Raw genomic sequence first — 70,806 nt, 5'->3', positions numbered from 1 at the left:
TCATTTTGTACTTGAAAACACTTTGAAATACAAGGGGTATTTTCCCTGTTCCAAGAGGCGAGGCAGTTTTTTGCAAGACTTACCTGTCCCTAAAGAAGGGTGCTCATTATCAAGGCCTGGAAGAGGAGATTCTGTGCTGAAGTGCTCCCATATCAAAACTGGTGTAGTTCTGCAGTATTTTGCCAGGATTTGTGTAAGTGCAGGAACACCCCACAGTTGTCCAAGATGCCTGAATTCCACAGCAGCTGTTACTACCAGGCTGCTGCACTGTCTTAAGTGCTGGAAACTGCTTTTGTTGACCTGAATGGAAAAACTGACACAAAGGCTTGTAACTGGCCTGGCTGCCTTAGCACTGGGCGATGTTTTCTGGTTATGCTTTTGGCCTTTCACTTGGAATAAACAGGGGAAGAGACTTGGCAATTCTTTAATCTTGAAGCACTCTAGAAGGGTGACTGGTGTGATGAAATCTAATATCTGTGCAAGGTCAGACAATCCTTGTCAGCCACTGCTTCCAGCTCAAGCTGAGGCTCTCAGGACTTGAAGGCAATGACTCAGGGATTCAGTGTTGTGGAGCAGAGTCCAGCTTACAGCCAGAAGCTTGAGCTTCCAGTCTCGAATGTAACTGTCCAGAGTACAGAGCAGCCTACTAGGAATGCTGTTACTGCTGAAGTCTGTCTGTGAAGTCTGTTTTTAATACACAGCCAGTGCTATTCTTGACACAGCTCCAGGGAGAGAAATGTTTGGGTGAGTCCTGCTCCTGATCTGGGTGGGAGAAGAAGTCAAGTGCCTTATGTCCTTTTTTAACTTTCCCAGCAGGAGAAGGGAATCAAGTTTGGTTGGAGTTGTTGCCTTTAAATACCTTTGCTGAAGCCTGTGTGCCAAGAAAGTTGAAGGGAGTGGTCATGTTAGAGACCTGCAGCTCTCTGACCTTATTCCTAGCAGGTTTTCAAGTCCTGGCTTGTGTTTGCTCTTCTAACCATTGAACCATGGCTTCTTCATGGGTCAAAGCTGCTTAATGTTTTCCCCAGAGAGATCTCTTGACTACACTTGGCTGAAACCAAACAAATGAGCACTTTAGAAAAGTACGTACAGAGCGTAATTCTCAGTTAAAATGTGTGATCTCCTCGAATCCTGTTTGGTGTGTACAGCTTCAGGGCCCCTGCTGTGGCTGTGGTTGCAGTGGGATGGCTGCTCTGCTGAGCTGTTTCTGGAAGCTGCTGTGAGCACTGCTGAGCCACGCTGCAGGAGCTGACCCTGTCACTTGCCTTGCAGTGGGACACGGCGGGACAGGAGCGGTTCCGGACTATCACTTCCAGTTACTATAGAGGAGCTCATGGCATCATAGTTGTGTATGATGTTACAGATCAGGTATGTGTTAAACCTGGGCCTGCAGGGTTTCTCCAGGCTGATGAGTAAATGGGGAATTTAACAGCTGGGCACCTCATAAGGGAGACAGTGACAGAGTTCTACAGGCTGTGTTAAGGCTTTTCAAGCTAAATATATGTGTTTGCCTCTGGTTTGGCAGAAATAAAACACAGAAATAAAGAGAGCAGTGGGATTTGTGGCTCCTAAGCAATTGTATCTTAGGCTTAACCTAAAACGTGGTGAACAGGTAACTAATTGTCCTGTGTGAATACCTCTCACCTTGCCTTTGGTGGCAGGAAATCTGAGTTACTGATGGAAATTGTTGAAAGATTTCTGAATGTACTTGAACTGTGGTCTGCAGTAAAGACTGGCATTTGGAACAAAAAATTGCCAGCCTGGGTGCAAGATACAACTGAGCCAGTGTTTTCTCTGAAAGGATCTCTGAAGAACTGGTGCAGTTGTTTGAAAGGCACTTGGGAAGTATAGGGTTTCCTGAATTAATAGAAAAAGAACACTTGTGTTCAGCCACTAACTGGAGTATCAGTCCAGCATTTCTGGAGTCAGAGGTTGTTCCAGCATATCTGCAACAAGGTGGCTTGCATCTAACACCTGATGCTTAGTAAATATGTGGGATGCATCCAGTTTCAGCTGTGTGCCACATCTCTTATCTCTGCTACAAGAGGAGGAAGAAGAGCCCCAGATGGTAGAAGATGTAGAATATTCAATATATGGAGCAGGGAAAAATTACAGGGGGAAGAGTGCAGGAAGGGCTGACTGTGTAGGGCTGAGAACAGGAGCTGGGTGGCCCCTGTGGCGACCAGCCTGTCCCAGGGCCGTCAGGGGAGTTGGACAGCATTGGAGAGTCCTTTCCCATGGTTGTGACTCTATCATATGGATTCATCACATGGATAAGTGCAGTGCCTCATACTCTTCCCTGGTCATGACCAAAGGGATAGTGCTGAACTTTCCCCTCCATCAAGGGCCTTGCTTACAGTTCTCTTATCTTGTAGGAGTCTTTCAATAATGTCAAGCAGTGGCTGCAGGAGATAGATCGCTATGCCAGTGAAAACGTCAACAAGTTGTTGGTGGGGAACAAGTGTGATCTGACCACAAAGAAAGTAGTAGACTATACAACAGCAAAGGTATGTTGGGACTCGTGGGTTTGCTTGGCTGAGCCCCTGCTCTGGTTTGTCATGCACAGAGGTGTCCTGGTGCCACAAATGGGGGCAGTTTAATGACCTCCTGCCCTGCAACTCATCCTTAGACTGGACATGGGGTGTGGGGTGGGATTCAGGAACTTGTGAGTTATCCAGTGATGCTCCAGGAAATGAGGTATGAACCTGCATATGAGCTTACTGTTCACTGTTTCTCAATTTGCAGGAATTTGCAGATTCTCTGGGAATTCCATTTTTGGAAACCAGTGCAAAGAATGCCACAAATGTAGAACAGTCTTTCATGACCATGGCTGCCGAGATTAAAAAACGAATGGGCCCGGGAGCGACAGCTGGTGGTGCAGAGAAGTCCAATGTTAAAATTCAGAGCACTCCAGTCAAGCAGTCTAGTGGAGGTTGCTGCTAAAACTTGCCTCCCCCCTTTTGTCTCACAACAATGAATTTGCAATCTGAACCCAAGTGAAAAAAAAAAATTTGCCTGAATTGTACTGTATGTAGCTGCACTACAACAGATTCTTACCGTCTCCACAAAGGTCAGAGATTGTAAATGGTCAATACTGACTTTTTTTATTCCCTTGACTCAAGACAGCTAACTTCATTTTCAGAACTGTTTTAAACCTTTGTGTGCTGGTTTATAAACGTGTAATCCTTGTTGCTTTTCCTGATACCAGACTGTTTCCTGTGGTTGGTTAGGATGTATTTTTGTTTTGATGTTTCTATTGGCATGTTTAGATGTCAGGTTTAGTCTTCTGAAGATGAAGTTTAGCCATTTTGTATCAAACAGCACAACAGTGTCTGTCACTTTCCATGCATAAAATTTAGTAAGATATATGTAAGATCTGATTTGCTAGTTCCTTCTTGTAGAATTATAAATGGAGAGATCACACTATCTGATTAATAGTTTCTTCATACTCTGCATATAATTTGTGGCTGCAGAATATTGTAATTTGTTGCACAATATGTAACAAAACTGAAGAAATGTTTAATAAATATTGTACTTATTGGAAGTAATATCAAACTGTATGGTGATAAATATTGTCTTAATTTGTATGGCTAAGGGGGAAATCAGGCTTGCATTGTGCACAAAACAACATATCTGTGTGTGCAGCCATGGCTCTCAGACCTTCCCTGCAACTCGCCCAGTGACTGTGGCCCCAAAGCCTGAGCTGTCATGGTGCTCAAGGCACGAGTGCTGTACCAGAAACACCCAGCCAAGGTTCATGAGGCATAATGCACTCTGAATGTACAACAGTTCCCTAACTTAGTCTTGGAACTTAATTTATTTCTCAAGGACTCTTGTAGGGAATTCCCGTCAGCTTTGCATAGCAGGGGAGAGAACAGTGTTTTCCTAACATGAATGATTTCAGCGAAACCTTGAGGAGGTATGACTTTCTACCAGTATATTATGTCTTTTCTATATACTGTTAATTCCATCCTCTTTTAATCAGTACCTTCTGACTTAGTGCAACAGCTTAGCTTCTATCCCTTCTGCAGCGAGGCAGCAGGAGGGTGACATGGGGAGAGCAAGGCCCCCACCATACTGTTGCTCAAAGTAGGCGCTTTCTCAAACAATTTGGAACTAACCAGCAGCCAAGAGGTTTTGGATGGTGTGTGATTCTTTGTACAGAGCTAATCAAATCATTAGTGCCTGATGTCTAGCTAAAAGCCACAGGAAAGCTAGCCTATAACACTTCCTATACATGTAAAATTGTTCAGCTTTATCTAAACTCAAATGTTCAGCCTATTCTGTAAATAGTCTCATGTTTGAAAGACCATGTAACATTCCCCTAGTAGTAAATACACCCTGTGATAGTAAAAATATAGCCTAGGTATGTTGTGAGGTATAAACTAAAACTGGTGCAAATATCCTCTGATTTTTTTTTTTTTGGGGGGGGGGGTGACTTTGGCTAACAGCTTTCTTCAACATAGTTGCATAAATCAACAGGCAATTGTAATACATAAAGTATTGTCATGGTTAAGTTGAACTCTTCCACTTGAGACCTTCACAATAAAGTGATGTGCTTTCTAGTAGAGATGTGCTTGTTGGTATAATTCATTATAAATATGACCTGCTGCTCCTCAGGAGCAGGAGGAGCAGTGAGTGCTGCTGAGATCAGGAAGTGAAGCAGAAGGAGGTGTGTTGAGGGTAAAACATCTTCCCTGCAGAGAGTGCACAAATGAACTTCAATGTCGAGATGCCTGCTACATACTATCCAAACCAATGTTAATATATACAGTAATAAAAGCATTGCAAAACCAGTTGGGCTACACCAGGTGTTTGGTGGTTCTTTGTTTCCCCCTCAGTGTCACCAGTGGGTCACTGGGCCGGTGCTGTTCTGTGCTGAAGCCTGGGCTTGTCAGGCTGAGCTGTGTGATGAGGGCAGAGCAGGCCTACACCTCCTGGGAAAAGGCACTGTTGTTTCTTACCTGTGAGCTGAAATATTGAATATTTTTGCCACAATGGGCCATAAAAATTTGCCCTTCAAGCCAAGGATGTAGGAGATGGGAGAATACCAACCCTCCCCCACAAACCCCAATGAATTATTTGCTGTAACTGCTTCAGTTTAACTTTGCTTTCACCTTCTACTTGTACAGAACAGAAACTTCTCTCTGTTCTGTTCATAGGAATGGGAGGAAATCATTGTGTTCTTGTGCAGAATACATCACTGCCGTTCAGGTTAAAGGTTAATTAAAGCCAAGTACCAACATTCTGTAATTTTTTTGGCCACTTACCTTATGCTGTTTCAGAGCTGCCCTTTTTCTGTTGGGGAAAGGGTGTGGAAACCCTTGATGAATGTTCTCAGCAGTGACTTAACTGCAGTAGCTGGAAGGGGGGAAGGCACAACTTCACCCCAGGAAACCAGCACAGCACTAACCCCCAGCTCCTGCCAGCAGCAGGTTACACAGAACCTGGCTCCTCCCTGCCTGAACTCCCTTGTTTATTATTTTATTTGGATTCATTATTACAGCTTTTTGTGTTTATGAATAACAAAATTGAAAGTTAAGTAGGCTCTGCTTCAGCAGGGAGTGGTAATTATAAACAGGCCTTGAGTTTGCTCCCAAGAACCAGAAGGAGTTGCTATTTCTTGGCTTCTCACACCTATTTTTGACGAGCATAAACAAACCATGAGAACAGGGCTATTAAAATCACACGGCTTTACTTAGCGAGCGCACGGCACACTATGGATTGCTCAGTTAAAAAACTTCCTGACATTTTGCTAACACAGAACAGCCCACTTCAATAAAAAAGGGAAGCTATTAAAAAAAAACAAACCAGAAAAGGCCAGCTGTACATTCCTTACACAACTCTGGACATCCCAGCACACCTGCTGTATGGAGCACCTTTCTCAAGCCATGGCACAAACCCAGGCTGCAATCAGCCCCATGGGCAACTGGACACAGATTTTGGCATCTCTGGAGAGGTGATGGAGGTGGTTTGGTGCTTGCTGCAATTCTTCTCAGCCCTCCTGAGATGGGCTAACGCAGCCTAGGTCTGACAGAGGCAGCACCTGAAATAAAGTGAGGTGTTTGGTGCTGTGCTTTGCCTGAAGTCTGACAAAGAAAGAAAGCCCCATGCTCTATTCCCCCATCTCACCAGTGCAGAGGGTACAGCTGGGTAGAGGCAGCAATTCAAAAACTACAACAAACCAAACACTACTTAAGACACTGTTTTTCTCAGAGGCTGGCACCCTTGAAACACTTGCCTCCAGTTTTCTTTGAAATTAGAAGAAATAAGCAAACCAGGTTTCCAGCCCCTATACCTGAAATCACTTGCTTCCCTTCCCCACCATTATGCTGCAACCAGAATGTTTCTGAGAAAATAAAAAACCAGAATGTATCCCCTCCTCATCTCCCCTGTGCTGTGCAAGGGATCTGGGCAGAGCAGGTGTCTGTGCTGGCCTGCTGCCATCCCCCAGTCCTGAGTGACAGGGACCTGCCTGCCCAGTCCCTGCGGAGCTGCCATCGCTCCCCTCGTGCTCTTGGGTTTCATCAGCTGGTTCACCCTGCCACGGTTAAACACGACCAGGCATCTATTTTGAGTCTCCCTGCTGCCTTCTCAGGCTTCCCAAACAGAATCAAAGGAGTAACAATGGAGGCTGATGTTTGGTGTTTGCTAATTGGAGAGTTTCTCTTGCTGTGCTTCCTCCCATCTGTGCCTCTGCCGCCAGGCTGCTTTGCCCCAGCTTACCCAGGGAGCAGCCGTGTGCTGCAGCCCCCGTGTCCTGCCCCGCGTCCCTGCCCCGCACGGGGCCCACAGCAGCCAGCAGGGACTGGTACAGGTGCTCTGCGTGGCTTTCCAGCTCCTCCGACTGTTTGGCAATCAGAGCCAGCGTGTCCTTCAGAGCTGGAAAGCAAAAATGCCTGAGTGGAGGTGACAGGACTGCGATAATTCAGTGTCTGTCAGAGCTGACAGTTCTGCTGGTCCAGGCAGACTTTGGAAGGAAATCAAGTGTTAAAAATCAATAACGTGCTGTTCATCCCATCCCCACTGTGATGCAGCATTGGCAGGGGGTGGGGACTGACCCAGGAGGCTCCAGGTTCATCATGAAGATGCAGAAGTAGGGGGTCCTAGAGAAAATCTTTGGAACTGTGCAAGAAAGTCCATTCATAACGTAGCACTTGACCTCTAAAACCCCTTTGGTGACTGCAGCTACAGCCCACCCCTTAGAAATCCCTTCTTGCAAATCACCAGAGCAACCACCCTGTGTGTGCTGTGGTGCTGGCCAGGCCGGGTCAGGGATTATGGGGGGGCAGATGCTCTGGCCAGCATCACCTGTGTCCACGAGCAGCCCCACACTAGGGCTGCTCCTCACCTGGGGAATTCGATGCCATGCAGTCCAGGAGAGCCTCTCCCCTCTCCAGCACGCTCTCAGTCAGGCTCCGGTGGTCGGCCACATCCTTCCTGAACTCCTGGCATGGCAAGGAGAAGAGCAGCGTTTCTTAGGAGGGTTTTTGAAACACACACCTGTGGCAGGTTGCCCAGGGAGCAGTTTCTGCCAAGCAGGTTCCCGGTGCTCCCAAACTTGGCTTGGCAAACGCAGAGCACCCTGGACCATTCCAGTGCTGCCTGGCATCCCTCTGCTTGCTGCCTGCAGCACAGGAGAGGGGAGGACGCAGAGCAAGGGTGACACCCACCAGGTAGCGGTGCAGCGATGCCAACACGCTGTCGGCATCCGGCGAGGGTGGCACCCAGCTGCCGGTGACATCCACCACCGTGTACAGCCAGTGGATCAGCTCCTCCAGCTGGCAGCAAAACATCTGCTCAACAAAGCATAAAAAGGGGGTCACTGATCTATTTCTGCAGCAGAGACAGCGCAGGGACATGAAGAGGTGAGCCAGTGGTGTTTTGGAAAGCATCTGTTCCCTGCCTCTCTCTGACCCTGGAACACAAACATCCCTAAGCTTGGGAAACCAAGAGTCCAATGGGAAAAAGGCAAAAAAACCTTAAACTCCTGAACAGTTCCAGCAAGAATTGAGGGCCACCATGAAATGTCTGCATGGAGAGGGGCTGGAGGCTGCTAGCACCCAGGCTGAAGGAGAGGTTGGCCTCCAGCACCTCCCAGCCCAGGAGGTATCCTCATCCTCTTCACCAGAGCCATACAGTTAATTTGCAGCTGGTTCCCCCAAGGGATTGTCTCGTTCAATTAAGTGGTTTCATTTATTTTTAAAGAGTCTCGGTAAGGGATTATTTTTGTAAGATGCTGCATGAAACCCAGGGGCCTCTGCTGGCACCAAAACCAGGCTCAAGACCTGTTCCTGTTCCTCAGGAGTTTGCCATAAAGCAGTGCTTTTGTCTGGCATCACAATTTGGCATGACAAATACAGAGAATATGCTTTTAAATCAACAGAGTTATTTCCATACCAGAGGAGGAGATGAGTTTGCAGCTATGTGCATGATAACACTCCTGTGCACACAGCCTAGCATCATTTCCAAATTCGTCCCAGCACTGGGGTGGGAAGGAGATGGAGAGGAGGGTGGGAGCACAGTGCTGGGATGAATTTAATAATCCACAAAACAACCAGGAAACCCTTAGGAGTTGCTGCAGCTCCTGCCCAGTGCAGCAGCACTGCAGGACGTGTGGGCTGGGGGACCCAGCTGACATCTCCACCCAGCCCGGCCTGTGACACTGAGCCCCAGGGAAGGCAAGATGGGCTCCTGCTCCATCAGAAGGAATTATCTGCTCTGCTGAGCCCCCCTGCATAAATTACCTCCAGCTGCCAGGCAGGACACATCATGCAGAACGGGAAGCTTAAATTAATCCTGCCATAAAGACAGGCACACTTTATGCCAGATCTTCCCGGAATAAACTTTATTTCTGGTCTCAGCCTACCTTAACACACTGGATAAGGGAGTCGCTCTGCTGGCTCTTCTTTGGATGCCCCTTGACCCGTGGTTCATCCAGGCACATCCCATCCTGTGTGTCCCTGAGAGCAGCTGGCAGATGAAGCCCGCAGGGAGGATCCCTGTGGCTCCAGCCACACGATTCTGTGCTTTCCCAGCTGGGCTTTCGGGAGCTGCGGTGCCGCCACAGCCCAGCGTAACCCTCAGCATTCCCTCTGCCATCCCCACCTCTCCCTTCTTCAAAAGGAGCCAGCCTGGATGAAAGGGGCTCCTTGCTGGTGCTCTGGTGTGGAAGGTTGTGGTGGTCATGCCCAGGCATCCTTATAGTTAAGGAAAGATTGGACAAAAACTGAGCCAGTCTTTCCAGCTCCTTCAGTCTCGGAGGCAGGGAGAGAAATTCTTCATCAGTCTCCCACTCCTTCCTCAGGGGGAGCACTCGTGTGGTGGGTAAAAACCTCCTGGTGCTTTCCACCTGCCCTGTGTAGTTTGGGCTTCCTCTGGTATCCCAGCTTCTCCCATCGGCAGCAGGGGGCCCAGGGGAGCTTGGCCCAGATGATTCCACCCTTACATCCTTAGCAAAACCTCTGGAAAGGCAAGAGGAAGAACTTCCAAATGATGCTTTGGCAATAGGTGAAGGCTCAAAGCATGAGACAGCTCCTGAGCAGGCTCTTTTTCCAGGCCTCGGGGTGGAGAATCTCTCTGCAGAGGCCACAAACTCCCAAAGTCCGTTTTCTCTGCTTCCCTGAGCCTGCCCAGCTCGGCCGTAGATGCTGGTGGACCTGGACACGCCCTCAGGGGAAGTAGAAAAGCTGTCCAGACCTATTCCCGAGTCATGGAGGAAAGGCTCCGGTATCCTTCCCAGCTTGTACCTGGGCTTCAGTGGGTAAGCATAGTCCAGCAGGTCCTCGTACTCCTTGTGGGGGTTCCAGTGAGGTGAGCTGCGATCCGGAGATGGGGGCAGTGAATCCGGAATGGCACAGGCCCAGTAATCGGCTTGGCAGGAGGAGATCTCCCGGACGCGCCCCACGGAGCCGCGGTAACCGAGCAGAGCGCCGGGGGGCTCCCGCCTCTGCAGGGCCCTGCCTTCCACCCGCCATGGGCAGCACAGGTCCTGGGCAGCCGTGCTGGCCGCAGAGGGGACAGCCGTGCTGGCCGGCACGCTGCCGCACGGCTCCTCGGAGGGGCCGCTCCCTTCTGAGGACAGGGCAGAGAGGCTCAGCGCGGAGCGGCTCCGCAGGGCGCTCTCGGGGCTGGGCGGGGATTGGGGCCGCAGGAGCTCCGCCGTGGAGGGACGCGGGGACGGAGCTCCCAGACTTTGCCTCCGACGGCCAACGTGGGCATCGCGGAGGCTGCCAGCAGGGACGCTCTCCTCGGCAGAGCTGGCAGGGCTGGACACCGGGCCCCAGCCGCCTGAATCCTTCACCTGCTCAAGGGCGGGATGGAAAAGGAAAGGGAGAGAGACATGCAGGAAATGAAACATCCGGACAAAAGGGTCCTTTGTGCTGGGATATGGAGATAAAAGCCCAACCTGGACCTGCCATGAGCTGAGGCTGGAAGTGGAACCCTGTTCCCTCTGTGGGATGGCCTGCAGCTGCTCAGAGCAGGGCTTGCTTATAAGGAAAGGCATCTCAAGGGCTTGGGAAGCTGCACGGGCCATCCAGCAGCAAGAGGCTTATCTAAAGTGCACTGTCCTGAGCAAGTTCCCAGCTCTGCACTGGCAACGTGGAATGGAAGCTACAGCTTGGGTGTTGGAGCCCAAGCCCCTCCCCACCACATATCCTAGCCTAGACAGGGCACACTCTGTCTGGGAGAGATGGAAAGCCCTTGCTGGGAGAGCCCTGACAAACTCCTGGGACCCCATCTCTCCTGGGACTTCCTAGTGGTGCAGCAACACCTGCAGCTACAAACCCTCCCACCTGCAGCTACAAACCCTCTCACCTGCTGCTCTTCTGAGGAGAGGAACCAGTGGCCAACTCGACAAGGCACAGGGCCACCATCAGCAGCTCTATCCACCAACCCTTTCCCTGAGGAGTTTGTTCTCGCTCTGGGAAATCCGGGTGCAGATGCTGAAGACACGTCTGGGTGGCAGCTGGAGCCTCCGTGGGTGACATCAGTGGCCTTGTGACCGTGTCTGCTCACTGCCACCCCCTGTGTCCCTCGCTGGCTGGGCTTGGCCTCCTCTGTCCCCAGAAGGTGGTGCAGGCCCCCTGCCGGCTCCGGGAACTCCATCTCCGTGTCTGCGCCGTCCCACCGCCCATCGCCCTCGGCCCTCCCGCGCAGGGACTCCTCAGAAGGCGATCTGCCCACACCCACGGCCATCAGCACAGAGCTCCTTCCTCGGGCTCTCTGGAACACACAGCACACAGCCACGGCATCTCAGCGTCCCCCTTGTCTCCGTGCCAGGAAACCGGGCTCGCCCAATAACAAAGGGCTGAAGCAAGATCGGGGTGAGACCCTGAAATTCATAAAGGAGCATCTTGGGGCACCAGGTGGGGCAGTGGTGAGAGCAAACCCTCCCATCTCAGCAGCATTTTCTGCTTCTGAGGGTGTGACACACAGGGAAAATCTCATTCCAGCTCTGGCCATGCCAAGAACAAACCTGGGCTTTACACCAGGCAGTGATGGCCAATGTCCCCAACACTCTGTGCCCCATGAGGTCCCTGGGCTCGAGTGAGCCATCCTTAACCAGGACATGAAGCACCTCCTGGCATGGCTGAGCCCTGAAGCTGTTGGGGTGGAAAGCTGAGTGTTTTCTAAAGATACAAACCCAAAACCTTGAAGCAGAAGCCACCCAGAAGCAAGAAGCAGCTATAAAAAGTTAGAGAGGGAGGTAGGAGGCTGTAAAACTCAAACCTGGAGCTCAGCTCTGCAGCTTCTACCTCAATTCATGGAATTAACACTTTGGGAAATTAATCAATGGAAATACTGGCACTGACTGGGCTAGAGTGAGGAGCTGCTGCAGGATAACCCGTGAGCCAAATGAAGGAGACCCAACACAGCCTCCTCCAGCAGCTCCAGCCCAAACCAAGGTGCTGGCAGCAGGGAAATGCCAGCAGAGTGGTTCTGCTGGTACTCCCTCCCCAAGCTGTGCCAGCAAAGAGGCCAGCCAAGGGAGCACCCACAGCAAACTCAACTGAAATGAAATTTAAATTATTAAAAAAAAAAAAAAAAGACGCGAGAAGGAATTCCCAAACAATATTTGGAAGTGGGAAACGAGATGATACTTGCTCTCGGAAAGGCTGGATCTCCACACAAAGAGGTGGGGTTGTTGGAAAAATGTCATCAATAAATCTGCCCTTGTTTAAAAGTGAATGTGCTGTAACCAAAAGTCGGCCTCAGGACAGCTTTATTTTTAAGATGCCATGTTAAATTCAAATTTGAACATCTTTACCTCCACCAGATTTGGTGGTTTGGGTCAGGTGTCAGCCCAGTAAAAACAACTGTAAAAACCATCAAAGTTTGACCTTAAATCTGAAAAACATGCGTTAAGCAACATAAAATAAAACTCACAGGTCATGACCCATCTGTTATTTTCCTGACTGTGTGGAGGAGAGCAAATATTCTGAAGTTAAGATCATTTGTTATCTTACAGAGGCAGCAAGCAGTGATTTACATTTCTACCGTGCCATTGGTCTTTAAAAAAAGAGCAAGTGCTGGTTCACAGGTTCATTAAATCTCCAGAAGCTAATTGGATGCTAAAGAGAAACCAGGAAACCTGCCAATACACAGGAGTGAGAGTAAATCTGCTTACTGCAGGATTTGTACGGGTATTTAAAGGGACACCAGAGCATTTTCATCACTGCATTTTCCAAAGTCTCTAATTCGGGCAGCTGATTTCAATTAACTTCAGAGGCAGCTGGATATCCAACCACACCCGGACACAGACGAGACGGGGATGCCGCACACACCCCGCACACAGAACAATCCGGCAAAAAGTCATATTTAACAACAAAAATCATATTTAACAACAAAGCGAGAACACTACTGCCGCTAAGTGCAACTCCCAGCTACGCGAGCGTCTAGCGAACGAGCTTTCTCACCATTTTCCAACAAGCCCAAAAACACTCAGAGGTCAGGTTGCCAGTGGCAGCGACGCATCCAGATTAACCCTGGCGACAGGAAGGAGCAATCCCAAATCCTCGGGCAGGACTGAGGAGGGATGCAGGACCACAGCTATAGGCACGGTGGAAACTTTCCACTGGCCTCAAAAGCACAGGAAAACAGCCCGAACAGCCAAGCCCTGCATTGTCTCACAGAAATGATACCCGTGGATTTAGATAAGAGAAGACAGTGGGGCTATTTCATTCATTTCAAAGGGAAGGTCCGCGGGGATTTCTCCTGAAAAGCGATCCCGAGCTGTTTCAGGCCCTCAGAAGGGACCCGCCGGCACCAGGGCGGCCGGACAAGGAGGGCTCTGCCCAAGGAGCGCCCCCGCCGCCCCGGGATCGCCTGCCTGACGGAATGCACTGAGCGCAGCGGATGCTGATGGAATTTCCGTCTCCCGCCAGCGCCGCTTTGCCTGGGGAGCATTTCTGGGCTTGTTTTGGGGAAAAACTCACACGGCTCTCGCCCCTCAGGCCTGCGGGATTCGGAGGGTTGCTATTTTCTGCTCCCCTCCTTGCCCGCTTTCTGCCCGCCGCTGGAAAAAAACGGCAATTAACCAAAAAGACAAGAAGTACAGGCAAAGAGGCCGAGGAGGCGCCGCGCCCGGGGGTACCGGGGTTCCAAAGGGAACGAGGCCGGGACCCCCGGGATCCCCCCCGGGCCCCCCTCACGCCGCGCCCCGGCCCTCACTCACCGAGCGCCGGCCCCGCCCCGCCCCCTCCGCGCCGGCAGCCAATGGCAGCGCCGGGTGCGTCAGCGCGCGCGCCCCCGCCGCCCGGTAGCCAATGGGAGCGGAGCTCGGAGGCAGCCCCGCCCCGCGGCCGGCGCTGACCCCGGCGCGGGAAGGCCGGGGGCGACACGCGCGACCCCGCCCCCTGAGCCGCCCTGGCCCCGCCCCTTGGCCCCGCCCCGGCCCCTCAGGGCCTGGCCCGGGTCCCGGCGGGCACCGGGAACATGAGCAGCGTCCCGGGCCGCGCTTGAGGAGCTCGTGTCAACAGCAGGGCGTTTCCTTGTGCCGCTATTGACCTTCCCGAGGCGGAGCTGTGCCCCGGCACAGCGAACCGACTGAAACGGGCCCTGCGTGGGCGGCGGCTGCCCGCGCCAGGGCCGAGGGGTCCCGGTGTCCCCCAGGCACAGCTGCGGGAGGCGGTGCCGGTGCCAGGCCTCCCCTGGGGGTGATCCCTGTGGGATGCCGGCCCTGCCCTGCCCTCCTCTCGGGGACGGCTTTCTGGGAACATCCCCAGGCCACGCTTTAAAGCTGGCTGCTCTGGGGTTTGTACCTGGCCAGACCTTCCTTGGAGGCTGGAGTGGACATACCCTGACAAGTTCCCATGTCATGCAGAAATACAAACCTTTCTCCTCATTGCTGTCCGTTGGCTGGTTCTGGTTTTTGTCCATGTCAGCTGCACCTGGAGATTATTTCTTAGCTAATGCTGTGATTTTCTAGAAGTCAAGTGTCTGATAAAGTGCTTTATGGACAATATCGTTCCCAGCTTTAGGCCAGGAAGGACCAAAGAGACATCCTGGATTTGCTCCTCAGCTTGGCAGCAGGGTGAGGGGAGCAGCACAGCTATCCCTGGCCTGTGCTTTGGTCCTGGGCACACTCCATGGCCCTGCTGCCTGCTCCAGGCCTGCCATCCCAGTGTTATGGTCCAGATTCCCAGTGGCTTGGAACTGGGTTTATTCTGCTGCACCCACTGGAGCCAGCCCCATTTACATCCAGGAGCTGGCTTATTTACATTTTGCTCCCTAGAGAAACAGTGGCAATATCTTTTCCGGGGCTGCTTCAAGAAGCGGAGCTGTAAGTCTGCAGTAGAACTCACGGTAGAACTCTCAGAAGAGCTCACAGCCAGGAAAGATCCAGGATCATCTCTGTTCCTGTGTAGTATTTCTGTGTTTGGGGTTTCTTTGATGAATGTTACAACAAATCTTCCTCCAGGCTGCACATCCCTCTGCCCCGGATGCACACTTTCTAGAGTTGCCTTTTTATTGGCGTTCACACAGGCAAAGCCCTTGTGAAAGAAAATCCCTGTGAAATGTTGTTTATTGCTCATTCTCCAGGGAGCCGCCTGCCTGCCAGTAGGGGCCGTGCTGCTCTCAGGCCTCTGGGTGGAAAGGCGGAAGCAAACACGGATGGGCCATGATTCATGCCCAGGCTGGGCTGTTTTTAGCTGGTGTAAATTCCTCGGGAGCTGCCAGGCATTGTTCTGGGAGCTGAATAGCAGCCGGCCCCGGCAGGAAAGGTCTGCGTCCTGTTCCGCCCCCATCAAACAAGTGCCAGGATGTCTGCAGAAACCTTCCCCTCCCCTTGGGCTTGGGCTGAGTGGTGTCAATAAACAAGAGGGGAATCGGCTGGTGATCTAAAGGAGAGGTTTTTTTAAGAAATTCAGGGGGACAATACCGATTTTCTTCTGCTGGCATCTGGCCGTCTTTGTTAGGAACTTTGCTGAAGGGAAACTGGCTTATTTGATCTATAATAGAGGGTCAACCCAGCCAAACTCTCACCCAAGCTCACTCAAGGCTGGCAAGGAATAACAAGGATGTTTTCTTGCTGATTTGAGACCTCAGGATTCTTTCAAACTTGGGTTTTTCCAGCAAAGACAATGCACCTGTGCAACTGTGTATGCAACAATTCATCAGTAATCTCCATATCTATGACATGAACTAGAGCTTCCTTATGATGATCAGATTTGAAAGCAGTGTACTTCTGATATATGAGAAGTTCCCTTTGTGGTGAGAACATGCATGTTTTTTGCACAGAACTGGACCCATCATGAACACCAGCTGTATGTGTTCAGAGTTTTAGTATGCTCTAACTGCAGTGACCTGCAGTTATCCAGCTCTTTGGCACATCGGTGTGTCCCTTCTTTCTGCCCTGAAGGGTTTCAAGCTACAAGGCAGACAGTCGGCTCTCTGGGATGAAACCTGAAGCCTGGAGGCGCACCATATGTTCTTGCACAGCATCTGCACCATCTTCAGCATCAAATTTCAGTCTCGCAATGCAAATGTTTGGGATGGATGAGACGTCAGCAAATGCAGGGCTTGGACCTAACCTTCCCTTCCCTGACTGATAACAGTATTAATTAGTCTTTGTACAAACTGCTCAGGACTCTGTTTGGGCTGCCTAACCCTTCTTGGAAAAGTGTTTGCAGGTGTCTGTCCTTCTCTTCTCAAGGCTTGTTAGCCTTTTCCTTTCCCCAGAGGTCAGGATTTCCACATTATGGACCATTCTCTCTGTTCTCACTCCATTCTCATTCTTTGGAGCACATTTCTTTGAAGCTCAACACTGATCTAAAGCTCCAGCATGGGCTTGGCTGTACTCAGGCAGAACTGGTGGGGTATTCCAGGCTGTGATCCTGCTTACAGGCTGTGATCCTGCTTACACACCCTGGAACAGGATCTGCTTTGTTCACAGCACAGGACTCCTGCTTCTGACTGCCTGTAACTTCCTGATCCTGCTCCTTCACCTACTGCTTCCCACCAGCAGAAGTGCAGGCAATTACTCTTATCTAGGTTAATTCTTTCCAGCCTCTGTTTCCCACTCTCTCTCTCAATTTTTCTGATGTTGCTGTGAATTGCAGCCCTGCACTTTTCCATTTTCCCAGACCTTCTTCTCCAGGTAAGGCCTCCAGATTTTCTCTGTTCTGACATTTGATGTCACTAATCAGCCACTTATGGTCCTGGAACTACAGTAGGAATCCTGTCATTCAGCTGGAGAGCTGCTCTGGTAATGCCTACATAAGCAGGTTCAAGCTCAGCCATGTTGCTTTAATTTATTTATAAAGCCATGAGAAGAATTGCCTGAAGCCTACACACCTCCCATTGCTCCTGTAGATCAGCACTGCACTATTACTGAATATTTCCTAAAAAAGGGAGCTGCTGCTTTTTCTTCCTGGCTTTGGACAACCATCTGAGAATACAACTTAACATACCCATGGCAGCTACAAATGAAATACGTAAGGCAGGATCAAAGAAGAACAGAGGGAAAACTGGAGTGACAAGTGTTTTAACGTCAGCATGGAAGTGCTGAGTTGGGTGTGCTGTCCAGTGCTAGAGCTGGGCTATTTCAGTCCTTTCACCCCGTGTTTGCACAGCTGGATCGAGCGGCAGGATTTAGCTCAGGGAAAGGTCAGAACCAGGACGTGCACTTCTCCTGTCTGGCCACACGATGTGCCCATCGCACCGCGAACACAGCCCGGCCAGCCCGCCTGCAGCGGCAGGCGTAGCCACAAAGGCAGGGGGGTTCCAGGGGTTTGTGTTCCCTCACAGCACCTCCTTGTCTCTGGCCAGGCCCCCTAAAACACTCACACAGCTGCAGATCAGGGCCGGAGCCGTGGAGCAGAAGGTGCTGAATGGGGTGGAGTTGGTGTGGTCCAGGTGCTTTGCCTTTGAGGAAGGTGACAAATGCTGTGAAAGAAATAGGAGCCAAGTGGTCAAGAGACAATGGCAACTCTTCATTAATTATTGACTCTTCATCAATAATTCCAATTATTCACTGCCCAATTATAATGGGCAGGAAATAATTGGAATTAAGTTGCCTTACTAAATGTGAGATTTACTTCTGCTTTTGGTGGGAAATTGTGAGCAACTTCTTTTTCATTCTAATTGCTGGGATGTCTTGGCCCTCTGTCATTTGTATGTTGTCTTAGCAGAACCAAGAGGCTCTTCAGAACTAGAGCTGGCATCTGCAGGAACCAGCCATCAGCACAGCGATTTGTAAAAGAAATATTGGGATTAGCACAGATTAACATCTGTTTATGTAAGTGCCAGAAGAAATAGCAGAGCTGGGGGACTAAGAATGGCTTGAATTTATAACAAATGACACCAGAAAAAAATTTGGGACTGATAATTTGAGCCATTGCTAAGACCACAGGACACACAACTCACTTGAGGGAGAGCCTCCTGCCTGACAGCAGAGGATAGACATCTCCCATTTCCCTCCCCTGCAGCCAGGCAGGAAGAGGGACTGCAGCAAAGGATCATCACAAAACAACTATTGATTGTTAAGGATTATTAAACAACTGCCCCACAACTGGGATATTTAGAAGAATTCACAGGCATCACCCCTTGTGGTGTAGGTTGCCCACAAATGACTGGGGCTGGACAGAACTGGTTTCATGAGAGTGAATGAAATCTGTAAGAGAACCAGTGCAGGTGGCTACAATGAGCATAAAATGTAAATAAATACCATAGTCTCCTTCCGTAATATCTCCTAGAATGATTCAAAGAGACTTTAATACTTATAATGGGGACATAGCAGAGTTCTGACTTCCAACAAACCTACACATTTTAAAGGTGACCAGTTAGTGCAGATGTACCACACAACCTGTGTGAATCAAACCATTCATTTCAGGGCAGAATAAATGATATTACCTTCTGTTTAACTCACAAGGCACTTTCCTATAGTTCTATCTACCTTTATCAGACAAACTGGGAATTTAAAAAAAGGATTAATCTGCTCATTGGCCATAATTGCATTTCCTCTGCAAATATTAAGTTAGAACAATAGCAGTGGCTTTTGAAATAAATTTGCTTTTAAATGCTTTTCATGTGAACAGGAGAAATGTGTGTCGCCTGCCTAGAGCTTAGAAGAAAGAAGTGAGGAGCATTTTCCCAAAAAATGCTTCAAAAAAACCCAACAAAATGAAGAAGTTGTAAAGCAGGTGGCCAGATTTGTAAGTGGTGGTAGAAAACCAGAATAAAATCAATGAACTTTAATTAAAACTTGTCCTTCTTTTATATCTTTGTTGAAATAGTATAGGAAATGATCTCTTTATCCATAGTAATGCCTAACAAGGGCTGATAATGTCTGGCTGGAGGCACCTGGGACTCAGCTAAGGCCTAGCTCAGCTCCCATTAAAGACAAGCAATTGTTCCACCTTTTCCATGGGTCTCACAAATCTTTATGGGTTTCACACAGCAAATCACTATGGCTCTGCCAACCACCCCAGACTTCAGAAAACCTGTATGCAAAGCTGACATGTGAATGGCTCCAGGCTCTGGGCCCAGAGGACCACAAGTGAGCTAGTTCAGCTGGGAAGTGAGAAGCCAAAGACACAACCATGGAGTCAGATGGGCTTTTTGGAAATCACCACATGGATGGTTTTGTAAGATTTACATTCCAGGGCATAACACCAGTCACAATTTGTAAATCATAAATGAGCAGGTCCTTCAAATTCTGCTTCTTTCTTTTGGTGCTTGCAATTCTTGTGAATTTTGTCCCCTTGTTTATTTGTTCTGGAAGTTTAATGATTGAAGCTAACCCACCTACCCTTACCTAGCAGATGTTTTTCCCTAGATTTGTGGTGTTATGTGTGTGCATCTCAGGACAGACTCCACCCTTTGAAGATATGTAAGCTTTTAATGGGAAAGCTGTATCAAACCCATTTCTAGGGCAAACCCAGGCCCTCAATTCTGAAACCAGCACATTGCCTGGGTGTGTGGCAAATCTAAAATTACCCTGAACTTACCAGCCTGGCTGCCTATTGAAAAGCATTTCCTCATGATTACTCCCACTCTTCAATCCTTCTCCAAGGAACAAAGCCAGTGGGCTTGGCCAAAGGGCAGCAGGTGTGTCTGTCAGCCCTTCCACCCCACCACTGCACAACTGCCAATCCAGCTCTCCCAAAGACCCTTTGTAGCCCAGCACCTGTGCAGAGGGCTTGGAGAAATGCCAGCAGGGACAGGGTTAAATGCTGGCAATCAGTGACACCAGCATGCCAGCAATGGGCAGGGTCTGGGAAAGCAGAACCAAACACCAAACTGCACCATTCTCATGCAGGGCCATTTCCAAAGGAGCCTTTCCTCAGGTGGCACAGCCTGATCCAGCAGGATGTCCCACTGCCTCTGCAAGGCTGATCCAACTAAAAGGCCAGGTCTTCTCCAAACAAAGATGGAAACATGAATTCTGTTGGGGGTGGTTTTTATTTTAGACTGAGAAGCTACACAAAGAAAGAACAAATACACATTTCCATGAGAGAAGGGAAAAAGAGAGTATCCCATTGTGTCACCCTCCTAATACAACAAACCATCCCAACCTGAGCCACAGGACTGGCTGCTCCCAGGTAGGCAGGGAGTCCTTACTCCACAGGGTACAGCACACAAGAAACATCTGGAACATCTGGCCCAGGGTCGCACACCCCCAACACAGCAGTATGGTCTTGTCTTTGCATATGTGCACGTACATCTGTTCCTGGCAGACAGTGGAAAGGCTGATACAGAGTCACAGGGGAGAAACCCACAGCTTTGAAAGAGGAACAGCTACTAATGGGCACAGGGATCAACACACCCACATGGCACAAACACCTCTTCAAAGGAGTGGTTGGTTACTCTAAGCACAAGGCAGATACGTTTGTATCAGTGATTCTGGATTGTACTGGAGTGGATGGCAGTTAATTTCAGAGTTCATCTTTCTCTTTATTAAAGTAATTAATCAAACGGTTTAGCATATAAAAATACAATAATCCTTCCTCCTAATCAGAGCAATTTGTGTTCAGGTAGAAATAAAAGCACACACACACATACACACCTCAGGATTGCTGCCAGAGAGCTCACAGGATAAAGAAAACCATTTTCCTTGTCTCACACCAGGATATCCCATTCTCCCTCCTGTCTCCAGGGATAATGGAGTCTTTCAGCTTTGGTGCATAGTTATATTTGAAAGCCAAACAGCAACTTGGAATTTGTCCTGAAGGGAGCCAGGACAAGGCACCTTTAAGGATAATAAGGCAGAAGGGGACTCCTCATGTGCAGGGGTGGTCCTGCTATCCCTGAATCTGAGGGATTAATCAAAATCTAATCAAAGTCTTCACCCTCACAAAGTGTGAGTGAGTCAGTCTCAGTTTGCTGTAACCAAGAAGCCGTTCAGGAGCAGAGGTTTGCTCAGCTATTTGCAGTGCTACACATGGTCTCCATCCCATACAGCACAGCCTTACAAGAGTGCAGCCAGGATAGGAACTATGGAAATCTAAATAAGATTGTGTCCTTAAAAGAATGGAATTCTCATGGATGGCAAACACACCATGAAGTGAAACACATGTGTGAAACACATGATGTCTTCCCACAGTGGCCTTCAGGGAAGACAAGTCAACAGAGCATCTGTTGTGGAGTAGAGCAGGGAGGCAGCGACAGCTGGGCCACCTTGGTCACAATTATTTGACTAATTAAGTGTAAAATGTCATTAAGGTATTGCCTTAATGAAGCAGGGTTTGTTCAGTCAGACACTCTCCAAAGCTGCAAACATGTCTTTGTCCCCTTCCAACAGGACAGGAAACAGTCCATGGCCCCAGATGGGGCCAGAATATCTTTAAGTTTGATCTATATACTATAGGAGCCTGATCCTGCTGGGATCTGGGCAGGCTCCAAGGAGAAAACAGACTCTGCAGGAGGGATACAGAGAAGGCAAACTGAACAAAACATGAGGAAGTTTCCTTCTGCTTCAACACTGACCACTAGGAAAACACTTTTTTATTAGAGGCACCACATCATAAGAATACTCTGAGCATGTAAAATGCCTTTAGATACAGCCAAGAAAGATTGCTTTAAAAACATTGCTTTACTGTTGCTTGTTGGTCATGATCATCTTAAAAGGCCCAGACTATTCCTCTATGCTGCTACAGAGGTATCTCCATCAGAAATCCAGAAACCACAGAACACTCAGGAAATTACATCAATGCACATCAGTGAAGGCCCTGGCCTGTCCTCTTTGCAGCATTCCTTCTGGTTCTAGAAAAAGCTACAATCCAAACCAGTTAATATCTAGAGTATTTTTTATGGTTAAGCACAACTTTTCCTGTGGGAATGTAATCTAGGGGATTCAGATATTGTAAACAGTTCATTGAGAGAAGAGTTCCCTTAGTAATTTCCTTCTGTAACATGTAACTGCAATTAAGTTGCACGCACATGCCACATGCAGTTTGGTTTCAATTACTAAATACATGCTTGGCAAGGAAGAGCATTGCTTTCTCAGTGTTGTTTTACCAGAAGGAGCAAGTGAAAGCTATCCTAAGGAACATCCAAGACCAAATTTCTTGGTCTCTGTGGCTTAAAACCACACCGTTAACTTTGCATTACAACAGAGCTGGCTCAAAATCCATTTCCTCATACTGGTTCCTGTTGGTAGCCCTGCTTGCCTTGCAAGCAATATCTGTGGCCCTGGGAGACAAGTATAAATGTTTCTTGAGCAAGATTTTACATAAAAGCTGTGGGCCAGCTGAAATGTCCACAGTCCTCACCTCCTGCTGGCACCAAGATCTGAGGTTAAATCCAAATGAGATTTCACAGCTGTTAAGGATGATGCATCTGCTGACACTGAGATATAATTTGATAAGTAACCACCCTGTGACCTCTTGAATGAAAGATTTTTTTTTCCTCTCCTATTAAAATCTCTGTACAGAATCAAATATATTTATAAGCCCTCAGATGTGGATTCTTTTAAGGAGCTGATAGTTGTTAGCTAACAATGAACCTGGCTTAGGGACTCAGTCTGCTCCTAGCCAGCTTGGCAACTCTTCATGTGACTCAAGAGAGAGTTCTTTCACCTTTTTCTGTATTCATTCACTTGTGCAGATGTGAACTGATGCCTGCTGGTCACAAATGCCTGTAAGGACCCCATGCAGAGAATGAATTCTGTGTTAACATTAACTTCCCAAGACAGTGCTCAGATGTGAAGACCTTCGTGAGCCAAATAAGGCTCTGGATCATTTATTGTCAGAGTTAAAATATTCAGGGGCAACTGTCTCAACGTGTTGCCCAAAGTCTGGAAGAAGTTTTAGATAATTTGTCAAAAGATCCTTTTTCCTCCTGCCAGAAAACTGAAGCAGCAAGTGAGCATGGCTTTCATCAATATGCTCCCATAGATAACAAGTTGGTCTTTGTCCTTGGAGAATAATGGTCTCCATGCATTTCTCTGAGGAGCATTTGTCCCAGCTATCCTGCAAGGAGGAATGTGGGTCAATCCCTGATCCAGAACTGCACTGCTGTTCCTCTGGTCATGGCCAGCAGCCAGCAGCAGCTTATCAGAGCTCCATGCTGGCCCTCTGCATGCTGCCTTGTTGCATTTCAGACACTTCAGCACTCCTGCCTCTCCTGCAAACCCCACCCAAGCAGCAGGCAGGGATTTGTGTTGTCTCTGCTAGGTGCCAGACAAATGCCTGCAACCTCTTTGACCCTGTCCATATCAAAATGCCAAGGAAAAGATGCTTCTGTATCCTTTTGCTTACCCTGTGCCTCTGCAGCCTTCCAGCTCTTCCTTCTTTTTCTCCACCCTTGTCACCCATACTGACAACAAGACAACTTGTTCTTTGAGTTGAAAAGCTCTTTCTCCCACTGAAACTAGTCAGGAACTAAGCTGTCAAGACTCCCAATTTAGATGTTGAATCCATGGTGATGTCTGTTAATTTACCTGAGCCTAAGCTTTCATGGCATGTCAGGTGGAGATGGAAGGAGGCAGATAGAACAGGGCACTGTGTTGTCCCTAAGTTACATCCCCTTTCTGAATAGCAGCTCACACTGACACCAGCTCCCCCCAAACTAGCCCAGCAAATGCATCCACCTGATCTCTTTTCCATCAGTCATTCCTTCTCTAGCACAGTGCAACTCTCATAATTTCATTACTTGATTCCTTTAAAATTTTTGAAAAGTTCATTATTCTTCAAGATTTACTGCTCTGTGTCCTAGGAGTGCTTTCCAAATATTGCAACTCACTATCTCCCACACTATGGCCTGTGAGAGACATCTAAGTATCTGAAAACCTAATTTACAGAAAAGGAAGCCCAGGTATAGGACTTATGCAACCTGCCTAATTCTGTGCTGTTCATCTGTCAACAGATCAGTCACTACAGGCAGCTCTGTCATTATGGACTGCCAAGACTCTGTTAAAATCAGTGAAGATGTAACAATTTTTCTTTGGTGAGAGTTTGTATTTTGGTCTTTTCACTTGGTACCTAAGGCCCACTGCTCACTGCCTGGGGGAGGGTCAGGATTAAAAAATTATCATTTCCAACAGGATGATGCTTTACAGTGGCTGCAGAAATGCTCTGTGCTAGCAAAGGACCAGAGTGAAGATTTAGCCCAGACTGTTGACCAATGCTGCAAATCTTTGCAGAAGAGGTGCTGATTTTGGCCCTTTTGCAAGCTCTTGAGGACATAACCTACAAAATATGGCTGGGTGGTCAGTCACAGAGATGACAGGGACTCTGACTTGCCTGAAAGAGGAACTGTGTAAACACCTCAGATTTCATTGTCCTTGCTGCAAAATAAGAAGGAACCACAGGAGAACAGGAATGGTGACACTGGGTCAGGTCCATATCTGGCACTGGCCACAGCAAATGCCCAGGGAACACAGCAAGCACCAGGAAAGCCTGCCCCTCACAGCCTCCCCCCAGTCTCTCACCACCTCAGGGCTGCCCAGCAAAGACAAAGCAGAGATTGTTTCACCAACCCATGTGGTGCTTTGGCTGGCTCCACATCTCTGTTCTATCTGAGGGACACTGTCCCATCTGTCACATCCTGGCAGGAGAAGCCCTGGGATTGGCTCTGGTCTGTTCTCAACACAAAAGCCATCCTGATTGCAGAGACATCCCCAGCAAGGGTTGAAGGGGTTTGCAATTATCCAGTCTTGTAGAGCAATTACCAACACCAAGACTCAGCTAAAGCTCAGTTCTTTGGAATACCAGATCTTTACTGAAAATACCCTACAAGCAGTCAAGTCCTGGCATCTTCCACTGCTCACTGAAGTTTTTCAGGCATCTACAGCCACATCTCACAGCACAGAACAAGCACCTTTCTCAATATGAGAGACAGAGACTGCTTGGCACTCTCAGAGCAACTCAATTACCAAGGCTCACAAACCTCTGCTGAGTCCAGAACAGGAGCAAGGCAGAATGCAAACTGGAGCCCTCAAAACTCTGTCCACTCTCCCCTTTATTCCTGAGCCACTGAAACATAAAAAGAACATAGGGTATCCCAGGAAACAGGACGAGATCAGGCAGTGATAAATAAAGAATAGAGTGAAAAGTCAGTCCTAGAGAAGAAATAAAAGATGGTGCAAAATGGTCAAAGAAACTTCACTGAAAAAAAAGGCTTGCAGACTCTTCAATATTTCATAGAATCCACTGAATTGGAAGGGACCCATGAGGATCATAGAGGCCAATTCCTGGCCTTGCACAGGACACCCCAAGAAACACACCATGTAATTTCCATAACTTTCTCTCAAAAAGCAATTCCTGTACTAGAGGGTAGGACATGAGCTGAGGAGAGAATTTGTACCTTCCAGAAAAAAAACCCAAAACAACAAAAAAATCCAACCTAAAATCAAATAGAAAATAGTGTTTTCTGAAAATAGTGTTTTCAATATGGAATTTATTTCCTCTTAAAAAAAAAACAAAAGGCAACTGACTAAAGGTTTCCAATTTACAGTTATGCCATGAGGACAGAAATATATGTCCAGACAAGAGACACTGGAGTTAAGTACCACAGTGGCACCAGATTAGTGGAGTGCCTGGGTGAGAACAGAGCAGAGCAGAGCAGAGCAGAGCAGGTACCCCTGGCTGCCCCTGCAAGGCTCCTGAGCACCTTCTCAGCTCACAGCCTCTTGGAACAGGAACCTCCCAGGGTAACACATTACACTGCAGGTCAAGAACAGCATCTCAAATGGACATCCCTCAACTGCCCTTTCATTTTTCTCCCAGCAGCCTGAAGACTCTGACCACTTAGAGCAAATGGCAAGTCTTCTATCTCATCAGGCTTACCACCAGGATCCACATTATTACAGTGGCAGTTGTTGGAATGCATCACATTTTTTACAGTCTCAGAGAGTGCAATAATGGATCTTTCATATTCCTACCTTAAGAAAACAATCCAGGTAGAGAGTTCTAGAATGCATCATGGCTATCGTGAGGAATGGGAACATCACAGTGTTTTTCTGTGATGTTTTGACAATGATTTAAAAAATGACTAAAAAGATGTTGTGACAAGCAGTAATTATCCAGCACTACTGCTTCCATAGATCCCTCTTGTGCACAAACAACAAAAGACCTGGCACATTTTTAAGTCTAAAGAAAGGCTTCTGTAAGACTACAGATTTCTGGCAGGTTAAGAGCTGAATACTCATGGTTCATATAAATCTTATGATACCTGTCTCCAAGAAAATTAATATCAGATTTCCTTGATTAAATTCCTGCTATGAGAATGATCTGACCTCCTTAAATCCAACTGCTCTAACAAGCTTTACATGGGACTAGACATTCACATCCATGTAAAACAGGGCAACCCATAGTGGGGACTGGGAGAGGTGTTCAGTGAAGACTGAACTTCTGCACTGCTGTTGGAAAATACTAATACTGGGGGATTTGCTTCAATCCTCCATTTCCTGGGACCTCCTGTCAGGAACAATGTGCCATAGCCCATGGCACACTGCTACAAGGATGAAGCAAGCTCCAGCTGCAGCACCATAGGGAAGAAGGATCATATGGCAAAGCAGTGCCTTGCAAGGAAGCCCAGCCTTTGGGTTTGCCCAGGGCAGTACTTCTTCCTGTGGGCAACAACATCTTCGGGGTGAAAAAAATTAAAATTGTCATTTCTTCTCTGAAACAGTGCTGTGATGCTTCAAGAATTGTCAGATTAGTACTGCCCTCATGTGCTGATCCTAGCTGCATGTGTCACATTGAGGGAGAGCAGCACAGAACTACAGAATGTTAAAGGGCTGGAAAGGACCTTATAGATCATTCAGTCACAATCCCCCTGACATGTGCAGGGACAGCTCCCACTAGACCAGGTTACTCAAGGCCTTATCCAGCCTGGCTTTGAACACTGCCAGGGTTGGGGCATCTACAACCTCCCCGGGCAACCTGTTCCAGTATCCCACCAAATTTCATCTCTTTCAGTTTGTATCCATTGGTCCTTGTGCTACCACTACAGTTCCTAACAAAGCCCCTCTCTGGCCTCCCTGTAGGCCTCCTTCACATACTGGAAGGTTGCAATGCAACCTTCTCTTCTCTGGGCTGAACAACTCTGTCAGCCTGTCATTGCAGGGGGTGTGCTCCCATCCTCTCTGTGGCCCTCATCTGGACTTGCTCCGACAGCTCCACGTCCTTCTTGTGCTGGAACACCAGAACTGTACACAGCATTCCAGGGGGTCTCACAAAGCACAGGAGCTAAACATCTGATGAGGGATAAAATTAAACTACAGAACCCAGCCCACAGGAGACAGTCAAGATTTTCAGCTTCCTTGAGACATCCATATACTATTTTAAAATCGAAGTATTTGGGTTCTGGTGCACTCAGATATTTCAAAGAGATACTTAGACCTAAAAATGTGCTTTTGGTTTCCTGAGTTGAAAGGAGTCGGGATGATTCTAACAGGAAGAAATGCAAAGTTGACCTGCTGGGCAAAAGACATCCCTACAGAACTGTGTTTGTCTCCTTCCATTTTGAAGGTGAGCCAAGGAATGACCAAATTTTGTGGACATGGTTACCAATAAACTGGTTAAGGAAAAACTCCACCTGCAGTTTCCCAGAGGGCAGACTAATCCTTTCCTACTTGGATTGTCTGCATGGCTGCAGTGCCTGGATTAACTAGCCAGTCATGACACACTCAGTGCTCTCCCTCAGGGGTGGCCACATCTCACTCTGAGTGTCCTCCTGCAGAATCCATTGTGTCCCTCTACCAGGAGGGATGCTTTGCAAAGGAAGGCAGCTGCTGCTATGGAAGTGGAGTTGCCTCTTCCTAGCACTGATATCTTTCCAAGATAGATTCCACTGAAGCAAGAAAGGAGAAAGTAAAAGGGAGACTTTAGCATTACGTTATATCAAAGCTAAGTGTAAATATATATTGAATTAACAGTGTGGAGATGGACAGTATGTAATCTCTTGCTGCAGTAGCCAAGGGAAAACATCACAAGTCCAGGCAAATCTTGGCATGTGTAGTTATAATTTTCTAACTATTAGCATCCAAAGAGCCAAGATAAAGCAACAGGATCTTTGTAATGAATTTGCCAGACTTTGTTCAGGTTTGGGATGTAAATTCAGGAAGGACAAAGTAAAGGCAAAAAGGAGGAGTAAGAATCCAGAAGCATTTCGCTGAGCTTCAAGCAAAGGTTACCACCTGCCATGAAAGCTTTATCCTGGCCCAGTACCACCCAGAATTACTACAAGTAAACTGCTGCCAGAAAAACATTTATGGCAGGACCAAACTCCTAGCAGGAACAGGTAGCCAGCTCCCACACAGAGATCACTGGGGTTATAAACTCACCTCTTCTCTTCCTCTTTCAAGCCAAGACTCAGAGTTGCCTGTCATCAGTTTTCACATGATGTGTGTTCAGAATTTTTCTTCCCCTATTCAATTTTGCTGAAAGAGAGCATGACTAGAGTTGTTTTGATTGACCCATTAAATAAACATGAGAAGGACGGGGTGTGCTAACAGGGAATCATGTGTGTTTTCATGAAGGGAACTGACTTTTGGATTTATGGATGTTGTGACAGGCAAGCCTCTTTCAGACATACTAATGCTGGAACAGACTCTACGTTTTTTTCAGCTCCAAAGGGATTACTTTAACAAAATTTGCTCTTCCTCTGGATTTTTTCCTTAACAGCTTGGTTAGAAGAAAGGAGGAAACCAATCCTTGATCTGCATGAAGATCTCCTCTGTTTGGTCCCACAGTTTGGGAGTTACTAAACAAGGAAAGCTGCTATGAGCTGCAAGGTAGAGAGAGAATGAAACAAGTCCCTATAAGCTATTAATTTAGGCATGAAACAAAAAAAATTAAAAAATAGAAAACAGCTAGTTTTAAGGACATATTCAAGGTTTTTAATGGATCGGAGAAGGGGAGTGGGAGAAAAATGTTGCTTCATATCATGGCTGTAATGGTTGGTAAGTGTTTCCAGGCTGGAAAACAAATTTAAGCAACATTTTCACCCACTCTGGAGTTTTTAGACTGCTACTCCATTCAAACAGCAGCAAAAATTTTTCCCTACAATAAGCACATACTGGGTTTGTCTACCTCCCTATCTTCAACCCATCTGAGCCTTCACTAATGGAAGTCTTGTTACACCACAAGCCTCGATGGCAGTTCTCACGTACATGTACACAAGTGTGCAGCGCAACACGCACACATGTACACACATAAACTATCAAAATACTATTATAAAGCGAGTGCTCCTCCTCAACACCCCTCCTCTGCCCACCCCACCTCCCTCCCCTTCCCCAGGCCAGCATATTTCAAAGCAGACTGGAACTGAGCACTTCCAAGAGCCATCCAGCCCCAGGTTGCACTGCGAAGGTCTGGGTGCGTTGCCAAGTCCCTGGGCCGCCTCGAGGACTGGTCTCGAGTTCACAATACTGATTCCTTGGATTCAGGGTCTGCTGTGCTGCTTGTGTTGGAGACTGGGTTTTTGTGGGTTACCAAGGGTGACGTTTCTGCTTCAGACTTGCTGTTAGCAACCGCTTCTATGGTGACTTCCTTGAGCTCCTGCTCTCTCTCTTTCTTGTCTTTTTCATTCAGGTAGTTAAGGATGCCCGCTCCCAGGGCATCCCCTTCCACATTCACAACTGTGGTGGTTCGGTCCCTGGTGAAGATCAGAAACAAAAACCAAAGCAGCAAGGTTTTAGTTTTAAGAGTTATAACACAATAAGGGGAGCTGATTCACCCCTGCCAAACCACAAACATCAGTGGAACCAGACAAGGGAGATGTAGTTATTACAGGTCTTTTCCATACAAGTATCATCTCTATTTCAGAACTAAAAATGTGCACCAGAGCAGGTTTAAGGTCAGTCATACTTACTATCAGCTGCTTCTGGTCTCTCTGTGGGTTGCAGCAATGGTACTGCTCTTTCTTAGGCATCCTGCTTTTCACAGGTCACCTCCTTCCTCTTCCCTTTCCGCAGGCCAGCATTTTTCAAATGCATGTTCAGAGCAGGAACTTACTTCAGGCTTATCCAGTAAGTGACTCAGAACACCCAGCTCTCTTTTCTAACTATTGTGACTGGTATCTTAATTCAAGCACCTACTTAAGGGATCCTTCCAAAAGCAAGCAGAATGACTTGTGTTCTCTGCATTAGTTCCCCATAGCACCTGCCCTAATTTTTGGTCCTATAACACAAAACTCGTGTGCCAGGGTGTAATGGAAGAGATTTATGAGTCATAAAGATGAACAATGTTCTCATGTGGCTTTTGAGACTTGCTAGTCATTCTGCAGCCTAACTTTAACAGAGGCTCAACTTGTAATTGTGGTCCTCTCTGGTAATTAAACAGCTGGCATTAAAGCAAGACATGGGACTCCTTCCTCCATCTTTTCCCCTTTTGTTACAAGGCTGAGCTCCTTGACTAGAACACTGTTGACCACAGAGGGATGCTACCTATTTCAAAAGGAAGGCAACCAGGATAACATAGGCTGAAAGCAGCCCAGAGTGAAAGGATGGGCAAGTTTTTCACTCTTACCTCGAAGCACTTGCAAGTATAGCTGTGGAACACCCAGCCACTACTGTACTTCCTTAGGAAGACAGGATAAGAAGGGCTAGCCAGTGATTTGCCTGTATCTCCTGTCCTCTGGAGGTGGCTGATCCCCAAGAGGTTACAGTAAGAAAGAGTGGGATGACCCTAAGGAAGCTGTAGGAACAAGCTCCACAGATGTGTGCTGTGTGGGAAGGGAAGGTAATACAGCTGCCACATCCCCCAGTCTCTGAAATTCAAGGGTGTCCTCAGGCATCCTAATTTCCACATCTGCTGTGGGAATGCACCACCTACACAGAGAGGCTGGCGTTTCCAAAAAGCAATGCTGAGGCATTAGATGCAGTCCAAACCAGGAGCTGCCCAATAACTCACCAAATGGAAAACAAATTACCTAAGCAGGATCCAGATCACTTGACCCATAGTGACCTCTTACCTCCCTCCCCAAAGATGGAAAGGAAAGGTGGTGATACTGCCTGCTAAACTTGTGACACTCAGCAGTGTATTCCAGCCATGACAGTGCCCAGGGCAGTCCCAGGTGTCACAAACCCTCTGTGTCCCTGCCCTGCCAATGGACAGCACCCCTCTATGACACTTGTGCTGGTGCTTTGACCACTCTTGAAACTATTAAAAAAGTTTAAACAATAGCTGACAAGAGTTTCTGATGGAAACTGCTTCCCACACATGACTAAGGAAGTTTTCCACAAGTGATGTTCAGATTCATTTCCTTTGTCCTCCCCTGCCCTTCTTGCATCCAATTAATTTCCAGCAATATCAACACATTCTAAATGGACTTTTAACAACCATTCTAATGGGAACTGAAGCCAAGAAGAAATACATTTCTACAAAAAAAGCTGAAGAGAGATTTCAGCTTTAAATGGGAAGGCACCACCTTTTCCATTCTCCATCACAAGTCACCTGTCCCATAGGGTCTTATTTTCTACTGGGTTATGTTCTGTACTTTGACCACATTTCCAGCTAAGCATGCTACAAGGATGCTGTAGTGATGTGGATGTCACTCTCTCTTCCCATGTAACAAGTGACAGGATGAGAGGAAATGGCCTCAAATTGCACCAGAGGAGATTTAGATTTGATATTATGAAAATCTTTTCATGGGACGAATTGTAAATCATTTGAACAGACCGCCTATGGAAGTGGTGGAGTCCCCATGACACAGCTAAATGATGAGCACGGCGTGTGGTGCTACACTGACAAAATCTGAACGTTTTTTTCCAGCCTTAGCCATCATGTAATTCATGTTTCCATGCCTCCCAAGAGCAGGTAGGTGGGGCCTGCAGTACTCACACGATCCAGTCCACGGCCAGGATGAGGGACAGGTCGTTGGTGGGCAGCCCGATGGCCTCCAGGATGATGGCGATGGTGAGGACGCCTCCGGCAGGGACGCCGGCCGCTCCCACGCTGGACGCCGTGGCCGTCACGCTGCAAAGACACGTCCGTGCCTGGTTAGGGGGCTCCCAGCTCTCCTCTGCTGCACTCTGCCACCTGTTCCCCACCATGGGAACTGTAAACAAACGCTCCAGCATGGGACACGCCGAGCGTTCCCTTCCCAGGCAAACGCCTTCCTGCTCAGCAGGGATCCGCAGCAGTTACTGTGGCGATGGCTCTGGGGTCAGCACCAGGACTGCCTTCTCAGGATAAGAAACAACCAACACAGCTGTATCCTGCTGCCTCACTAACACTCCCAGCTCCAGTATGCTGAGGGACGTACAGCTCCTGACCCCAGGTGTACAAAGGCAAACTCTGCCATGCAGGGCACGGCACCTTCTCCGTGTCTCGTTTGCATCCCAACACAGACCCTAAACCAGGAGCTGGAAACCTGCACTGCCTGTGCTCAACACACCTTTTTGTGTGCACATGTCTGCAACTGAGCTCTCCTTGGGCTATCACTGCATCATCCTCAGACCTGTCTTACACCTGATTCACTGAGAGTACCTGAAAAGCTAAATTGGCTACCCACCCAAAAAAAAAAATCAGTGTCCCAGCCCTGCCTTCAATAGACAAACAACATACTGGGAAACATAATCAAAAAGAAAATAAAACCTGGCCAGGAAGGGTAAAAAATGGCAGGAACCAGCCCTAGGAGGCATGTGGTGGATGTAGCTGTGGCTGCTGGGCACAGTGAGGAGTTTACAGAACTGCTTGTAGCATCCTCATTTAAGGGATTTTGAGGAGAGAAATGAAGATAACGACACTTCATGGGATATGGGGCATTGGAGGATATTCCAGGCATAGAAGGAAGAGAGTCTTAGAGAAGGAGGTAGGACTGGGGGGGGGGGGGGTGGAGGGGATAATGGAGCAAAGCAGTTAGGAGGGGAACAACAAGAGATCTGATCAGGAAAGCCAGCAATGTGATGGTAGGAAGAACAGAGATAAGCAGGAACAGAGTCTTTAGTACAAAATTCATGCATAAGGAACCAAGGAGCTGGCAGGAGAATTTTCTAAGACATTCAGAGGGGGAGTCAGGGGCTGCTTTCTGGGCAGTGCAGAATGCCTCAATTACCCAGCCTAATGGTGACTGAAGGATGGAGGAGTGAGATGCTTAAGGAAGGAGAGGAATTTCATGTGAGAAAGAGCTTTAAACAGCTCAAAGACTGTTTCAGAATTCAATTACCCCTCCCAGGTTCCACCTTTCATTAAATCGAGACTCTGGCAAATCTTGTAAAGGTTTAAAGACTCCATCCTTTAATCACCCTATAATTATGTTGCATAGCAGTTTGTAAGCTTTAGGTCAGAGATGTGGAATGGTAACTGTTAGCTATCAATGGAGAGACCACAGCTTGAATGTGTCTGGGGGCCAGAAGAATGTGGCTGCAAGCAACTTACAGAATTGTGAAGATCTGCCCAGGGTTGAGGTCGACATTATTCAGCTGAGCAATGAACACAGCTGCCATGCACTGGAAAATAGCAGCTCCATCCATGTTTACAGTGGCCCCAATGGGAAGGATAAACCTGCTGATCCTCTTGTCAACCCCGTTGTTCTCCTCGATACACTTGATCATGGATGGGAGTGTGGCTGAGCTGGAAACAGAGCAGGAGAAATGAAACAGAGCACCAGGGTGCTCAGAATGCCCCATCACCGTCCCATGGCTTCCATGTTGCTGGCCTGCTGCACACAGGACTGCAGTCAAGGCAACAATGCCATTTTACAGTCCCTCTCTGGCATGATGGCAATGAGGGACCCTCCTGGTTGAGTTTTGAGCAGAGGTATTTAATAATCTGCTTTCATCCAGAAAGAGCTGATAAGGATTTTAATCTCCCAGAAGCAAGAACTCATGATTTTACACAGTATGCAGCATTACATGGCTGTAGAATGAACAAGTCTCAAACTACAAACATGCAGTAACAGATGCAAATATAGCAGGGGAGGTTGGAACTAGATCATCTTTGAAGTTCCTTCCAAGCCAAACCACTGTATGATTCTATGATAATATAAACACAACAGATGCAACAGCAATCTCTGTTAATGCTGTATTAGTACTTTCTCAAATGAACAGAAAAATAATTAAAAATAAAACACCACTCTTGGATTTACTCCTTGCATTATAAATTAGATGGTTTTATTCATAAACCCTCTCCTACTATGCAGAAGGAGAGAGTTTATAAATAGTATTTCAGCTCCATCAGCAGACATGTGACTGCTTTTGGGGATGACCTGGAATGATTTTATATAACATGTCATCTGATCAGGTGTTTCTACCTGAGAAAAGTGTAAGTGACACACTCAATCATTTGTTTATAACAAATAAAAGCTGATCAGGCCAGATCTTTGAAATAAATAATGTTAAATGCCTTTACACTAACAAGCAAGTCTGCTTTGCTCCTACAAAATTAGTCTAAATTTGTTCCAGGTCCTTCTGAACTTAAAAAGTAAACTTCTGAGGACAAAGTCACTCACTACAGATCCTCACTTCACTAAAATTGAAAGGACAGCCGGCAGGATCATTTAAAGGCAATTTTTTTCCCCCCAAGATATTTCCAAAGAAGCATCATGCTATGGCCTCCATATTTTGAGGAGTTATTTTCAACAGCTGATAATCAGCACGTGCTGTGTGGCAGGCAGCGAGCAGCTCTGTGCTCAGAAGACTCTGCAACCTCAGGAACAATAGTCACACCTAAAAGTAAAACTGGATACAGCCAGTTTAGGGTGACAAACATACCCAGGCTATAGTCTCAGAAGTGGCACAGAAACCCACCTGGAGCAAGTGGCAAAGGCAGTGGCAAGTGGTGTGATAAGTCCTAAGAGAAAACGATACGGATTTTGCCGCGTGGCTGCAAAATAAATAAGCGGCAGAATGATTCCTCCGTGGATGACGTGGCCCAGGATAGAGGCAAAGATGTATTTTCCCAGACTGGTCACCAGAAGCACAATATCTTCCATTTCCACAATCTTGCTCCCAACTAGGAACATAATGCCAATAGGTACATACCTGTGTAAATGAAATATTGGTTGTCATTAAGTAAAAACAACAAGCCTTGGAAAACATGACATTTTCTGTCCTGGAGATAATATTCCCCTAAACAATCTGCTGCCCCTACTGAAGGGTAGTTCTTTATTCACCACATGCTCAGGTTAGGCAAATTTGGAAGGCTTTTCTAAGACTCTTGTTTGGTGGATGGTAAGCAGTCAAATTTTAAATGGTCTCTTGCCCTCAGAGACAGGGCAAGGAGAGTACCAAAGGGAAGGTGAGTGGGAAGCAGAAATGCTGCCAGGAGCCTCCAGGACAAGACACCAATGAGGAGAGGAGGGAAGGGAGCAGCATCTCATCACTGGAGTACAGAGAGGGGTCAAAGAGTTGGGTTTCAGACATGCAGAAACTGCCAGCAGGAGTACAGAGTCAGGTCATTAAAATCACAGACACACTGGGTGCCAGCTCCGTGGAGGTTAAGAAAAAGCTGTGCACATACCAGAGAGCTCAGCTAAAGGCTGCTGATCTATGTGCCAAAGACAGCAATTAACTCTGCTATTTGCCTAAAAAGGACTAAGTTAAATGATCAGGCTCCCAGAGCTTCCCCCAAGCCACATCCATGCCTCCTATCTAGAAACATGCCACGTCAGCATTTGTTTGAAGTTTCCTTTGTAAAGAACACGTGGAGCTGCTCCAGGGGAAGGGCCACCTGCAGGCTACAGCCACACCTCCGGTCCCAGTAGCCCTGAAAAGACTGAACTGCCCTTGCACCAACAGCACAGCAGCTCTAAACACACTGTGTGAATCACTGCAGGCCCGGGGCCTGCTCCTTCCTAAGCTCTACCAGGGTGTGTGTGTCTGAGTACCCCTGCTGATGCTGTCCACACTTCATCCCTTTCTTCTAAGATTAAGAAATACTAAAAGACCACCCAGCTCTGTAAAATCCTGCCCCAGGAAAATGTGTGACTAAAAAAGATTTACCTGTGCATCTCAGGAATAAAGAATCCAATGCCCATGTTCAGAGAAGCTGATTTGTGGAATCAGGACAAACTTCAGAAGGTTTGGTTAAGCATGCAAAGGTCTGGAAAGGTGGGCAAGCCTTAAGGCTGCTCAAATCACTCAGTTTTTCCTGGCCTGCCTCTCCCTCAGTGCTTCTGCAGCTCCTCTGTTCCATGCAGAGAGCATTTCCCTATATCCCAGATCCATGTGAGCATCCTCTGTCCTCCCTTCACCAAATCTCATGGGGAGCCCCTGTAACATCCCCCACTGAGCCTCTGCAATTCTGCCTTTGAACTGTGTTTCTGAGGAGCCTGATTAGCCAGATCCAGCTGAGCCCTGGTCCTGCACAAGCTCTGAACACCGCATTCCTCCCGTTGAAGAGGGAGGCTGGAGAGGAAAGAACTGAAAGCTGAGACCCAAGTGCTGCTAAAACACAAGAGTGGCTGTTGAACAGGACCAGATATGAGCTCAAGCTGCCTTTGCTGCTGGTAGTGTGGTTTCACCATTCCAAGGCATCCCTTGGGAAGCACATGCAGCTTTATAGATTTTGAACAAATACCAGGACTACACAAGAGCCTTAAAGAGGGAAAGAGAACAAGTAAGGGTTTCACAGTTAAGGGTCAGCAGTGGTCCCTATAATCCACAAAATAAAGGATTACATACCAACTGATTGGCTTGAAGTGCTAGCACTGTAATAAGCTGAATGCATGAACTGCCTCTTATCAGTATTCAGTGTCCAAGGAATTACACTCAAGAGCAAAAAGCTTAAGCTGCTTGGAGACTGAATTTTTCAATCCCTTATGATACCAACTAACACAGAGATCTGCCTGTGTAAAATCAGTATTTTGTTAAAACCCTTCTACTTCTTAGGGAGAGGAAAACAGTAGGAATGAAAAATGCAGAATGAAGGAAGAAACCTGTTTAAATATACATTTAATATATACATTTAAAAATACATTTACTACATTATGAACATTTACAGCTTTTTCACCAGCTTTGGAAAGGGAGTGAGAAATGTTCCACTGTTAATTTCTTTGCTAGCTATCTTTATGAATATGAATATTTTAAGGTTTGTATGTGAGGTGTTAGTACTGCGGGTTTCAGAGGAGCAGCCTAACTCCACAGAGCTACCAGGGACACCCATGATACTGCTCTGAGGCCCAGGCTCATCCCACCTGATGGAAAACCCAGCCAGGAGGCTGCTCCTACCCCAGCTTAGGTGGCCTGAACCACTCTCTAGAGGTGCCTGCCTCCTCCAAAGCTGGTTTCTTGCCTAATGAGAAAGTTTAGTGTGCTCCAGCTCCTAACTAAGAGACGTTTTTGGCATCAAAAGCTTTGTGGGATTGATCAGAGCACTAGTCAGCCCATAAACTTTTCCAGACTCCAAGGAATCAAGTGAGATAATGTATTTGCTTATTAATAGGCAAGAGAAAAAAAATCAGCATTAGGAAATACTGAGCTTTCTTTCCACTAAATAATCAAAATGGAGTCCTGGAGAGGATTTATAGGCAACCCTTTGAAGTTCTCCAGCCTGATACCTTAAGCTATGAGTGATTGTCTCATTACAGGGCACAAGCATGGAGAAAAGGCCCCATGGTGTGACATCACAGCATTCGCTTTTGCTGTGATGAGGGATCTCACAGGAAAGAGCTGGACAGAGAGATGAAATGTGAGTTTGCTGATCTGAGCACAACACTGCAGTGCAGATGTTTCTGCAGCCACACACTCACCACATAATCCAGGTAACCAAGACCATTGTTGCCTCATTGAATGAGTTAAAGAAGCGAATCAGATCTTCCCCCTCCGGGCCAAGCTTTTTCAGTGCCACTCCTAAAACCAGAGCAAACAGAACTAGTCCCAGGATGTTCATCCCTCTGATATCAGTACCTACAGGGACCTGCAGAGACAAAAAAAGAAGGCTTGTTACATGTGAGAATAGGACAAAACCCAACAAAAGGGTCATCTCATTTTGTTGCTGTCTGATTGATCTGAAATCAACAAGCAGAGCCCATTTTGTCAGAGGGAATCAAGGAGATCTGGGTGCAGCTCAGGTACAAACCTGCCTAGTTATGAGCTGGCATGGATTCACTGAGAAGGAAAGGGCCTGCCCACATGCCTTCAATATAATAGTTGTGTTCTCAGTGACCTGAACAAGAAAACTCCCCAGTTTACTCAGGACTTTAGTGGAATGATGATACCAAGGTGAAAACCATGAGAAAACAACCAATGTTATGAAGCAGAAGGAGGGGAGAAAGGCAGAGAAAGGCAGCAAACTGTGGCAACCTACTCCTTCATTTGTCCATGTCAGCTGTGGGAGATAGGGAACAGAAGAGAGATACCTATTTCCCTTCTCAGAAATCTGTCACTGCCTGGAAAAGAGAATAAAAACAGGATCCACCTATTGACAAAAACTAGTCTGCCCACAGGTCTGCTCTGTGGTTAGTCCTTCACGGTTTGCTTCTCAAAGACAGCCAGAGCTCCCTTTGGCAATGCAGTATCATATGAACTGAATGAGTACTCTTGTGGCTACAGAAAAATATAATTGTTTTGACAAACTGGGTTTTTTTCTCTCTAACTTGGCAGTACAAACATGTCAAATCATTGTTTTATTTGGCAGAATTTCCATAACAGATGAAGTTTGTGTACAAGTTTTGGCCTTTTGGCTAGTTTAAGTGGACACTAGCTCAATACTAGGAAAGAAAATACATTCTGAGCTAAAAGTTTGAAAGTAGTATCAACTAAAAAACTCAGGATACTGATCTGCTAAATCTGATAAAACCAGCTTGCTTAAGATTGATGTTTTTTCTGGAAGTACACTGCTGAACTGGACTGTCTCTCAATGGCAGGTGGAAATAAAGTCCTGCAGGGAAAGGGATAAAATGTAAATTATACACAAAAGCAGGAAGATTAGACTGCTTTTAAGGGAAGTGTTTACAAACAGAGAAGGTGCTGGCTTTTTTTATTCTCTAGGTAAAAAAAAATAGTTATAGAATCTGCAATTTTTATGGTAGTTGCTTGTTCAGGGTTAAGCTGCACTATTTATTTGATTCCTGATTGAGAGAACTGAGAACATAGACAGATACTCAGCATGAGGTACAGTGTATCTCCAGAGATGTCTGAGGAAACATGCTGTCACACACACTAACACTTTTCTGTCTGGATAGTTTTAGCTATATTGTGTTTTTTCTGAATGAAAGCTCTAAACTCTTCTGCAGCTAGAAAAGTAAAGACAAAACAAATTACCCCCTCCTATGAACTAAACAAACCATCTGTGCATGTGGGATGTTATAAAATAACATATATCATTCTATATTGGGTTTGTTTGAGACAGGGGTAATATGAAAAGTTCAGCTGGAACTGAATTTTACCATAATGGGCCCAAACCATTCCACAAAAAAAATCCTAAAAACAGTGAATATTCTCTTGTTTTGGTTCCCATTCTGGAAAAAAAAAATGGTATGAAACTTTGCCATGAAACAGAAATTCAGTGTTTCAATGCTGTAAGAGCCCAGCACTCCAACCTGGATGCTGCTGGGAGAGAAACTCTGTACTCTCCACAACAACAGTACATGGACCTTGGGGAGGTCTCTGTCCACCTTGACCCCAGCACTGTGGCAACTCCTGCTGCTGTTCTCCAAGTGCTCACACTCACCAGCACTGCAAGCCTAGATTCTGTGATCTGGGGACCCCCGGCCTCTTGGTGACCAGAAGATGACTGTGTGTGCCACTGCCAAAAGCTTGTGAGCTGTCTCCCCCTATTTGCTGCCATCCTGTCCCCACTTTCAGGCCTTGCTTCCCCTTGTCTCTCACTGATTTCTTTACAACACACAACACTCACCATCACCTCCCAACACTGCAGATGTAGGCAGGAGATGCACCACTTCCCTACAGTAGTAACTTATTGCAAGAAATTTCTCCCTGCAAATCCAGGGCATGATCCTCAGCATTCAGGGAATTCTACCTCGTTGCGACACCACACGGAACGAGTCCAGCAGAAAATCTTCAGCGGAAGATCCTCACAATCCCAGCCTCTAAAACTGGCAGATGCTGAACAGCCTTTTTGTACTCTCACACAAGAGTGCATCACCCCAAAGGGGCAGCCAAACCAAGCAGCATTGTGGACACCAAACAAAAACAGCTTTAATGAGAACTTTGTTCCTGGACAAACTACGGGACACGTTATTGTTTGCCTGAAATTATGCATTCTCTTAGGAAGATTCATGGAGCTCTTCTGGTCCTTGAATCTCTCTGAAGATCCCATTGTTTTTTAGCTCTTGAAACAAAATGCTTATCAAGGAAACAACTGCTGACATTGAACAGTCCCAGTAGTAGGTGGCTGAAAAGAAAATGCAGCCATGTGATGTGAGGAAGAAGAGCAACCACTGGTTTGTGTATTTTTACTCCTGTCCAAAGAGGAACTGAGCCCCCCCAGGTTCCCTGTGCTGCAGATGGTAAAGTGAGATAGTCCGTGCCCCAGGAAGTCTTGCTGCCAATGAGACAGAGAGGATGTAGCCATAAAAGCTGGGTAAACATGAGGTGAGCATGTGAAACAACAAAAAAGGACATGGCTGAGCAAACAAGTACATGTCCCACTGTTCACTTAATCAGTGAGAGAAGACAGAGCCTAGTAACCAGTGGGGGGGGGAATATAATCAATGGAAATTTTTGCTCCACACTATTCATATGGAAAGTTGAAGGAAAATATTTCTCCTCTACACTCAAATATTCTGCTGATGAAAGAAAAAAGTAGATAGGAATATGATCTTATTCCTCTGGAACCAAACTTCTGTCACTATGATATCCAAAAATCATACTCTTCTTTCCAAACATAAGCCTAATCTATCCAAAAATACTATGGCCAGAGCAGTACTAAAACTGAGCTGACAAAACTGAGATGATGCTCTCCTTTTATTTGGTCTGTTCTTCCCTAGAGACAGTAGGGCGTCTTCTGGAATTAAAGAAGCTCAGTCTGGTTTTGCTCCAACAACTTAAAAAAGGTTTTGGAAAAATAATAGCAGAAATAACCTTTACATCATCACAACTGTTGGCAAAAACAGACAGCAGTGGCATATTCAGAATATTTTTTCTGATGTTACATCAAACAGGAGACCAATAGGCAGAAAAAAGAGAGAGGAAAAATGAAACAAATAATGTTGCCTTTTAAAGAGCCAAAAGATGCATTCTTATCTCTTAAGGAAAAGTGATGGTGTTGAACAAGCATTAAAAAAGTACTTGACAGCAGCACCATTTTCAATGGATTTGGTTAGTCTTAATCCATGCTTGGTTGCTACGGAGCCCATATCAAACCTAACAGCGAAGATAAATAAAAGGCTTACTCCCATTTCACTTACCCTTGCTTAAATGTCAAATAACTCAGCACTCTGCAACAAACACACAAATCCAAGTGCACCTTCCTACAGCCTCTCATACAGAGCTGCAGGGGCGTGCCCTGCCCGAGGGCACACAGACACAAAGCGCTCCTTTGGGATTCCCGGTGACCGCTGCTGCATCCGTGTCACACATCCGTGTCACACGGGGTGACCGCGGAGCCGGGCTAACGCCACCAGGCAGGGGGAGCTGTCTCCTCCCGAGCGGAGCTGCTCACCCTGGGATGCCAGGCTCTGGGGCAAGGCACAGCTTTGAGTGCTAATGCCATCCAGCAGGCACGGGCAGGGGGAGCTGCCTGCTCCCGAGCGGAGCTGCTCACCCTGGGATGCCAGGCTCTGGGGCAAGGCACAGCTTTGAGTGCTAATGCCATCCAGCAGGCACGGGCAGGGGGAGCTGCCTGCTCCCGAGCGGAGCTGCTCACCCTGGGATGCCAGGCTCTGGGGCAAGGCACAGCTTTGTCCCTGCTTGGTTCATGTGTCACCCCAGTCACCTGTCACCCTGTGTCTCCGGGGCTGGTGAAAGTTCAGGTCAGGGCTGGAAGCAGAGTTCACAAACGCTGTTCTGCATCACCTGCTCACACACCACGCATGGGGAGGAGAAGGTAATGAAGCCAATGCTTCCTGTGCTCAGGGATAGGCTCCAGAGTCCCTCTGGGTGAGCATAAACTGCTCTTTCCTTGATGGTTTTACAAACTGGTGGGCAAACCCCAGCTGAGCCCTTCCATGACAAATGCAAACATTACAAGTCTCTTGCCCTAGGGGAATTCAAATCATATTAAAAACGTATTTACCCAACATCTGATACTGAGCTCAGACAGCCAGAATGAGCCCGAGGAAGAGAAAATCACCTTGAAAGTAATTTCTCAGACCAGTCTCCCAAAAATCCCATGGCAGCACATGAGACACTTTATTTGGAGCAAGGTGACACCTTCCAGGCTGGGTCTCTGGGTCTGTTTCACAGCATGCTGCTTGTAAGACAACAGTAACTATTGCTGAGCCTGCAACATGTTGGCTCTGGCCAATAATAAACATGTCTGATAGCCCTGTCTGCAGGAGAAATGACACTTAGTGGGATACAGAGCATCTCTGGAAGTCCCACCATCTACATATGGAAGGTGCCACTCTACTTTGCCTACACCTACACACCAATTCCCTTTTTGACACCATTGCAACAGTAGCCTATTTGTAATCTTCTGTCTGTAATTTTTACTCCTTCAGACCACTTGTTACTGCTTCAAACAAAATTTCAGCAACGAGAAAAAATTCTCAACCCAACAAATTAACAAATTAAGAGCCTTTGGTAGAGGGATAAAACCTCAATCTCTCCAAACTCTTAATGAAGAGTAAGGTTTAAGGGACATACTCAGCCAGCCTGATTGCTATTTAGTTCCAAGTCTACAGAAAGTTATCTGGAAACATCAGGTAGACTCACTAAAATTTAGATCAAGGGAGACCAGGTCTAAGAAGGCATGGCCTAGAAAAATAAAGTGTCAAGGGTCACATCAGTGGAGCTCAGCTCTCCTCTCAAGCACAGCTTTCTGTTGTGGTTGTGGGTACTCATTCAGCTTGTGTGCGTCTTAGTTCCAGGCAAATAAAAGCACTTGTTTCTTTCTCAAGACTGCTGGAAAGGATTAAAGGCTGTGAAGTAGTCAAATATTACTGACAACAATTTGTTTAAAAACCTAAGAAATGACCTTACCTTTTCCCATGTGATATTTCCAGAGGTTGTGTTCCTGAGCAGCAGCTGATAGTCTGTCGCATACTGCAGGTAAGAAACAAAACACAACCAAACAAAAATGGTGAGGCAGGCATTAAAATTGTCAGCAAAATACCTAAAAACTAGGGCAACAATTACTTTGATAAACACACTAGACACCTCACAAAAGCAGGGCACTTCTTTGGGCTTGTTTTCTTTCAATATGAAAGGAGAGAAGGAAAAGCCTCTGTCCTTGTCAATTCCCTGTGACAACAGCAGCACAGAGGAAAAGAGGACTGCTTTATTTCATCCCTGAACACACACAGCCCTGACACTAGAGGCATCACAACACATCCTTTTCATGGTGTTATTTTTGTACTGCTTCTGGTTTCACTCATGGAATATTGACTCGTACTGTATTACATATTCATGCAAAATGGAATGTGATTTTAAGAGTTTGCCCCTGGTTTTGATACAAAAGCAAACCCACCATGAAGGCAAAAGCCATTACTTTGCTCCTATCATAAAGAATCATTCTGCCCTATGACAATATTCTCAACACTCTCTATCCTGACATATAAAATTAGCATTGACAACTAAAATCAAAATCAGCTCCTATCCATCAGTTTAAACCACACTGTGTTCTGGTGCCAGTTATCATCCCACCACACTGTCTCTGTTGGAAGGGAAACCTGGCTGAGTAATTAATCCAGCAAGAGACACAATGGAAACTACTGAATAAAACCATCAGGCAACAGGTAATGCTTACACACATGGGAGCCTAAAGGTCTTCAGCCCTGTCTGTTCTGAGCCCAGCTCTAAACTACATAGCCAAAGGATTCCCAGCAAGCTCCTGCAACATGGTCAGCAGCCTGGCACAGGATTGCCACTGCTGCCTAGCATGGCACCCAAAGTTTAAAGAATATCTTTGGTGAAGATAGAAAAGATGGGCTTTGAATATGCTTTTGTTTGAGGAATATTGTTCAAATAATTTGCCATGGAAGTTGTATGTCTGACTATATCATGTGCTTTTAAAAACCCTACCTTCTGTAAGTAAATTAACTTTGGTATTTTCTACACCATCTTTCTAGTCCTCTTCCAATAAAAGAGCCTATGCACCGTAGCTCATGTCCAAAGTCCTCACAGATCTTACCGTTTCGAAAGCTGCAGCAACAAGATTTGCAGGGAACAGGTTTCTGTAAAAGACAAACAAGAAAATGAAATATGTCATGAAGAACTTCTAAATTAATGCACCAATATGTATAACTCTTAGACAGAATGGCTTTTGTTTCAAAGGCAAGCACATTGGCACTGGTGAAGTGTGTAGCACAGAAGATTCTCCAGCAGTATGGAGCTTGCTTGGCTCACATGAGAGAGGTGACAGGTGCTTGCTGCCACACCTCACCTTGTGGGCAGGGCCACAGAGGCAATCACACACAATGCTGGCTTTACACACCCATTGCCCAGTGGCTACAGAAACTGGTTCAGCCACACCACCTGCAGCACCAGCTTATGGCCTCCAGTGTCAGGCAGGATTTTAGCATTGCTCATGTGATTACTCTTCACTCACAGCATCAACATGAAGGACAATCCAATCAGCAAAATCCACTTATGAGAATGGCTTAACCCTTCAACACAGCAAGGCCAGCTTCCCTGATCACCAAGGCAGAGCACAACAGCATCACAGGCCAGATTTCTCTGCAAGGACTTAGACAACACAGGTGGAAAGTACAGGCAACTCCTATGGAACATCTGAATCCAGTAGTGCCTTCACACAGAAATGCCAATCTGGCATCAGGTTAGTGCAGAGAGGACAGCATGCAAAGTGATATACACTCTTCCTGACCATCCAGTATGTATCTGCATACAGGAAATCAAAATCATGAACTGGGCCGAGTAGGACATTCTTCCAAGCTTCTTGTGGTATCTTATAGTTGGTTTTAATGCTCTAATTCCTTTCTCACCTTAGGGAGAAGAGCATGTGTTCCCCTAGCCAAATGACAGCTCTTGGTTTTCTGTGTCAGAAAGGAAAACAGGAATAAAAGCTGATCTCTGGGGTCATGGCAGGACCACAGCTGGCAAGGGCAGGAACATGATGGGTATCAATTGAAAGTACTTCCAGCAGAAGGCATCACAGAGGCACTTATGGTGCCTTATGGTAAGGCAACACAAGACCTTACCCAGTGCCAGTTAATTGTGGTAAAAAACATTTGGACAGCTGCTCCCCATCCTTTGCTCTTTGTGCTGCTCTGAGGAAGCTGCAGCTCCCTCCAGGCTGTGCCCTGCTAACTTCCCCCCATTTTTGCCCCAGTTACCCAGGCAAACATTAAACCAGGCTGTGGTCATTCCACGAATGGCACGGAACGCGCAAATCCAAACCAGAGCAAGAAAAGGAGCAGCAGAGTCAAATCTTTGAAAGCAAGAGGGAGATTAAAATGTGGCCCAGATAAGGACTTTGGCCTTTGCATGGCTCTGTTCTCCTGCCACACAGGGAGTTTTCCCACAGCCTTGACAGCAACTGTAAAGGACATGGAACTTTGTCAAGCACCTGTCTGCTGTGAAATACCTCAGCCTCTCTCTCTCTGATGCACCACAAGTGTATTAGGAGGATTGCTGCAAGAATAATTTGTCTTCTGGAGTCTACATTCCACCAAGCATGAAGGGAAGAGCAACTTTTTCTCCTCATAAGCTGACCATGCAGCTGTCTGAAAGCAGGAGAGCGAGCTCTCTCTCACTCAGCAAAGAAGCTCAAGAATTGGCCAAATAAGATCAATGGAACAGCTAACATGCATCAGTTCTTGCACAGCTGGAACTCTCTGGTGGATAAAAACCTTCAGTAAAGTAAAAGCAAACTTGCTTTTATCAGGAGTAAAATATCACATATACAAATGGGCTCATGCTGTTGGGAAAAGAAAGATATTTCTTTTCAGCTTTTCATAGCAGGATGATTATTTTTCTTCAAAAAAGAACTGACTGGACTTTGAAGAAGCAAAGAGATGAAAAAAGACTGAAAACCAACCAGAAATCAATTCTTCTTTTTTTTCTTTAAATCAGCTTTTCCATCCTGATGAAAACAAAACCAAAGGAAGCAATACTAAAGCCTAAACAACATGGTTCTCCAATGTTTAAATGTGGCCAGGAAACCAAACCCTCCATAATTTGCACAGTATGTCAGGCATGGGCCTCAGTAACTAAACATTAACTTATCTCCAAGCATATACTTAAAGCACACAGTGAAGTGATGCCAGCAACCCTGTTACAGCAAGGCAAGGGGCAGGTTCTTACTTCAAGTGTGAACAGTGCTAAAAAATAACCTAGAGTAGAGACTTTGCTTTATTCCTCCAGCACCAGTTGCAGGACTTGACAATTTGCCAAGTAAAAAATTTTGATCTTAAGCAACTCATAAGGAGTTTTATGTTCTGTTCAATCCAACTTCTAAGTACACCTGACTGCAAAATACCAAAACCACATAAAATAAAAACAGCTCTTCTGTTTCAAATCCCAAAGCTTAAGAACAAAATGTGTCGGCTCATAAAAAGCAATCTACAAATAAATGGCTTATCTTGGAGGCACGAGGTCTGCACAGACTACACTTATTGCTCACCTAAGATCAGCCAGCTTGTGAACTAAATTAAACTTTAATTACAGGTGGGTCAGATCACAAGTTCTTACCTTTGGATGGATTTGTGCAAGAACACCACTGCAGTGCCTGAAAAACGGGGCAAGATGCTGCGTGCTTTGGGGAGAGATAAAAGCTGGCTGGTGACCTGCCTGGGCCCATCGTGGACTTACTTGTGCCTGCAGGGTTTGCTCCTCACGCCTGGTAAGGTGAAGCTCACCATCACAGAAACCCAGACACAGCTCTGTCCCTGTGAGCAGAGGAGCTGCATGGGGAGGTGTGGACATCCCTCCTGCGAGGGTGAACCAACAAACAGGGAAGCTGATGAACTGGGTAATTGGGCATGCAAATGAAATTTGGGTGTCTGCCAGTTGTTTTTTCTGTGAGGACCAAAGGTTTAGAAGGTTTTTGTGCTCTGAAAGCCTGTAGCAAATGTGAACATGGCGTTTAGGGAAATCAGCCTGGCTGTATGGCGGGGTTGTTGACTGTTTCTCACGGCCCCATCCCCGTGCCCTGTGCCAGAGAACACGGTCGCCTTTCTGAAGCAGATGGGGATTATCACAAGAACACGGTGCTGGCCAGACCTGGGTCTGGGTGATAAGGAGCCCAGCACAGCAGTGTGGGATCAGACAGCCTTGGCCCCAGATGCAGGGAGACAAAACTTGCTGCACGTGGCAGGAACCAGACAGGCCAATAACACACCACCATGGCAGGGGGACAGACGTGCTGCTGTACCCCACATTCTCCCCTGCTGCCAGCACCTCACTCCACACACACACAGACCCCAAATCCTTTGTGCCATAAAAGTGAGGCACAGAGAGGCTTCACTCCCCTCACCAAGCACCAGGCAGGAAAGCCTCTCTCCGCCTGCTCCAAGTTGTGCAGACAGCCCCAAAAAAGCCATATCAGAAATCCATCTGACAGCTGCCAAGAGGGACAGCTGTGTCCTGGGGGTGAAGCAACAGCTGGGCTGAGCCAAGAAACCTCTATGTAACTGCACAACACAGGGTGAGAAAGCATTCTTCTCAGATCCTCTTAAAACAGGAACAAGAAAGTAGCAGCACCAAGGGCAGATGTTAAGTGTGTATTTCCTGCTTGAATACTGTGCTCATCACACCATCTCCCTGTGCACAGCTGGATAAATACACCTTTCTTCCCGTGAAAAGCTGCTCCTACCAGTCAGAAATGGACCATTACTCCCCAAAAAGATCCCACTGAATTTCTGCTGTAATAGAAATCTTTAGTTTAGCTGCAACATCCACTCTTGGGAATCCCAGACAACTAAGGGAAACTAGAGCTGGCAAATGGAGAAAAAGGGGGCTGTAACTCTCCTCCCTCTCCATTTTGATATTATGGTCAAATTGCTCTCTTCCTTACAGGCCTGTATCTTTGCCCCAGTGGGATGAGGATTACACAGGAACTCCTCCATTGTATGTGTAAGGGATTATTATTAACAACTGTTTCTAAATGATTCGTTTGCTAGAGCTCTGCAAACAACTTTGCTCTGGCAGCAAAAGCATGAAGGGAAATCCAGGCAAATGGAATGAAACCCTAAAATACTATGCATTCCTCTCACATTGCTTCTTACAAAAAGGTTCCACTTCTGAGGCCAAAAACCTTGGTGTTGAAAAACATACTTTTTTGAGGAAGTCTACAAAAAAATATTCTGTGTTGGTTATCTCCAGTTTTTCAGGGTTTTTTTCAATGGTACAAGTCCACTTGCAGCAACTTTATTGCCATTTGTGGCAAAATGCCAGAGCCCAGTTCGAATTCCTCCAGAACCTCTGGTTATTTTCTGTCCCAAGATTCTCCTTCAACATCACACAGCAATTTTCTTCATCTGCTTTTTGATATGTGGATGCACAACACATGCCCTGTACATACTCATATTTGTGAGTGTGTGCATTTGTTTTAACACAGAAACTTGAAAATGTGTTTACTTATAGCAGATATTTGACACATTTTTTGTCTTAATGGTCCAGTCTGTATTTTTGATGCTTGCAAAATAAAACATAACTGGGGGGAGTTAGTTGTAAAAGGCAACAAATGAAGGAGCAGAAATGTTCAGAGGCTTACTAAAAAAGCCCTGCCAGAGAGTGCAGGCACATGAATGAAAACAGAGTTCTTCCTACAGAACTCATTTCAGACTCAGAAAGTGACACAAGCAAGGTGGGACAGTTATCTTCACTTTAAGAACCAGCCATCAGCTTCAAACCCAGAGGTCAGCAGGTCTCCTGGGGTAACTGCAGCCACTGCCTGGACACTTTTTATTCTATTTATGAATTCACAGGTGGTATCTCCCCCTCCCCTCTGACAGTCACATTTTACTGTCTTTCCACACTGGGATTTCAGAGATGGCTTTCATGGCTGCTGGTTTTGGTTGACTCACTGGGAAGAGCAAGGCTACAAGGAACAAGTGCTACTGGAGCAGCTGGTGCCCAGGAGAGGGTCACTGCCACTCTGGCCACCTGCTCTGCAGCCCAGCCAGCAAAACACAACTGATGCTTCTCCCTGTGCTCGTGTCTGCCTTCCCTACGGCTCTGAAGACTCTTGGAGCAAAGGAGGAGCTGCTGTGGGTGCTCCCTTAGGCAGCTTGGCTGGTAACACCTGGCACACAGACAGAAAAGGCACTGAGAAGCAATAAAATTTAAACAGCTTTTGCTTGGCAAACTGGGAAACCCTGACCTTACTGCTTGGGGCAGACATGTGGACCTCTGTGCACTCTCCCTATTAAAAAAAAGGGATTACCTCCTTCCCTTCCCAGAGTCTTACAGCTAGGGTTGGATTAAAAACAGAATTTCCTTCTCCAAAGCAAATTTCACAGTTGCAAAACATGTTTTCATCCCAAAATTGGGCAAAGAAAGCCTGTTTCAGATCCTTTTCTTCACTAAAAAAAATTTGTAAAATACTCTGTTGAAATGTTCCTTTTTTGATGAGTGAGATTCTCTACTTAAGTCCTTTGTATAAAATGACAGCAAAACATTGACCTCACTGAAATGAAATGCCACAATCACCCACTATGGAAATTTTGACAGGATCAATAGGTTCCTGTGAAACTGTTCAATTTTGTTGAATCAGCAAATAGAAATCAGAGCTAGAACAAAACTCTGACCTTATTGAAACATTCAGCCGTGACAATTGTCCATCAAAAGCGTTAACAGATCAATAGATTCTTGCAAAACACTTGATCCTGCTGTTCCAGCTGCTTTCCAGCAAGCTGCAGGTGGGCTGTGCGAGCAGGTGGATGGAGTCCCATCCTTGGGCCTCCCTCTCCCTGGTTACAGGCAGGGCACAAGCACAGCCAAGCTGGCTCTCCCCAGTGTCACCTTCTCAGGTGGGGGCTGAGCCCCAGAGCCCACCACACCCAGCCAGCCCCCTCCTCCAGCTGCCAACCACTTCACAAGCAAGCTCACAAGCTCTCTTTATTCTCTATTGCTTTATCTTCTCCACCAAATACAAGAGTAAGAGAAAACCCCAGGAATCCCAAAATTTCCTTCACTCTCCTAATCTTCTACTGACAGACTTAAGGAATTCTAAGATCCTGCCCTGAGTCCAGGGAACAGCCCACTTTCTGGGTGCCTTTTTTAAAGCCATCAGCCTTGTGGAAGCAGCTCTTGGAATTAACTCTTACTGGATCCCCTCCCACGATCACTGCCCTTGGCCATGCTCGTCTTTAGGAAGCTCCAAGGATCTGCCCACATGACAGACCTGAGAGGAGCCATCAGCATTTCTGCTTCAGGGCTCAAAAGCACCTTATGGCAGCTCTGCTGTCCCCTCCCCATGGCTGGGGCAGAGGACAGTGTGCCTAAGCCCTGACTGGACATGCTTAAGGCTCACTTGCCAGAAGGGAAACCAGGAGGGTGCTCCAGCACCTCCAGCCAGACAAATCAGACCTGGAGGTTATGGTCAATGGACAAACCCAAACAGAGATAGCCTTTGGGTTCACCAGAGAGTCATCTTTCATTTGATACCAAAGCCCAAGATAAATCTTTTTTCCAGAGGTCACTTGTCCATGCCTAGATCCATGTCTGTGGGGAAGCTTTAGACTTTGAAAAGGAAAACCAAGAACTAAGCTGGCTTCCAGACATCACTGCACAATGAAAAGCAACACTGTGAATCATTACCTAAAAGACTTCCCAAAGGCAGAAGTGATTGCAGAACCAAATAGTGACACACAGCTGAGATTTCCTCTTTGCTGTTTCTTCCTTGGGTCATGTTTTACACTGGTTTTCAGTGCTGATAGGGGACTCAGTTTACCCACCTGCAACTCATTTTTACCTCTCCTCTGAAAGCAAGCAGCAGCAAAGCCTTGAAGGACACAGTCTTGTGCCACACTGAAAACAAAGGTTTCTTGCATGAAACAGAAAGTTTCATGGCCAAATGAGATGAAAGGAGAAGCAAAGAGGAGGATGCTGTAAGACCCACCTACACAAAAAGCAATCATTTCAACCCTCCAGGCCCTATAGAATCATGGCTTTGTTATCTCAAAATGAGTTTACTAAGTTTTATCACAGCAGGGACCAACTTCAGGGCTCAAACCAGAACACCCAGGTTTTCAAGAACAGTTAAAAGAATAACATTACACAGCAGAGAGATCTTATTTCCTGAAAATCACATACTCTCTCCATCCCTCAGTCTGTCAGGGATTTGTGCTCAGACTGAAAGCTTTAGTGATGGCTGTGTCCAAACACAACTTTTCTGGACTGGATTTCACTGGCACTGCTGTAACAACTTGACAGCCCAACAGTGTGACTGCAACAGCCCTTCTCTGGGGTTCCAAGAAAAAGCTGTATTCACAGCCCCCCATACATGCATTACTGAGGGAAAGTTCCTGTCCTCTCACCTCCAAGAAGGGAACTCCTCTGTGACCCACCATGCTTTCCCCAAGCCTCATCATTACGAGCTCTGCTTTGGAATTGGGGACTCAATCCCATCACCATCATAACCCCTTTGAAGATGAACTCTACACCTGCATTTACAGACCAGACCAAGAAACAGCTGTCTCCTCTGAACTTTAGATATTACCCACAGCCTGAAGCTCACTGGAACATCCCTGGCCTGTTCCTCATCTCCATCCTGCTCCATGCTGCCAGGTGACACAGGGATGTAACACCAGGATGTGCTGGGCAGCCACCACCACAGGCACCTTCCCAACTCTCCCAGGTGTGCCTACTCCTTTTTTTTTTTTGGCAATTTTCCTTCACCTCCCTCCCCTCCATTCAACAACAAATCACCACCACAGCCAGACCACCTACTCCCGTTCCTGCTATTCCTTCTTAACATGCTGTCAGGAACTGCTGGTCCTTAAGAAAGGTCCTTAATTGTTGGTTCTTAAGAGAGGGAGAGGTGAGCTGAGGACACTGAGTACATGGCTGCCAAAGGAACAAACCAGACTTACTTTCTATCCAAAGGGAACATACTTGTCTCAGGGGGAGAAAAGGACATTAACCTGAATTTGTAAATACAGTTCTGGGTTTGGGGTCTATTTCTTTTTTTTTAAAAATCTTTTTATCTTTATTGAGACATCCACTTATCCAGAGAGAGCAAAAACATATCTCAGCTGAAAAACTGGACTCATAAAAGCAAAGCAAACAATCAAAATGATTTTAAAAAAAAAACCCCATTCAGTTTTGTCATTACCGGGATATCGACTAAGCTCAACTTTCCAGCACTTCACTGTAACACACACAGGTCACCTCCCTTATTCTTGTGTTTGTACCTGGGTGCAATGCACAAGGAAATGCAGCTGGAAGCCCAATACTCAAAGCACCATCTGGATGCCTGCCTTGTTTGTCTGTGTGCTCCTACCCCAGAAAGATCTCAACAAGACATGGGCTTTGAGAAAAACAAAAAAGGTGAAGTTTGCAACTTTGCAAGGAGGAGTAACGATACACTAAAACACTATCATCTGATTAGAAGTGGAAGCCTTGCTTCCAGATAGATTTGGGCAATGCAAGTCTTGTCTTTGAAAGATGCAGAAGGGAAGCTCACAAACCTATACTTATACTGGACTATGTTTAGGGTATGTCCTCCATGGAATTACAGGACTCTGTTTCCACGTGCACATCTAAGAGGCAGGCAGGCATGTGGGTGAGGAGACTGGTAAAGTGTTGGAGAATTAAAGAAAAAAGTGTGTGTGAGGGATGAGAGGAGCTGCCCAGCCCTGCCCTGCCTGCAGGAGACAGGCACCAACAGGCAGCAGGGCAGGGAAGGTGCCAGGGAAAGCCTGCCCTGCAGCCGGCACCCAGGAGCCGCTCTCCCTCCAGGCAGAACCAAAAACGGGCCTAGGCACCCAGAACTCCGAGCAAGCCTCGACTCATCCCTGCAGCCACCCAGGTAAAATTACAAACAAAGCGGGGAGAAGCAGAGCACCAAGCCTACACCTGACCGGGCTGCGGGTACTTGGGCAGAGAGCCGTGTTTCTGGAGAAACGAGGATTAGGATGAGGAGGATGGTAAAATGAAGGAGATAAAGAAGGAGGTTCAGGAGAAGGAGAAAAATGAGGGGAAGGTGCAGAAAGAAGGGTGAGAAGATGCAGGAGGACAAGAAGATGAAGGAGGCTGAGAAGGGGGAGGAGGGCTCCCCGGCTGCAGCGTGCAACACTGCTGGGTCTGTCATCATCCTCGGGCGGCGGGAGGGCGGGGGAAGGAGGGGAGCGGGGCGGCCTCACCTGATGAGGTCCAGGAAGGAGTCCACCGTCTCCTTGCTCTTGGGGAGCGCGCCCGGCAGCCCCAGCTGGGTGTTGAGCGCGGAGGCACCGGCGCCGGGGCGAATGATGAAGCCGAGGGCGACGGCGAGGCCGGAGGCGAGCAGCGTGGTGCCCAGGAAATAGGCGACCGCGATGCCTCCGAGGCGGCCGAGCGAGCGGGTGTCCAGGCTGGCGGCGCCCGACACCAGGCTGCAGATCACGAGCGGCAGGATCACCATGCGCAGCATCCGCAGCAGCAGCTCCCCGGGGAAGGCCAGGTAGGAGACCTGTGCCGGGCTCAGCTCCGCGCTGCGCACGGCGGCCCCCAGCGCCACGCCGGCCACCACCCCCGACACCGTCAGCAGCACCAGCGCGTTGCGCCGCAGGAACCCGCGGCAGCCTCGCAGCCGGGCCCCGCCGCCCCGCCGCTCCTCGGCCGCCGGGCCCTCGGCATGGCCGTTCCGGCCGTGGCCCGCCTTGCCCTCACCCGCCGCCGCCGCCTCCTCCATGCTACGCCGAAGAGCGGCTCCGCGTGTGCCGCTAGCGTGCGGCGCTACAGGGACGGACTGAGCGGCGGGCCCGCCCCGCCCAGGCCCGGGGGCGGCACCGCCCCGCCCGGGGGAGGGAGCGGCAGCCCCCGGCCCGCCCCGTGCCTGCCCAGCCCGGGCTGGCTTGGCGCCATCGCTGCCTCTGGGCCCGCGCTGGTCCCGCGCGCCCGCCGTGAGGCGCCTCCGCGGCCTGAACGCCCCTCCGTGTCCCCGCGGTGGCCCAGAGATCACACATGTCTCCCCATGGCTTACACATATCCCCATCACCTTCCCGCCCGCCTTTGTGTCCCTGTGGGTCACACTTGTCCCTCCATTGTCCCCCCTCAGTATCCCTATTGTTAGTACACACCGCTGTAGTGTCCCCATAATTCACCCGTGTCCCCTCCATCGCGTCCCCTCAGTGTCCCAGGGCTCACAAGTGTCCCCTCTGTTCGTGTCCATGACCCCGCGGATCACACGGGTCCCCTCACAGTCCCCCCTCAGTATCATCAGAGTTCTTAACACCCCCCTGCAGTGTCCCCATAGTTCACAGATGCCTCCTCAATGTCCCTACAGCTCACACATGTCCCCCTCCATGTTCTCGTGGTTCAATCACGTCCCCTCAGTGTGCCCGTGGCTCACACATGTCCCCCTCTGCATCCCCATGGTTTGCATACATCCCCATCAGTGCTCCCACAGCCCACCTGTCCATTCAGAGACCCCCTCAAGTTCTTCACAACTCGCACACTGTCCCCATCAGCGGGGTTCACCTGTGTCCTCAGTGTCCCCCTCTCCTCTGCAGGAGCCTTTCACAGAGGCAGGAGCCACTCTCTGCACCAGGACAGGTTGTGTCTGTGTCCCCTGTCTACATGGTCGAAGCCATTCAGCAGGTCCATGGGTTCATCCAGGGACTCTGAGCACCCTTCCTTGAGGAACCCATGTCTCACCTCACAAGCTGGTTGTCTGAGGAGCAGACAATGTCAGTGATGATACACAGAGCTGAAAAAGGGCACTTGGGGCTTTCAAACCCACAAGAGCCTCGTGGGTGCACCAGTGTCATGTTTGCTCACAAGGGCACTTCCAGGAGCTCCAGCTGGTGTTTGGACTCTGTCAGGGGCTCCATTTCAGCTCATTCCCTTGACATCAGCAAAGCACAGCCTAGCAGAAAACATGCTGTGAAAACAGCCAGCCACACATCTGCTTTTCGAGTAGACTGCACTAATTAAGGTGACTGACAGGGTGTGATGCAACAATAATCCCGATTTAATAAGACTTTTCTGTTTTCCAGCCTCATGGATAGGCCTGAAAATCGCTATATCATGGCTGGAACTCCTGGGAATTGTTTGTGTGTAAATAGGTAACAACACCACTGACAAGCAGCTGCGTCCACCACCATACACTTTAGACCTTGATGAAAATTCTTGATTCGCTCTTGCTCTGAAATTAGACTCACGATACGAGCACATTCTTATTGATTTTGTATTTTTTTCCTTGATAACTTTCCCTTTGAGTAACACTTGGTTTGTGGAAGTCTGTGAATCAATGTCCCATCAAATCAAGAGATATTGGAAACAGAGACTAAACAGGAAAACAAGTACCTGCAAACACTTTTAAAGACATACAATTCCACAAACCTCAAAAAGAACAAAACAATTATGAAGATCTTTTAAAATTAGGTTTGAATTTTTTTCTGCAAATAGGTTTGTGAATAATAAACAAGTTACTGTCCAACATAATTGTTTCTTTCTCCATCAGAAGCATTTCTAAAATGGTTTTTAATTAATATTTTCAGAGTGGTCCTTGAGAAAATGTCATGCTTCATTTCATCCTTGCATTTTTCCCTGCCCTTCACTCCTGATCTCACATTTTTTTTCTTTCAATTTACCCACGAAAAGAGAAAGAGAAAAGCAGAAAATAAATTACAACAGAAAATTATAAAATAAATATAAAAACATGGAAATCTATTCCTTGTTTTGGACGAGAAGAGATTCTAAAACCAAACAACAAACATAAATGCTGTTCCCTTGAGCAAACTGAAAGCAAGGGGAGAAATTCAGGAAAGTGTAAACAAGAAGAATGTATTAAATCAGAAAACTCACTGATAGCGGCACATGTATGAAACCAGTGCAAGAACCAACACAGAACATTTTCCACCATATGACAGTGGACTCCTTCTCTCTTGGAGCATCCCCTGTGTCCTTGTGGGACTGACCTTGCTCAGAGCAGTGCCATGAGAACAGCCAGGGGGCCTGCAGGAACACACACCTCCAGAACTGTAGATCCCAGTGAAAGTTCTTGAACCCATGCTGAGACTGTTCAGTCATAGCCAACCCTTCCAAAACAACACTTTGACATAGGGATGCTGGTGTCAAGCTTCCTTGTCAATGAAGCCATGAGAATTCCCCCTAATTTCCCCTTCCTTTTTCCTCCTCTCTCGATTGTTTAATTCAAATACTGATCCAGTTATCCTTCCTCTCTTGACATACCTCCAGATGACAATGCTTTTGCCAACAAGAAGACAACAGAGCGCATGAACCTCCCACCATACAACTGGACATCATCCCAAAGATGTTCTAGGCAATGCTAACTGTTTTTCCACCCTGTGAGGGTTCATGGATGGCTGCAGTGATTAACCCTGAAGCCCGCTGGCTTATTCAGTAGTAATCGTTGACTGATCCATTCTGTCATGTTTTCATTTCAGCGCTTGTAGATCTTGGGAGCTTTCCAGTGAGTGAGTCTGCATGCTTCCAATGTCCACCCTGCTGGTGCTTCTAAATTAGGGATTTTGACTTTCCCTCTTGGAACCTGAAGATTCTTTTTTTGGCTTAAGTGGCTTTCAGCTGCATAGGGCTAGGGTGCTTCCTCCAGAAATCAGCAGAGGGATCATGAATAGGCAACAACAACAAAACAACCAGAAAAAAAATCCAGTTACTTTTAAATAAATTTTTCAAAATCCTTTTGCTTTCAGTGAAAAAACAGCCAATATAGTTTTCACCACTGGCCCAGTAGGAAGATGTCATGCTGTTTTCCAGTCAAATTCAACTTGATACCAGTTTTTGATGGTAGGCATTTGAATTCCAGCCTCAGTGGAAGGAATGAAAAAATCTTAATGGCTGTAAGAGAACCAGGACCTTCCCTTCTATGTTTCATCTTCACATCAGTGCAGATGGATGCTGATAATAACACGCTGGAAATGTAGGATTGTAATGCCCCTAGGAAACAGAGGTGATTGTTTTTCACACCTGTGGAAGGTCAACACAAAGACTAGAAGAAATAAAATTTGAATTTCTTTGCTAGGGGAGGAGAGAGGACTGCCTTCGAAGAGCTGTTTGCGGCTCCCTGAGTCTCATGCCTGATCCATACAAGTCTCAGCAGCTGGCACAGGTTAGAGTAGCCCTCAGGCCACATTTCCTACAAACCTGCATAGCAGCAGGAGTGCAGAGAACACTCATTGTGCCATCTCCGCTCTCTGCATCTTCCTGCTGCTATTTCCCTCTTCCTAAGACTGGCAAGGTCATCTGCAGCTTTTTCTTTGGGTCTGGCTGCTGTTTGCTCTCTGTTTTTGGGAGACCCAGTAGAAACATCAGCAGGATTCTAGATAAGTCATCCATCAGTCATCTCCTGCAATTGCTTTGATTTGAAGTAGTTTGAAGACTGATGCCTCAAAGGCATGGTGGGGAGGAGGGAACAAGATGAAAGGGAAGACTGCAGGAAGGGGTTGTATTTTGTAGCCATGTTTTTCCAGACAAGCCTGAATAAAGGTGCTCCCAAACTTCCCACTGGAGATGTGCTGGGCAGCCTGCAGTGTCCTAAGGGGCTGTATTACAATGTGGCCTTTTTCTGAGGAGGATTCATGAAGAGCACATGGGAGAGATCTTGTTTTCTACTGAGCAAATGAAGTCCTCAGAAGAGGCACAGCACGTGAGCTGAGGCAGGAAGGCCCAGAGCATTTTCTTGGTATGCAGACTTTAGTTTGGCAAGAAGACTTTGTTGGGCCTGGGATGCTGAGCAATTTGGAGCGACTCCAGCCCTGTTGCAGAAATCCTCTATGTCTGCATCTGGGAGGAACATGAGATGTGTTCCTCGGCTCTTCCCAGTGCCCCTGGCCTGCTCACCTCATTACAAGCTGGATGCAGGACCAACCACCCATGTATGGTTACCTGGATTTACCAGAATGAGCCAGATTTCAAGACATCTGAAACCACAGAAAAAAACCCCTGGCCTCCTGTGATGACAGAACCAAAGAATATTGCTCTGGTCCTGCTTCATTTAGGTTCCTGGCCAGCAACTGAAATAACACAGTCCTAAAACACAATCCTACCAGTGTCACATGTTGATTCAGCATTTCTGCAGGCTGGGTATGTTCTCACACCTGATCAAAAATATTCTGAGTAGGAAACAAAAATGTCATCTGTAAATGCATTTTCTATTAGCAGAGGCAGGCAAGGAATGTTGCAAATACCACTTGCTTGCCCAAACTCCAACAAAATATAAACTCTGCAGACAGGGATGGTTGACCCAGGGTAAATATTTAACTTTATCCTTCAAAGGTACATGCAGTTTTACCAGAAAGAAGATGAAAAATATAGAATGATACCCACACACACATACCTTGTTTATTCTAAGGATCCTCTTAGGGCTCTGGAAACAAAGTTATACTGAGGCAAGAGTAATTTTTAAACTGTGTGTGTTGTTCCCTTTTTCAAAACTATTATAATATGAAAACATGAACAAAAAACCAGTCACCCCCCAAGAACAGTAGAATTTTTTTCCTTCATAAGCTCTCTCTGAGGTTTTTCTTTGAGTTTAAATCAAGAAAAAGTAGGGGAAAGTAGTAAAAAAGGGCAAGAACAAGAAGAGACATTCAAGATCTTGGATATCTGACAACCCGTCCTAGCAGGGGACATTGCCTCTAGCTGGTGGGGGAAATTCAGGGTCAGGCTTTTCAAAACAAGCTGGGCTGATCTGAAAACAAGCAGTGAAGCTTTGCTACCGAAGAGGCGAGGGAAGCGACCAGAGCGTCTCAGCCATGGGAAGCGTGCTTGAATGAAGAGCTTGAAAATGCTCCAAGTGCCTGCTGATTTTTCCCATGGTAGTGGGTTGATAAAGTGCCTTGCCACTGGCAGGAGGTGGGTAAGTTGGACATCTGAGGGTTTGCCTGGCATTCAAAGATCCATGCACAAGCAGAGCTTGCATTGATTCACATCAGTCGTATGGAATATGCTATAAAAAACCACATTAGGGGGAAAAAAAAAGCGTGAGCAATTTCTGAACTCTGAATGGGATTCAGTGGCTAAAAACAACAAGGAGAATCTCTATCCTTATGTATTTCATCCCTGATTACAGTATGACAATGACTACTGTATCCCTGATTATGGGTGACAGTGAACTGGAATGACAGCAAACAGGAATGACAAAGCTTCTGCCAAGAAACATAGGGGAGCGGGCAGCTGCCCTCTGTCCACTGTAAGGCTGCCTTCCCATGGCCCCAACTCACTGCAGGATGTGACAGTGGCCACACCAAGGAGCTGTGGGAGCCAATGTGGGGACCAAGCACATCTGAGAAGTAACTGGAAAAGATCATAAGGGTAAGCAAAGCAAGAATGTGGTATTTTCAGAGAATGCTTTCCAAGTATCCAACAAACTGCATAATTCCAGGTGGTCCTTCCATTAATTTTCCAACTGGAAATTTGTTTGCTGTGTTTTTTCAACACCATCATCTCTTTTCCAGAGAAGTGGTTAATCCTCTGCAGAGCTCACTGTATGCTTCTGTTGCCCTCTGCACCTCTCCTGGTGAAGACAGGTAGCTTTTTAGTGGACTGCATCCACTAAAAATCTCCATATTTGCTACAGTCTGTGAGATACAGATTTAAGAAGGTTTTACAGCCTTTTGCCTCTGTCCTCCAAGGCTGCTGTTCAGCCACCAAGTGCAATTCCCTCCTTCATGAGGAAGGGAATTTGGCATTCTGGCTCAGGGACATTATTAGGCTCATGAGTCTAATAAGGCTGTAGGTCTCTGAGGCTGTCAGTCCTTGAATTTCTGCTCAGAGATAATCCCAGGCAGCTCCTCAGCGGAGGTTTCTCTTCAGCCAACCTGCCCATGTTTTTGGAAACTCACAGAAATACACTTCCTGTGAGATTTCTACCCTTCAGCAAAATATTCAGTGGAATTGCATGTTGGAATCAAGTGCTGTTAATGAGGGACTAGACGGAGTCAAGCAGAGACACATCTCCCAGTGGATGTGCCAATGTACCTGGCTAAAACTTACCTTTATGTTCACTGCTGTCCCAGCTCTCTGTGTGACTCACAAAATAGTTCTCTTGATCTGGGAGAAAGGGCTGATGCAGATTTTCCCTTTAATCCTGAAAAGACCTATAAAATATGTGGAAATACAGGACAGTCACATGTATCTCAGGAAAATGGTAAATGCATACTCAAAAGAAAGGAGAAACACAGAAACTTGTGATGAGTCTGCAGGTTAGTATGAAAATAACCTCAAAGTCTTCAACATCACAGCAGGGTGTTGCATTGCCACTCTCTCCCTTTTCTCCCAACTTGTTTGCATCATGGAAAATGAGCTTTTTGCTGCTAAAGTCCACGGTTTCAGGCCCATTTCTTAGCTAGACCTAGGAAAGTACATAGGTACCTGATGTTTTTCTGGGGCTTGTAGTTTTCAGTGATCTCAAAGCCTTTGAGAATCTGAGCTTACTTTATCTATTGTACAATTTTCAAAGCTGCCTAGGCTACTGTATGTGTGTGGGATACCTGCCGGGAGCTCCAAATGCCCTTTTACTTGCCTGAACTGAAGCAATTTTAGCTCTCTAATGAAGCAGCATCATTATCAAAACCATAAAATCATTATATTAGGTGAAACAAAAACAAACAACAACATACCTGTGCAGAGTAGATTACACACCACTGTGACTATGTAACACTCCTGTTACTGCAGGTTTTGGAGTAATAGCCCAGCTGGGATTTAAGATAAAAGAAACAAGGCAGGAGGAGTGTGAACGTCCCACCTGCCTGAGGTCAGAGCCAAGACTGCATCAGGGAGTGCAATTCACCCCTGGCACAGTGAAGGGAGCCAGCCCCAGGGTGAAGTCCCTGATCCTGCCCTGGGGCGGCTGATCTGTGGGACACATGTGCCTCTGGGGGGAAGGTGAAGAGGTCCTACTTAGCCTTTTATCCCCAGCTTGCAAAGGAGATTTGAGAAAAGTGAAGAGAGGCAAAACCACCCTCCACTCCTTGCTCACACGCCACCTGTTTTCAGAGGTGACAGAGTGGCTCTATTGGCAGCAGAGGATATGCTGAGCAGAGCCACCACATCTTTCTGGTGGATAAGGAGAGGCAGCAGAGGCGGGTGCTGGAGCACACTGAAAGTTTTTTCTGAGTGTCACAGGAAAGGAAACCATTATGAGAGTGTGCTAAAAGCCTATTCATTGCTAAGGAAAGGGCTGCTGAAGAATGTGGGATGCCTGCCGAAAACTGCCAGCCAGAGCAACAGAGAGATTATTAAAGTCCTTTGCAAAGACCCCCGTCTCCTTCCTTTGGCAGTGGCAGCTCTGGACATGGAGTGGTTTCGGCCCTACCCATTGAAATCCTGTAAATAGCTGTGTGCATGGAGGCAGGAGCTGGGTCACAGCTGAGGGCCCTGTTGGTGTGGGAACTGTGGGTGGCAAACGCGGCTGTGCTGAGCTGTGCTCCTGGTGGGAACGGTGCTGACCCTCTCCGGGCTGGCTGCCTCTGCAGGGGCTGTGCACACAGGAAGCTGGGGCTTTGCTCTTGCCCTGAATCAGCAACTACCTGTTCTGGCAAACCTGACAGCTGTCTCCTGCTTTCTCTGTCCCATTTTCTGCCTTTCTTCCCTGCCTGCTCTTACATTTCTTTCTCTTACCACACCTTAGCTTTTTATCTCCTTGGTGTTGTTTGGGATGAGTGCCTGTGAGACAAACCCTAGCCAAGGGGAACCCATCCAAGGAACAAAGCCCCAGAGCAATGACTCCTACAAGACAGGCTCTTTGCTCTCTAAAGTGAAGCTGATCCTGTGAGATTGGGGTGCCCATAATTATTTTGTTTTAGGACCTGGCGTACTCCCTCCCTGCACGCTCAACCTGGTGGAAATCCTGTAGTAGTAGGTGCTGTACAGACACACCAGGGAAACCCCCACCCTACATGGGTTTCTGCAGGATGAGTAGAGAAGTGGAGGCACAGGAAGGTAGAGACATGCCCAGGGTTACTCAGTACACCCAGCTCCTTCATCTGCTTTGTCCCATGCTGTCCCCTCTGGCACCTGTACCACATATCAGGATGCAATAGCACAGCTCCAGGCTATGAGCATTGCTTTCCTGCCTCTAGGAATGGCATGGCAGGGAACCAGCCGCAAGGAGGAGGTGAAGCTCTGCCCTCTGGGGGTTGAGATGATCTATTAACTACTCTTGGCTTCAAGGAGACTCCAACATGACTGTTTCCATACCTAAGGGTTTAAAAGTCATGAGTCAGGTCCCTCCAAAAGCATGAGACTTTATGGTTTCAAAAACATGAGGTTCGAAAGAAAAGTAAGTGCATGCTCTTAATTTGCCTTTGGTACTGGAACCCTTGGATCATATTTTTGAGGTTTTAGCCCAAAAATCAGTGTTTATTCTGCCATTTGGTTAGGCAGCACAGAGTATCTTCCTTGTCTGCTTATTCAGACAGACTCATGAGACTTTTCAGAACCTGAAGTCTTCGAGCCCTCTGACCCTCGGTCCACCTTCATTAAATTTCATTGATGTGTTCAAGTTGTGAGGGAATCAGCAACTATGCCCACACATAGTACCCTTAACTAAACCTTGTGTCCTTAGAAAATGGGACAGAAATAGAGGTGTCCAAGGTTAATGCTACCTTTTTAACATTACAATGAAATCTTCTTGAAGCGGAGGAAAGACATGGAAATACTTCATGTGTTGGAAAAGCAGCTCAGAGGCTAGAGCAGGAGTCTCCCTGGAAAGAAGAAAGCACATTTAATAACCAAATTCAGCTGAAGCAAAACCATAGAAAACAAACTGCCTGCACAAGGAATTTGGGGGAAGAGCCAACACTGGAAAAGGGGGAGAAAAGAGCACAGGGTATTATTTAGTTCAAGTAAAAACAGAGCAGCGCATCTGAAGAACATAACGGGGAGGTGCATGTTACAACTGGCCAGGATGAAAAGAATCAAAAAACAAAGAAGGAGAGGCAAGGACAGCTTTAGGAGTCATGACAGGGAGATCAGATTTTCAGGCAGAGCTCAGACATGTCAGCTAAGTGGAGCCTTGTGAGTGCTGCGTGATGCTTAATCCAAAAGGCATCCCAAATTCCAATAACAATATCCACCTCAAGCCAGAGATGCACTGCTTCACCTACAGCCTTGGGGCTCAGAAAAATACTGGTGTTTGAAGGTTTGCCCTTCCTTCCCTACATCCATCTCAAATCCTGACTTACCTTTGCAGGGGCCACAGCTCCTAACAAGGCAGGAAGGGAGATGTTCAGCTGGGCCCAGCTAATGAAGGGTCAGAGATCTGCCTGCCAAAGCCTCATGACATTTTCACCCCAGTGCAACCTGGAGATGAATGGCTGAGATGGAAGTACAAGTCACTTTGGTCTCTCTGCTTTACATCCCCAGAATTAAATGAAGGCATTCTTAAATTTTCTTCTCCAGAAGACTGTGTGCATTGTCAGGAAGTGTTCAGATCCCCCGGTGCTGCAGCACATTTATGCAAGTGGTAGCCGGGAAGTACTTGGTCCCTTAATGATCTGGTACTGAGCAGGAAGACAGGGGAACAGCAAGGGTTCTCCAGGATGTGCAAAAGGATGAACTATGTGAGGGTGATACTCAGGGATATAATACTTAAGGATAATTCCTGTGAGTCCTGTGATGGGAAACTGGCCACCCCTTGCTGCCAACTGGAAATAGAGAAAGTGTTCAGGAAAAATTTTGATATCCAGCCTGAGCTGAGAATGGAAGCTAATGGGGACAGGAGATCACTATGGTGGGTCTTGCAAGGTAGGTGGGAGGTAGGAAATTCCTCCATGATAAAGCAGCAATTCCTCCGACTTCTGCTCAATCCAAAGTGTAGCATGAGCAGCCAGGCACTGCCGTGTCCCACCCTTGGCAGCACAGTCGCCTGTCTTGTTGATTCAGTTCATTCCCAGTGGGACAGGATGGGGCAGGATTTGGCCCTTTGTCTCTAGATGTCTGTCCAACTGTGGACTTGCAAGCAATGAACCGTAAAAAAAGAAGAGTTGACAATTAAATGCTCAAAATCTACTAGGACTTTGTCCAGAGTGGGCTAAACAAACAAGCACAGATGGAGCAACCTATGATCTGCACAGTTACATGAGCTGTACATTTAAGGGTGTACTCTATTCTGCTTAATTGCTTTAATCATACTAATTTATGACCCAGGTTTCTTGCTTAATTAGTGAAATGAAAAATGAAAAGTGAATACATAGAATTAAGTCTTGACTTGTTAATTTGGCTTATAACCTCCATTACTGAGCTGGGAGAGCCGTGTTCATTTGGTGTCTGGATGTTTAATGTGGTTGTTCACATGGTTCAGAAAAATGGTGAGGAATCAGCAAAGAAAGGGACTGAGCTGATCAGCAGCCCTCAACCTCAGGGCCTCTCAGGGGAGGCTGAGTCAGTGACTATATGATGTCCTTGGAAGGGCCATTTTGGGTGAACGGGGATGCAAATTTTTGAGGTGCTGCTGCTGTGCATGACACAGCATTTGCCTGCACATCTGGGGCGAAGTTCCCACTTCATCCCCAAATGGTTCCCCCAGAACTCAGCATCTTTCACGGGAGAGCGTCACCAGCCAGCTCCAGCAGGTTCTGGCTGCATTCTTCTTCATGGGACATTGACCAGGGCTGTTCCCACTCATGTGGAACAGGCCAACACCATCTCTCATGCCTCCAGGAACCCGAGGAGAACCTCAGGGAAAATGGCACAGAATCTTCCCTGCATTAGCATTTTCAGACAGAAAACTGTTTTCAAAGAATGAATTCTAGTAATAAGGTGGGGTTGGTTTTTTCCCACTCTGAAACCAATCTTTTTCTAGCTGCAGAGGATTGTTCTCACCATACTGTCAAATAGGAAAATTAATTTTTAAAAATCTGATGCAAATGCCTCTGTTTTCTTTTGTCCTCCCCTCTTTTTTCTTTCTGCTGCTTTTAATTTTTGGACTTATTCTATTACTGGATAATTGCATTGGCTAATTGCATTTAAACAGTTTTAGCAAGATTGGGTAATTAAATTCAGAGCAATTGGGCTGAAAATGCACAGAATCTGGTAGAAGTATTTCACAAGAGGCTGAACTAGATAAACAAGAAGGGATGTGTTAGTTTCTGTGAGGGTACACACACATACTTAGGGTACATGGGTCCAACTCCAGACAGGAAATGCCATATTCATCACTCTGGGCCCTTCCCCAGGACCTGGAATCAATGGAAAACAATTTCAACTGGCAATGGAGGGAATTAGATTTTCATTAACATCAGATAAACCACTTCCAGAAATGAAAACCCCACAAATATCTTAGGAGTTTCTCTTGTCACTGTATCAGAAGCCTCACTGGCAAATATAGCTATTATTTCTCAATGCATCCAGTGAAATACAAATTTCCAATAATTCAAATTTCTAATAATTGAAAGGTTGCAACCAGGTGTGTAGCTGTACTCTTGGCTCTCTTGTAGCCAGCAGGAAAACAACAATTTTCTTTTAATCTTGGGCATGTTCTGAAATTATTTCTTGGGACCTTTTCCCTCACCATGTGTGAAGCAGGTATCCAGCAGGAAGGGACATGGGACACATGATATTTTACCCAGCTTCTTGTTGCTGGCTCCTTCCCCACTCCTCCCTGTGGCTGCTTACTTCATGCAGAGTTTCCTCCTGCAGATCTCAGGCGTGTGGGAAAGCTGGTGGGAAATGCAACAGATTTTGGTGAAGGTTTTCCCAGGCAAACCCAGCAGCCCCGGTGATGGAGCCCTGCGCACTTCTCATGGCCGTGCTGCTTCTCAGGGACCCACAGCACACAAGAGGGAGGAGTCATTTCCCCTTCCTAGCCCTGTGCTTTGGTCCTGGTGAGGAAATGAAATCCTCTCATTTTCTGCTCAGAGGGAAGGAGCAGACAGGAATTGCTTGTCTAAAGCCCACCAGCAGCGTCTCTAATGTAGCTAAAGCAATTTGCCGAGCCTGGAATGAAACTTGCACCAGTCTGCCTATTTACCCATCCTTCCTCTATCTCTCTCTCTCATCTGAAAGCAAGACACAAGTTAGTGAGTCACAAGCAGACTAATTTCAGAAAAGCCACTTCTGAGAGCCTCTGGCCCCTGGATGAGACACCGGCCCTGCTGGAGCAAAGCTCCCGCCAGTCCCAGCGAGGCATCTGACTGAGATAAAACAGGGCAAAGCACTTCTCATTAAATGACCCTGCCTGAAATTGTCTCATAAAGGGCATCTTATTGATGGCAAGGACTTCAGGCCAGGGCTGTGACTCTGCCACACCAACCACACTGTCCACACTTGGCGTGGTGAGGAGTGATGGTGAGCAGAGTCAGGAGAACAAGCCTGAGCCAAGCGCTCCAGCCTTGGGCTTTTGCGAGCACTGCCGCCTGTGTGGGCACCGGACAGGCCCAGGTCTGGGCAAAGCCTGGCAGCTCCCAGCTCCAGAGGCACAATTTCATTTTGCCACTCAAGGCACGTGGAACTGAGGCACGCGATGTATGGGAAGGGGATGATGGGGACAGGTCTTGGGCGATGGGCTTCTGCTCCCACTGGAGTAAGGAAGATGGGAGACTGGTGGGGGGAATCTCAGGGGAAACTCTAGAAAATTACAGGACACCTCCAGCTCTAACATAGATGGCAGCGCCATACTTGCCTGACTTGCCATAAAACCTCACAGATTTCACTACCAGTGCAGATTTTGGCTTTTCCACCAACATATACAAAACCCATAAGCATATGGACAGCAACCGCAGCAGCAGGTGGTGTCACTCAGTGCTCTATTACACTGCCCTTCCAAGCAGAGAAGATGCTGTGAAGGACAGGGTGAAGGTCTGGCCCATGTGGTCTGGCTCCCTGAGCCCCAGGTCCTCTGCAAGAGGGAGCAGGGGAGTTCATATTGTGTGAGGTCTTTGCCTGTTTGGATCCTGTGGTGTACAGCCAGTGTGCCTCAGGGAAACTGGTGTTTCCTCACACCCAGGCATCTCCCCTGGGACAAGACCCTCTTGTTTTTCCCTCCAGCCCCACTAAGGTGAACCTTGCTGGAGCTACACTGCATTGGGATCTGACTGATGTACAGACACTGTAGAATCTGAAGTGCTGGGATAAAGCCCACGGAGTCATTTACTTTAAAATAAAGAAGAGCAGGGTATGGCTGTGAAAGGAGACACACACTGTGTGCGCAGAGGGTTTGGGATTGGTCATGTGCCAGCATCATAGCAGCTGTCATCCCCAGAGGTGGACATAGAGACAAAAGTCACCTGCTGTAGCCTGCAAAAGAGAAATGTGCTTTGCAGTTGCCAAAGAGGTATCTTCTGGAAGTGGAAAAAGCAGGACTCTCCCAACACATTCATGTGCTTTTGGTGGTGTAGCACTACTGGGGTCTGCAGTGAGTGTCCACCATGTGGCACCAGTCCTGTGTATGCTTGCCCAGCCTCTCACTGCACCTCAGAGGGATTTTACAACCATCTGCTACTCTCCCTGCATGTAGGGACTGCGTTTCTGAGTGCTATGAAAGTATTTTCTCTAGTCTGGGTCCCCAAAAGGAGCACTGTTATTCTTCCAAAGGCTTCCTCCAAACATCTATGAGAATCATTAGTAGCTTTCTGAGGCCCTGGGGGTGCTCTCTTTGGGAAAAGAAGCTTGATCCCATGTCACCACTACAGGCAGGGTCATCCTAAGCCCTCCTGGCTGCCAGCACCAGCACAGGCCCCATTGCATGACACTGAGCATTTCCAGTTCAGCAGTCTCACTTTGTTTGCATTTTATTGCCCAGGCATGACTTCTATCCCTGCTGATGGATTTGTCCACAGTAAGTGTGCCAGGCTGGGCACAACCTGTCCTCTAAACTGAGCCCGAGCTGCTGCAGGCACAACCAGCAGCTCCTGGGGTCACACAGCGTTTTTGGCTCAGGAGATGTTTGTGTTGCAGTTTCCTCACTTGGGTCCTCAACTGCCTCAGGGAAGTTGAACTGGCCAAGACTGACAGAGTGGAAGGGCCCTCGATTAAAATATCCTCCAGAGAGATGATGCATTGTTGTTTTACAAACCCTCCTTCAGCAGGGTGCCACATTAACTTGGGCCACCTGACTAAAGTGTTTTGCTCCTATTTTGGGATCATTTTCACTAGGGTGAAGCCCTAGTGAAAATGAAGATGCACCCCAGGTGAGTATCCCCCCTGTTCTATCTGAAGAACCAAAGAGAAGTTTAATTCCCCCACTGACCCCTATAAACTCTGCTGCTTTTCTCTGTGGACCGTGCTGCTGTTGAAAGCTGGTCCCATTCCTCTGCTCAAGGGGCAGCTTTCCATTGAACAGATCCCAGAGTCCCAGAGCTGCAAACTCTGAGCAGCTCCCACCGCACACTCTCTGCAAGCACACCGAGCTGAGGCAGGAGACACTGACACCTCCTGGTATCCTGTATCACTGGGAAAAGACTCACCAGCCACTGCCTGAGAAACTCTGCTTTGGGCTGTACCCAACACAACACACTGGGCTTTGCTGCATGGGCCCCCTTGGAACCCGGTCTTGCTTTGAGGTGTCAGGAGATTCTGCATTTTTGTCATGAATACATGGTTGTTTCCTCATTGTTTCTTTATCAAATGGTGGTTTCCCTGCCAAGGTTGTGGTTTAGCTTAAAAAAATCCATTCAGCTTTTAAATACAGTTTGTCATATAGCTCAGTGTTTGCTACTACTGCAGAGATTTTCTTAATTTTTTTAAGAACAACATTTTCATACGAGTCCAGCCCAGCTGGTGACCCCAGCAATTTGAGCAAACTTTCCTGTGTCCTTTCCCCTCATGATAAACATGACTGGGCCATTGCTCAGAGACTCACAGACCACACTCTTACTGTTTTTCACATGAGGTCCATTCCATTTGGCAGAATTTTTGCAATGGGAGTTAATTAGGGAAAGCTTGCTGATGAGAAAATACTCGGGCTGATGAAAGTCAGGCTCAACCACCTCCCCTGCACCTCTAACAGAGTGAAACACAAATAAAAATTATTGCAACAGATGCCAATCAAGTTCCGCATGTCTTCTTATCAGGAGCAAGTCACGACACTGAGTCTCAATATTTTGGAGCTGTACATAAGACGGGGAGTGTCACAAAATAACATCATCCTGGAAAAGTAGACTAGAAATTATTCTCCACATTAAAAAAAAAGGGGGGGGGGAGGGGGAAGCAGCAATCTTACTTGATTTATCCTAATAAATACTTACTGTTTCTTAAATAATAGAAGAAGTAATGAAGACCGTAGCTCAAACTAAGCTCAGCCTTTTGCAGAAAATTTACCATTTCTGGTTTTCATAAGGAAGCATCCTCCAGTTCCCATCCTATGAACCTCAGCTTTCAGATGCTGTCGGTGCTGGCCTCCCTTGTCCCTGCAGAACCGCAGGGCTCGAACCTTAGCGGGCTGGAAGATGAAGGCAGTGGAATTAAGAGAAAGCCAAGCTATTCTGATTGCACAGTGCCACCCACTGTCGGAGACACAGACGGCACCGGGGCCGCTGCGCGGGATGGGCGGCGCTTGCTGCTGCCATCAGTAACAAAGATATTTATCCGAGATCGATCATTCCGATGGCTAAGAGAGCCAGACGTCTGTAAGGCAGCTCTCTACATACAGTAGGATATATACACACGGATGTGTACATACTGCTGGGGTGAGCTCTGTGTGTGTATATATAGATAGAGATATAAATATTCAATAGATATAAATCTACATCAATCAATGCCTGTGTACCATTCTGAGACTTGATGGGTCACAGAAAGCTGAGCTGAAGTGAGTGGGGATCCAGCGAGGAGGAGACCTTGCTGGAAAGCCTTTGGATGGGTCTGGAGGTCACAAGTGTCTGGTAAAATACATCATTGGGTGCCAGCTCCCCTGGGTGGCCCGCGGGTGTAGAAGGGATAGTCAAGGAGATGGGGAGGGGATGGAGATGGGTGGTGCAGGGAAATAGGGACCCATGTGCATGCTTCATTGAAGATGCTTAATTTGTTTTTTGCAATAGATACATATTTTGATTATCAGCAGCTTATGTGTATCAGGATGGATGGAATTATGTGATGAATATCCTCTGTCTGGACAGTGGAAAATATTTCACCCAAAGCACCACATCACTCTCTGGGTTATGCCATTTTGCATCTACAGAAGGGAAGATATTTCCAACAGTTTTATGAGGAGCTCAGACCAGAGTATCCTAAGACCCTCCAAGCCTACAGAACTGTGTATCCTGGGAAAAGACTGAGCTGTATTTTTCTATCCATCCACTGGCCATGGCCAAAGGCAATCCAAGCAGCCGGAGAGCAGGGCGTGCTCTGGCCGGCTGGGAGCTCCTGCAGGATGGTGTTCTCTTCTGCAGAGACGCCCTTGGAGAAGAGATCTTTCATTAAGATTGTCATTTGCTACCGTTTCCATCTCCACAGAGGCTGCCTCCTCCTCACAGGCAGCATCCCCAGGGAGGGAGTGCTTGTGAAATATTCATACATCAGAAGAAATTACATTTGTAAGCGTGGACTGCGAAGCGACAACTGGCTAGAGGGGCGAGCAGGGAAAAACAACAGGAAAGAGGGAGGGAGGAAAAAAAGGCAGAATGTGGGAAATGGAAGGTGAACTGTGATTTCTCCCTGCCAAAAGGCAGCAAGGAGCTTTGTGGGCTCTACTGGGGCTCATTTGTGGGGGCATGTGCAGGGAACAGATTTTCTCTTTATTCAGGGATGTCTAAACAGCATTTGTGTTCATGCTTCTGTGAGGCTGGAGATAAACCTCACCCAAGCATGTACCAGGGACAAAAATG

At 47.1% G+C, this 70,806-nt stretch overlaps 3 protein-coding genes across 3 annotated transcripts in view; 1 reads left to right on the top strand and 2 right to left on the bottom strand.

Annotated features, from left to right (window-relative positions):
- The window catches only part of RAB1A (RAB1A, member RAS oncogene family), a 13,585-nt gene extending 8,778 nt beyond the window's left edge, over positions 1-4,807 (top strand). The window contains exons 4-6 of the mRNA XM_054290160.1: positions 1,273-1,368; positions 2,376-2,507; positions 2,746-4,807. Of these exons, the coding sequence (XP_054146135.1) occupies positions 1,273-1,368; positions 2,376-2,507; positions 2,746-2,943 (426 nt within the window). The 3' untranslated portion in view covers positions 2,944-4,807. The remainder of the gene's footprint in view (positions 1-1,272; positions 1,369-2,375; positions 2,508-2,745) is intronic.
- An 871-nt stretch (positions 4,808-5,678) lies between these two features.
- Positions 5,679-11,221, bottom strand: CEP68 (centrosomal protein 68). Its single transcript, XM_054290159.1, has 6 exons — positions 10,819-11,221; positions 8,870-10,303; positions 7,674-7,796; positions 7,352-7,448; positions 6,727-6,882; positions 5,679-6,046 (listed from the first exon to the last, which is right to left on the bottom strand). Exons 1-6 carry the CDS (start codon positions 11,197-11,199, stop codon positions 6,015-6,017), a joined length of 2,223 nt encoding a protein of 740 aa, XP_054146134.1. The 5' UTR covers positions 11,200-11,221; the 3' UTR covers positions 5,679-6,014.
- Positions 11,222-28,808: 17,587 nt separating this feature from the next.
- On the bottom strand, positions 28,809-53,753 carry SLC1A4 (solute carrier family 1 member 4). Its single transcript, XM_054290582.1, has 8 exons — positions 53,227-53,753; positions 44,091-44,133; positions 42,941-43,003; positions 37,585-37,751; positions 34,643-34,876; positions 33,273-33,467; positions 31,734-31,868; positions 28,809-29,547 (listed from the first exon to the last, which is right to left on the bottom strand). Exons 1-8 carry the CDS (start codon positions 53,751-53,753, stop codon positions 29,313-29,315), a joined length of 1,599 nt encoding a protein of 532 aa, XP_054146557.1. The 3' UTR covers positions 28,809-29,312.
- Positions 53,754-70,806: the final 17,053 nt, after the last annotated feature.

Source organism: Melozone crissalis, unplaced genomic scaffold (assembly GCF_028551555.1).
Source record: "Melozone crissalis strain CALT ecotype California unplaced genomic scaffold, PUWL_Pcris_2 ptg000081l_1, whole genome shotgun sequence".
NCBI lineage: Eukaryota > Metazoa > Chordata > Aves > Passeriformes > Passerellidae > Melozone > Melozone crissalis.
Note: the sequence above shows the minus strand (reverse complement) of the source record. Positions and strands in the feature narration are given on the sequence as shown.

Bases quoted from the DNA above. Each gene is read 5' to 3' on its own strand.
- CEP68 (XM_054290159.1), bottom strand. From the start codon at position 11,199: ATGGCCGTGGGTGTGGGCAGATCGCCTTCTGAGGAGTCCCTGCGCGGG. The intron at 10,304-10,818 runs GTGAGAGGGTTT...GCCCTTGAGCAG, and splicing joins TCTCCTCAGAAGAGCAGCAG to GTGAAGGATTCAGGCGGCTG. The intron at 7,449-7,673 runs GTGGGTGTCACC...TTGCCATGCCAG, and splicing joins CATCGCTGCACCGCTACCTG to GAGTTCAGGAAGGATGTGGC.
- SLC1A4 (XM_054290582.1), bottom strand. From the start codon at position 53,753: ATGGAGGAGGCGGCGGCGGCGGGTGAGGGCAAGGCGGGCCACGGCCGG. The intron at 44,134-53,226 runs GTGAGGCCGCCC...TGTCTTTTACAG, and splicing joins TCCTTCCTGGACCTCATCAG to AAACCTGTTCCCTGCAAATC. The intron at 31,869-33,272 runs GTAAGTTGCTTG...GTGTCTTTGCAG, and splicing joins GGGCAGATCTTCACAATTCT to CGTGACGGCCACGGCGTCCA.